Source organism: Astatotilapia calliptera, chromosome 18 (assembly GCF_900246225.1).
Source record: "Astatotilapia calliptera chromosome 18, fAstCal1.2, whole genome shotgun sequence".
Taxonomy (NCBI): Eukaryota; Metazoa; Chordata; class Actinopteri; order Cichliformes; family Cichlidae; genus Astatotilapia; species Astatotilapia calliptera.
Window position 1 is genome coordinate 270,336 of NC_039319.1, and position 65,998 is coordinate 336,333.

Below are 65,998 nucleotides of genomic sequence, written 5' to 3' on the forward strand. Positions count from 1 at the left end.
ATAGATAGATCGATCTAGGCTCAAACAGAGCTCTGAGGCGTCTGTGAGGTGGGGAGCAGGTGGGCTGCACTAATGACAGTCACACAGATTTAAACCACACAGAGTGGAGGCTAATTGGCTCAAAGAAGGTGGGCAAGAAGATGATTGGACTACAGTGATTTGAATGCAACCATCTGCTGATATTTTTGTTTTTGTGGTGCAGCATGAACGTCAAATGAAAATAACATCATCACCATCATCGTTTATTTATATAGCACTTTAAAAATACACAAGGCCGACCAAAGTGCTGAACAACAGAAACATAATAGATACCATAAGAATAATAAATACGATAAAATAATAAACATAGTGAAAACAATAAAATACAAGTCAGTCAACCACTGAATCAAAAGCCAGTGAATAAAAATGCGTTTTCAATCTGGATTTAAACACCATCACTGATGTCGATCGCCTAATGTGAAGAGGAAGATTAGCTCAGGACCCATGATAGAGAACGCTCGGTCTCCTCTCAGTTTCAACTCTGATTTGGGGACTGAGAGCAACAGCTGCTCAGCTGACCGGAGCGAACGAGTGGGGACATAGGGCTTCAGCAAATCAGACAGATACGCAGGTGCCAGACCATTTAAAGATTTAAAAACCAATAAAAGAACTTTAAAATGAATCCTAAATTCAATTGGAAGCCAGTGCAGGGAGGCCAGAACCAGAGTAATGTGCTCAAATGTCCTTCTACCAGATAAAAACCGTGCCGCAGCATTCTGGACTAGTTGCAGGCGTGTCAGAGTGCCCAGTCCAACCCCTATTAAAAGGGAGTTGCAATAATCCAAGCGTGAGGTTATAAAAGCGTGGATACCAGTCTCCAAGTCACGCCTTGAAAGAAAAGGTTTAACCTTCGACAGACGCCTGAGATGATAGAATGATGATTTCACCACCGCATTCACGTGGCCATCAAGAGTAAGTGCAGAGTCGATTTTTAACCCAAGATTGGTAATCGAGCTCTTCAGGTGAGGGGTCAGAGCAGCAAGGTCAACATCAGGGATATCAGAGGAACGATTCGGGCCGAACAGAATTGCTTCCGTTTTACGTTCATTAAAATTTAAAAAGCTTTGAGCCATCCATGACTTAACATCACTAAGGCAATCAAGCAGGAGTCTAATTTGGGAGCTATCAGAACGACTGAAAGGAAAATAAAGCTGGCAATCATCAGCATATAGATGAAATGAAACTTTATGTTTACGAAAGATCGCACCCAGTGGTGCATGTTCTTAATGTCCCATGTTAAAGAGTTTCTACATGCTTTACAGTACTGTGAAATTAATTTATATAGCATCCACAAATTGTCACTAGTTGATTCTTTACCAGTGTGTGCTTAATAATGAGACTTTACAGGGCGGCTTTCATTTTTTATTTTTGCATATAATTTGGAGCATTACACATCCTGGTTCATTTGAAGGTAAAAAACAACAATCCGGCTTTTTTAACATTTCAGGGTTTGATCTTTAGAAGTTTTGGAGATGTTGATGCTCAAACACTGCTGCAGATTTCAAATTTCAATCACGCCTCACACATCATCATGTTTCTGTGGTAAAAAAAAAAACCTGAAGAAATTTAGCTTGAACTGAACTTTACTGACAAATTAATCAGAAAACCGAATCGATCACAGGAAAATCAATCAATATTCACATGAAGCTCAAGTTTCCAATCAGCTGCGTAACCGTGAGTAACACAGTGATGTCATCACCATCAAAGGCCTGCATCACTCCCTGATCTCATTTCGTCTCTCCATCTGATCAAAACCTTTGACCAGTAAGAGCAGAACCACGAGAGCAGCATCACAGAGGAAGTTTGGCCTCGAGCACGGCACCGTCACATGAACTGGCGTCGGTGTGGCCCACGTGCTGCCTCGGTGTGACGGAGTCCAAGGGGTTAGCGGTGACCTCTGAGAACGCCTGCCTCTCTGATCTTCTGCTCGAGCCGTCAGCATCGCTCTCCATCCAGCACGACTTGCTGTCAGACACTGAGGATAGGCGGTTCTGAGCCTGGTGGCCATTGGTCCTGACGCCGGCATTAAGTCGACCTTTTGGCGAGCTGGTAAAAGTGGTACAGCGAGACGAAGTGGCGCTTGAGCTGAAAGAGGAGCGCAGGTCCTTCTCCTGCAGCCGTAGCACGCTGCGAAGAAAAGGGACATAGTGACCAATGGCAGCGCGGTACTTTGGGTGTGTGATGGCATAGATAATGGGGTTGTGGATGGCAGAGGCCTTGGCGATGACAGCTGGCACCGAGTTCATGTATGGAGTCAGCAGGTGTGCGTAGCCAGCGGTGGCGGTGAGAGCAACCACAGAGTATGGCGACCAGGAAACGATGAAGAGCAGGATTACTCCCAGAGCCACCTTAGCCATTCGCCACTCGCTGCGCAGACGCTCATATGCCTTGTTGACCTCGCCACAGTTCAGCTGCTCTATTTCCCGCCCCGCCTGCTGCACTGCCCGGAAAATGGCAAAGTAGCACGCAGCAATGACAGCGAGCGGGATGAAGAAGACGAAGGAGAACAGCAGGAGGGTGTAAGTGCGTACAGCAGCTGTAAAGCTCATGTAGTCCCAGCTGCAGGATGTCTGCAGGCCTTCAGGGACGTAGGCGCTCCACCCGAAGAACGGCGGCAGACTCCAGCCCAGAGAGTACAGCCACACAACTGCCACCACCACCAACACTCTCTGATGACTCACCCCACCCAGCATCGCCAGAGGACGCGTGATAGCCAGGCAACGGTCCACCGCAATTGCCGTCAGCGTTATCATGGAGGTGATGCCAAAGAGAGCACCGCAGAAGGCGTACAGCTCGCAGGCCAGCTCCCCAAACACCCAGCGGCGATGCAGGCTGGCCACAAAGAAGACTGGAGACTGTGTCAAGGACATCAGGAAGTCGGCGGCCGCCAAGTTAACCACTAGCAGGTTGCTGGGCGACCTCAGCGTCCGACTGCGACAGAACACGTAGATGACCAGAGCGTTTCCCAGCATGCCTGTTACCCCTACCAACAGGATGACTGAGCCAATGATGTAGTGGGCGTGGTCCGGGACATCCACGGTAGGAAACAGGTGAGACTGGGCGTGAGCACTCTGTGTAGGGGCGTGGTCAGGCAGGTGGAGCAGTTTAGACATCCTAACCTGGTGATGGTGCTCAGTGCAGTTTCCACCCAGAGGGCACAGAGCTGACTTCCTGCTCGAGTGGATGTGACTCATTGCGATGGCAGCCGGATGCCGGCAGGACGTCCGTGTGGCGTTAACAGGATTTCCGTCGGATGATGCTGAACGCTAACCGGATCGGTTGGATGTGGGCTCGAGCTCTCTTAGTTGGCTCTGCGTGCCGGCTCGGTCAGGCTGCGGCTCTTTATGTTGGCCTGATCGATGGATGGCGGTGCATTATCGAGTTGACCGATCCATTAACTCTCTGCACTCGGAGAAGAAGTAAACATCTGGATCAGATATGACCTGATTGCTGCAGGTTAATGTGGGCCGTTTCTGAGGTTAATGAGCTTTTAGTGAAAACACAGTCAGATGTTCGTTTATAGGTCACAGTGTTTCCTGTCCAAGTCCTAGAAATGAGCCAAATCATTAAGTCATGCCATTAGTCAAGGACAGAGGGGAAAACGGATGGTTTTGTTTTTCAGCGGTCAGAGCTCAGAGGTCAGTTTGTTCTTCCACTGAAATGGCTCAAAGACACAACCATGAAGAGGAGAGATCTGTGCAGTGTCACAGCGAGACGTCATAATCTCAGTATCTCAATACATTTTATTTGTTGGCGCCCTACTAAACCCAACCATACCAAGCATAAAAGACAAGTAGTAAAAACCAGCATTGGACAACAATACTGGAGTCAATGTCAGAGAGGGTGAGCCAGTTTAAACAGATGGGACTCTTCCCCATAGTGGTGAGACGGGCAGAGGGAACAATCGGGTGAACGGCAGATGAAGACCCACGAGAATGAGAGGGAACGGCAACGTGGAGTGACTCACACAAGCAGGGATTGCCCAGGTTAGGGATACGTATGACAGCATTATTCTGAAGCAGAAAGTGGAACGACACCTGAGGAGAGGGCAGGTTGGAGGAGCTGCCACTATCAATGGAAAACCTGTGGGATATGGTTAGAGTGGAAGCTGTGCTGACAAACTTTAGTTTTATTACTACAGAGTTTGAGAAAATAGGAGGAGAGCCATGATTTAACCTCCATGAGGCAGTCACAGAGGGGGATGGGTGGAAGGCTGAAACTGGGTTTGGAGGAAATATACAGCTGAGTGTCATCTGAGGAAAACCGGCAGACACAGGAAGTGAACTTTCAATAATGGAGGAGCAGTCCCAGTACCGAGAAAAGAGTCAATAATGGTGGTAATAAGAGGGACCAGTGAGGTAAGAATAGAAAAATCCTTTAATTTCACACAAGCGGAAACGCTCCTTCATGCATCGAGGATGCAGCAGTCTGTCACTGAAGCAGCTCTGCAGCAACATCTACATGCATGGGCTGGGAGACTCTGTCCATCAGAGATGTTATTTTGGCCAGAGTCCTTCTGTCTCCCACCACCCGCACTGGGTCCAGGGTGCATCCCAGAACAGAGCTGGCCTTCCTGATGAGTTTATCCAGCCTCTTCCTCTCAGCTGCTGATAAACTGCTGCTCCAACACACCACACTGTAAAAAATGACAGATGCCACCACAGAGTCATAGAAGGTCTTTAAAAGCGCTCCCTGGACTCCAAATGACCTCAGCCGCCTCAGCAGGTAGCGTCTGCTCTGACCCTTCCTGTAAAGAGCATCAGTGTTGTGGCTCCAGTCCAGTTTATTATTCAGGTGAACACCCAGGTACCTGTACAAGTCCACTATCTCAATGTCCACTCCCTGGATGTTCACCGGTGTCAGTGTGGTGGGTCTGCGTCTCTGGAAGTCCACCACCAAGAAAAGCTTAGACTAGGACAGTGGGAAGAGGGTCCCTGGGGAGATGATTTAGACTCTTGAATCATTACTGATACATCTGATACTGAGGGGAGAGTGAAACGTGAACATTAGTAAATGGTAAACAAAGACTACAGATCTCAAGCTGCAGGTGGATACAGAGCTGCAAAGGATACAAGAGAGGGTTAGGTTAGAGAAGGAAAAGAGTGTGGAGATGCAGGAATATTGTTAAACAAAGGAACTTTGGGTTACATGCACGAGAATAGAATAAACCACAATAGTATTTAGATTTGGCCGAGGCAGCACAGTTCTTATGAAACAGAATGTGATTATTAAACATTTCTTTCTTAAAGAGGAATTTTGGTTGGCGCCCCTTAGATTTGAGAAACCCAACACGTTCTCACTCCCTAAGCGTAATATTTTACACTCGGTGACAAATCGTCAACATTTTACGCTCTCAGTTACCCAACACGTTCCTAAATGACAACATCGGAAAAAGGAGAACACATGAGAACCCTCTGGACTCAATCTACACATGTTCGTTCATTATCCTAAAATCGCTTTGGAAAACATTATTTTACGCCATTTAACTGCTGGTTAGGGTTATGGATAAGGTTAGGTTTAAGGCTGGAATACATGGCTGGAACATCTATTACCGTGGGACCAAAAATAATACAAAAAAAATAAAAAAAATGATTACAAATTTTTTTAAAAACATTTTTTAATAAGAGAAGTCAGTGAAACAGTTTGAATGAAAAACAAGAAGACACCATAGATAGAAACACATTTGTGAAAAGCTCCTCATTTATGTCTCTAAAATGTAGACTTAAAGCCGGATGTTTAGAAAGCTTCTCTTTTTTCCTGACAAAATAAATAAATGAATAAATAAATATAACCCGGGTGAAAAAAAGCGACAGTGCAAATTCTCTGTAACCAATCACAGAGCCCCTTACATCTGACCACCTGGATACTTCGCAGTTTTTTTAAGGACCAGAAGACTCACAGAAATGCTATATGTGTTAGCTAATCCGAGAGTTAGCTACAAGCTGCTGAAATATGGGACTGTTCATTTACAGTTACTGTACATGTATATACCATTACCTCTGCCACACAGCATTTTCAGTAATCTGTATTTATTTACTCTACTTTTTTAATAAAAATATATTTTCTTTATTCAATCTCTGTCTTCCTTCCCCCTCCCCAACCAATCACAGCAGATGGCCCCGCCCCTCCCTGAGCCTGGTTCTGCTGGAGGTTTCTTCCTGTTAAAAGGGAGTTTTTCCTTCCCACTGTTGCTCATAGTGCTCATGGGGGTCATATGATTGTTGGTTTTTCTCTCTATGTATTATTGTAGGGTCTACCTTACGATATAAAGCGCCTTGAGGCGACTGTTGTTGTGATTTGGTGCTGTATAAATAAAACTGAATTGAATTGATTTCGTTTATCTTATGTGCAGTTTTGACCTGCAGAATTTCGCTGCTGGAAGTGAAACTTGAAACAAAGCTAATGTGTGAGCTAACAGGAAATGCAGATGAGGAGTGGAATCTGTTTTTAAATTGTATTTGAAAAAAGATTTTGCTAAAACATGTTTTATTGCACACATTACTGAAGCACAAAGTCTGATGCTCGTTGTCCGTCCCCCTGACGTGTGCTCAGAGTTACGTTTTTGGTTCCTGATTAATCAGAACCTGTTCAGTTCTGGCTAATTTTGAGCAGTGAGTCCAGGTGAGCAGCAGGTGAGACATCAGCTGCTTCACTCACGTTGGTCAGTTATTTCCAATGAAAATAGTATTCTAGTATTCACTGATTAATAATCAGCTGACTGTCACAGCCTTATGTGCTCATTGAGGCCTTTTCAAAGTTAAAAAGTGTTTAAGGCCTTCATATTTTCAAAGTAAAGGTCTGAGAGTGAATAAATAAGAACAGAAACTATTTTTTCTAAGCTTTTATTTTCATTAAAAAAGTCCACAAATAAAACTTTGTGCCGAGCCCCGTCACACCAGCGCATGTTCAGAACGCAGCTTGCTGGGAGGGGGCGTGGTGTCTGCGGACATGTCTCAGCAGCAGCTGGCGGTCCGGGCTCGAGTAGTCGCACTGTTGACATGGGAACGCCTCACCAGTGTGATGGCGGCGAGCATGGAGATCCAAACTCTTCTTCTGGATGCTGTTGAGAAAAACAAAAACAGGGCTACCGATTGCTTTAGTAATCTATCAGTTTTTCCACAGATTAATCAGATCACACATCAATACTGATCAATAATGAATCCTGACACAGGTGTTTCAGGACGAACTGCTCATTGGTTTCCAAACTGCAAACAACATCCGTGAAAACACAGATAAACCCTTCGATTTATGAGTCACATTCAATTTAATTTTCTATTATTCGAAATACTCGAGCAGCAGTTTGTGGGAGCACAGGTGTGCACCAGGTGTGCACCAGGTGTGTGTCAGGTGTGTTACCTGCTGTAGTCACAGTGCTGACACCTGTACGGTTTCTCCTGGCTGTGAGTCCTGTAGTGTCGGAGCAGAGAGCTGCGATCGATGGACGCATACGGACACTCTGCACACCTGTACGGCTTCTCACCTGAGATCACACACGGGACGCACAACGTCACCTGACAGTCACATGACAAGGGCTCTCAGCTTTCTGTGTGTTACCTGTGTGAGTGCTAGTGTGTGTGTGTGTGTGTTACCCGTGTGAGTCCTCAGGTGTGTGTGTGTGTGTTACCCGTGTGAGTCCTCAGGTGTGTGTGTGTGTGTGTGTGTGTGTGTGTTACCTGTGTGAGTCCTCAGGTGTGTGTGTGTGTGTGTGTTACCTGTGTGAGTCCTCAGGTGTGTGTGTGTGTGTGTGTTACCTGTGTGAGTCCTCAGGTGTGTGTGTGTGTGTTACCCGTGTGAGTCCTCAGGTGTGTGTGTTACCTGTGTGAGTCCTCAGGTGTGTGTGTGTGTGTGTGTGTGTTACCTGTGTGAGTCCTCAGGTGTGTGTGTGTGTTACCTGTGTGAGTCCTCAGGTGTGTGTGTGTGTGTGTGTTACCTGTGTGAGTCCTCAGGTGTGTGTGTGTGTGTTACCCGTGTGAGTCCTCAGGTGTGTGTGTTACCTGTGTGAGTCCTCAGGTGTGTGTGTGTGTTACCTGTGTGAGTCCTCAGGTGTGTGTGTGTGTGTGTGTGTTACCCGTGTGAGTCCTCAGGTGTGTGTGTGTGTGTGTGTTACCTGTGTGAGTCCTCAGGTGTGTGTGTGTGTTACCTGTGTGAGTCCTCAGGTGTGTGTGTGTGTGTGTGTTACCTGTGTGAGTCCTCAGGTGTGTGTGTGTGTGTTACCCGTGTGAGTCCTCAGGTGTGTGTGTGTGTGTGTGTGTGTGTGTGTTACCCGTGTGAGTCTTCAGGTGTGTGTGTGTGTGTGTGTTACCCGTGTGAGTCCTCAGCTGTGTGTGTTACCTGTGTGAGTCTTCAGGTGTGTGTGTGTGTGTGTGTGTGTTACCCGTGTGAGTCCTCAGGTGTGTGTGTGTGTGTGTGTGTGTGTTACCCGTGTGAGTCTTCAGGTGTGTGTGTGTGTTACCCATGTGAGTCTTCAGGTGTGTGTGTGTGTGTGTGTTACCCGTGTGAGTCCTCAGCTGTGTGTGTTACCTGTGTGAGTCTTCAGGTGTGTGTGTGTGTGTGTGTGTGTGTGTTACCCGTGTGAGTCTTCAGGTGTGTGTGTGTGTTACCCATGTGAGTCTTCAGGTGTGTGTGTGTGTTACCCGTGTGAGTCTTCAGGTGTGTGTGTGTGTTACCCATGTGAGTCTTCAGGTGTGTGTGTGTGTTACCTGTGTGAGTCCTCAGCTGTGTGTGTTACCTGTGTGAGTCCTCAGGTGTTGCAGCAGTGAGGCCTTCAGCCGGCTGCTGTAGGAGCAGTGAGGACAGGTGAACGGTTTCTCTCCCCCATGAACGCCCAGGTGACGCCTCAGAGTCAGTTTAGAGGAGAACTTCCTGCTGAGAAGAAATGCCATGACATCACCAGGTCACGTGACTCTGTGCAGTGAGGGATTATGGGTAACGTGGTTACCTGTGGCACAGCGAGCAGCTGAAGCCCGTCTGCTTCCCGCTCTCTGCTGTCAGCTGCTCGCCGTCTCCGTTCGTCCTCCTCGTGGTTTTCCTCGTGGTCTCCATGGTGACCGGCCGTGATGCGGCCCGAGCTCTGCTGGCCTGCCTGAAAACAAACACGCACACAGGCTGTGTTCCGATTGGCTGACAGACATTCAAACTGGTTTTTAATCATTTCAGATTCTCTTAGTTCATGGTTTTCCTCCCACTTTCTTAAAGTCAACAGCAACAACTCGGAGCTTCTCCCGGTCGGCTCCAGATGATGGCTATCCAGAGCTAACTGTTTTTCTGTTACTATCAAGAACTCATCAGTTTCTACCTCTCCCTCTGTGAAAAGTTTGGCTGTCATTCTTGACAGTGCACTATCCTTTAACTCTCACTCGCTCAGCATATTTCCAACTCCGCCCCTTCTTCACTCCACATGCGCCTGCTACCCTCGTCCACAGTTACCTGTCGGATCGACTACTGTAACTCGCTCTTACACAAAAATCCATCAACAAGCTTCAGCGTGTCCAGAATGCTGCTGCCCGCATTATTACTAGGACTCACCACTATTCTGAAGCAGCTTCACTGGCCGGCGGTTAAACTTCGCATTAATTTTAAAATACTCCTCTGTACATTTAAGGCAATTCATTCTCTCCACCCACCATACCTCTCTGGTTCGGTACAGATCTCCATCCCATCCTGGTGCCTCAGATCCTCCTCTTCCTGTTCCTTCCTCTCGTCTTGTTTCTATGGGGGACTTTTAGTCGCTCTGCCCCTCCACTTTGGAATCCCCCCCCCCCCGACCTCAGAAACATCACCTCATTCCCTTTTTTTAAAGTCCACCTTCTAAACCCACCTGTTCAAGACAGCCTACTGTAGAGAACCTCTCCATGCTCTTAAACTTTCTTTTATTATCACGTTTATTTCCTGGTTTTATGCCTCTTTTATTTGCTGTACAGTGTCCCTTTTAAATAAAATGTATTATTATTATTATTATTATTATTATTACTATTGTTATTATTACCTGTCAAGAAGCTCCGCCTCCTTACGCTTTGCACGTCCAATCAGCTGGCTCCTCCATCCATCTGCAGAAAACTGATCAGTGTTAGTGTTCTTATTGATTACTGATCGATGGTACAGAGCTGGGCACTCACTGTGTTTCCGTGGTTTTTCAGGAGCGCTTCTCAGCGTGCTGTTTTCGAACTTCCTGTGACAGACCGCCACCGCGGTTTTCTTCTTCTTCTCTTCCCGCTCCCTCCTCCTTTTCCTCCTCTGGCTACAGCGGCTCCTCCAGTGATGCTCCACCTCCTCCCAACTGTCGGCCATCCAGTTGCAGCGCACGCAGCCGAAACCGCCGCTGGCACGGTGTGACCTGACATGGATATCAAGCAGCCGCCGCGACGGCAGTTTTAATGGGCAGAGCAGACACAGCAGGCTGGGGGGCGGAGCCTTCGCTTTGTTGTTGGCACTGCTGTCATGTGGTTGCGTGAGCTGTGTGGACGGTGAGGAAGAAGGAAGAGGAGGAGCTCTGACTGCAGAGATCCGACACAGCCCAAGGGTCATCAGGTGGGCGGACTGCGCCAACTCCTCCTGGGAGGCGGGGGTGTCGGCCAGAGAGGATAAAGTGCTCCCCTTCAGAGTGAAGATGGAGGAGTCCTCCTCCTGCTCCTCTTCCTCAAAGAGTGTGGTGACCTGCATACAAACCACAAGATTAAGGTGTGGCTACCAGGTGTAAGGACACCTTCAGAATAAAATAAGATAAATAAATCAAAAAATAAATACATTTCAACTTAATTTGAAAAGCTAAATCATAAATAACCGTCTGACTATAAACTTCATATTGTTTCACCTTTTAAAATAAAAGCTCAAAATCATTCTGTTCTCTGTGTGTGTGTGAGGTTATCACCTCACAGGTGTGGGCCACCTGCAGCCCGCCCTCACTGCTGATGTCACAGGTAGCCGGGCTCAGGTTGTCCAGCATGTTGTAGAGCAGGAAGTCCTCATCTTCGTCACTCTCCTTTAGCTGATAGGGTGACGCTCCCTGCTGGAGCCCCGCCTCTGCCCCGTCCAGATAGGCGTTGGGGCGGTGCGTGAGCAGCAGGTGGCTGTTAATGGAGGCTTTGATGCCACAGGTGAACTGACAGAGCTTACAGCGATAAAGCTCCACCAGGAAGGACTCCACTAGCCCCGCCCCCACGCCCTCCACCTCAGCACAGTACAGGCTGGAGCTCACAGCTCCGCCCCCCAACTGCAGGGTCACAGGGCTGATGTCACGGTACCGCTGCTTCACCCACGACATCGCTATGACATCACCATGACATCACGGTGTGAGGTCCGTCCTTTGGCCCTGCTGGGACACAGTCAGTGTAAATAGGATTTATCTAAAAAAAACCGCCTGAATTCAAACACTGACCAATCAGAGCGCAGCAGAACCGAACATCCGTCCAGATATCAGCAGCAGTCTTCGTTATGCTACTTTATTCCACAGTCCCAGTACTCTGACTACTCTGAGTACTTAGAGTACCAACCCCTCTGCTTGATGACGAAACGTACGTTAAGCGGAATGATTGGCTGATCTAGGGCAGCGCGTTCGCCGTCCGCTTTAGCTAGGCTCGCGCGGGAAATGCAAAGACGCGGAGAAGGCTAGCAGGCTAACGGTGTTTCAGAGCAGGAACGAATCGATACGTCACTAATAGATCAATAAATGAGCTCCCAGGTGAGACTGCGGAGCGTCTCACTAAAACTCACCTGCTCCTCTTTGTTTACATCCGCTCCTATTTCTTCTTCTACGGCTTATTCGGCTCCTCGGAGCCCGCCGGCCGCTCTGCTGCCCCCAGAGGAGGCTTTAAAACCGACAGCACAGAGCTCAGGCGAGAGCACGAACCACACCGGCTCCCTGTTTTCAGGATTACACAAAGTCTGTCGGACGTCACACTGTTCAGATTATCAGATTACATGAGATTAACTTCAGTTCACTCTTTCACAATAAAAGCTCCAAAAGTTTTGTTTGTTTTAGTTTAAATCTGGCTTTTAAGTCCAGCGTAACTTTTGCACTGTCCACTCCTGCTGTGACAAAACAAATTTCCCACGTGTGGAACTAATAAAGGTTATCTTATCTTATCTTTATAACATTTATTTGTTTTTATGTCAGATGATGCTGGGGGGGTCACATGTCTCTATGGTAACCATATGCGTTAACAGCAGAAGAGAAATGAGGAGAAAATCAGGTCACGTGACCTGGCTGTTTTTTCCTGTCTAACAGGAAGTGTTTGACAGACGTCAGTGAAACAGGAATCAGCCGCATAGCGTGACAGCAAGTTCACACTGTGCAGTGTTGCATGACAAGCTGTGACCGCACACTCACAGACACATACACACGTGTTTGCCCACGTTGGTGGTCCTCAGAGCGCTTCTCTCTGTTACATAATCAAGAAGGTTTATCCATAAACTGCAGGAATGTCTTAAAGACATAAAGACCTGGATGGCCGCTAACTTTCTGCTTCTTAATTCAGATCAAACTGAGGTTATTGTACTCGGCCCTGAAAGTCTTAGAAATATGGTATCTAAGCAGATTCTTACCCTGGATGGCATTACCTTGGCCTCCAGTAACGCTGTGAGGAACTTTGGAGTCATTTTTGACCAGGACATGTCCTTCAACGCACATATTAAACAAATATGTAAGACTGCGTTCTTCCATTTGTGCAACATCTCTAAAGTTAGAAATATCCTGTCTCAGAGTGACGCTGAAAAACTAGTTCATGCATTTATTACTTCCAGGCTGGACGACTGTAATTCATTATTATCAGGAAGTCCTAAAAACTCCCTGAAAAGCCTTCAGCTGATCCAAAATGCTGCAGCAAGAGTCCTGACAGGGACTAGAAAGAGAGAGCAGATTTCTCCTGTTTTGGCTTCCTGTTAAATCCAGAATTCAAAATCCTGCTCCTCACATACAAGGTCTTAAATAATCAGGCCCCATCTTATCTTAATGACCTTGTAGTACCATATCACCCTATTAGAGCACTTCGCTCTCGCTCTGCAGGCCTACTTGTTGTTCCTAGAGTATTTAAAAGTAGAATGGGAGGCAGAGCCTTCAGTTTTCAGGCCCCTCTTCTGTGGAACCAGCTTCCAGTTTGGATTCAGGAGACAGAAACTATCTCTACTTTCAAGATTAGGCTTCAAACTTTCCTCTTTGCTAAAGCATATAGTTAGGGCTGGACCAGGTGACCCTGGATCCTCCCTTAGTTATGCTGCAATAGACGTAGGCTGCCGGGGATTCCCAGTGAATCAGGCTCAGTCCCTCCCTAATCCTGGTTCTGTTTTAGAGGGAGTTCTTCCGCCTCACTGATTGCGGAGGGGGTGGTGTGGATGTTGGGGTCATCTCTCTGTACTGGGGGTTGTTACCTGTCAGTATGAAGCACGTGTTGTGCACAGGTGACATGACGTGAACTGTGTCCCGGTTTTGTGCTTTCACAGGCTGAAGGTGTGCAGGAGCCCTTTAAGGTAATGTGCTCACAAGTCACGGAAACTGCTGCCAGTCTGTGTTTGTCACCTTAAACAGGAAGTAGAGATAAGCAGAGAAGAACAACATGTTCAGTGTGTGTGACCACAGATACCTCAGTACTACTACCACTCCAGCTGGTACAACACTTCTCACTGCAGACGTGAGGCACCGTGTCGGCCCGGAGCGAGGGGGGGAGGGGGGCGTTGAGGTCAGAGCGAGACAGTCGTGGGTTGTCTCTGATATTAGGGAGTGTTTGTTGTCATGGATACAGTGGTCGGCAGGCAGTGAGAGTGATGTTTGAAACAGGAAACGATTTAAATGTGTGTAGTTTTGGTTCAGCGTGGCAGAATGATTCATACAAAGCCCAACAAATCTGACCCCCCCCCCCAACACTTACACTCATTCTGGGAAGAAGTGTGCCCCCCTCCAGGTGCACAGACCAGGGCCGAATGTCATCATTTCTTCAGTGTGTTTAGCTTTAGCTTTGTGACTTTGTTGTTTTTAAATATTTGTTTGGGCGGCTTTATTTTGAAGGCTACAGTGAAGAGTGACAGGAAAGCAGAGGGACGAGATGCGGCAAAGGGCCGCGGGTTGGATTCAAACCCAGGCCGGCCGCTTTCAGCCATGCGGCCACCTGTGAATGTCGTCTTTGATTGCTCAGGTAGAAAGTTGTACAAGTCAAACTGCACCCAGATCAGTTTCACACCCAGGCGGATCTGTGAGTATAACCTGCAGCAGCTTCGTGTCTGTGACACAGAGCAGCAGAAACCTGAGGAAATGTCACCAACTGCATTCTGGGTAACCTCTCAGGCTTCACCATGTGAGCCCGGGCGAGTCCCGGTGTGTGACGCTACTTCTGTTTTCAGTTCTTAGGAGCTCCCGGGTTCAGCCAGCTGATTTTCCCCGACTTCCTCTTTGTGGTGTCCGAGCTTCTCTTTTCATTTTCCTTTAAACTCTCCTCAAAACAGCTCAGCACCTACAAAAGGCCTCCTTTGTACCACAGTGCTGTGCAGAAGTCATCTCCTTACATGTTGCTGTGATACATGGAAATATCAGCCAATAGCAGAGTTTGTACAACTCTAACCAGCTGTAAGTAAATATTTGTTGTTATTCTCAAGGGTTCGGATTCAGGATCATTGGATTCTGGGGGTCTAACATTCAGGGATGTTGATGCGTTCGTGCTCACTGTCTACTCGTTATGAAATCGTAGCCACTCCTCTTAGACAGCTGATGTAACTTCTGCTTTCATACGTCACTTTTGTGGTCTAACGGACTTAGAGTGCAAAAAGCGCCAAACAGCGAGACACACCAGAGACGACGAGACGCCTGATGGTGAGTCCACGCCTGTCTGTCTGTGTCTGGTCTTTGTTTCATGGGGAAAGCGGCGAGCTGCAGACTTTGATTTCCGAGCGCAGTGTAAAGATGTTTTTCACTTCATCATTAACCATCCCATAATAGTCTAGTTGTGAGCAGATCTCAGATCGCCTCACCACAGACTCTGAGATTTCAGATGATGTTTCTGGTTTTAGTGGTTCTAACAGGCACACGACGATAAATAACTGCTCGTACTGCAGCACTTTTAATTTCTCTTTGCTATTTGGGACCCGATGAATGTAAAACACAGAATTACCAGATTTGTGTTTCTGGGAAAAATGAGATCCACATATGAGGACTTTCATTTTACATTTCAATAGAACAGTAGCAGCATAATGTCCTGTAAGTGGATATCAGGCTCCTGTAGAGCAAAATTTAGTATTTTGGTCTAAATAACCCAAAATGTGACGTCCACATATGTGGACGCAGGTCCTAGGAGGACCAGGATATTTGTGACTCACAGACACGTCTGGAGAATTTAAAGTACTCTGGGATCAGTAAAATTATTAATACCACAGTCTTAAATGACCCAAACACTCAAAGTTAGGTACTCTGTGTGCAGACCTATGTGAGACGAAGAGCTTAAACTTTAAAGTGGTCAAACCGAGGACTCATTTTTATGCCTGAAACATTCAAACAGTCGAGTTTTCAGTGTTTGAGCACGTGATCCGCTTTAATCCTCAGCTTCATTTAAAGAAACGAGTTCTTTAATGTCTGTGAGTTTGACGGTTACACGTTTCACAGCACTTATATTCACCCCAAGGCTTTTATTTTGGTAAAGCTATTGTACGGGGGTACTTTTATAGTGTAGGATCAGGGCTCAGTAGTACTATTTAAAAGTACAATACAGTTTGTAACAGAGTAACAGAGTAAAAGTACTTCAAAGAGAGTAAAAATATGTCCTTTGTCCTACACTGACTAAAAACAACGTGCAGAAAGTGAAGCAACACAGACATGAGTCAACAGCAACAACGTCACAAACTACAAAAAGCATGTGACCAGCGAGCGTAGGAGGAGCGGCGCCAGGCGGCTTTAGCTTGTTCTTTTATTTTGTTTCCTCTTTTTGGAGGTTTTGTTTGTGTGAAACTCGCTGCACCTTTTCTAACCCGAACACCTGTGTTTGTAGGTGGATGACCTTTTCACCATGAATGTGACCTCCATGGATGACATCATCACAACAATGATCACAGAGGTAACGAACCCTGATTATTTATTGATTTATCCAAGTATGTATCAGCAGAGTGCTCAGGTGTGCTCAGGTGTGCTCAGGTGTGCTCAGGTGTGCTGTCTCTGTCCATCAGAAGCCGTCTGCTTTCAATCCCTCGGCCACCTCTGACAACTATGACTACTCAGAGGACTACGGAGACGACTTGCTGTGCGACCGGGAGTCGGTGCGGGTGTTCAGGAGTCACTATGAGCCACCGCTCTTCTGGATGATCGCCCTGGTGGGCGGAGCCGGGAACCTGGCCGTGGTGTGGATCTACCTGAACTTCCGGCGCCGGCTGAAGACGATGACCGACGTGTACCTGCTGAACCTGGCCGTGGCCGACCTGCTGTTCCTGGTCACGCTGCCGCTGTGGGCGGCCGAGGCGTCGCACAGCTGGATCTTCGGCACCTCCCTCTGCAAAATAAACTCCGCCCTCTACAAGGTGAACCTGTTTAGCAGCATGTTGCTGCTTACCTGCATTAGCGTGGACCGTTACATTGCCATCGTGCAGACCACAAAGGCGCACAACTCGCAGGTGGAGCGCCTGCGCTGCAGCCGTTTGGTGTGCGCGGGGGTGTGGCTGCTTGCACTGCTCCTTGCCACGCCCGAGCTGGTATTTGCTGCCCCCGCAAAGGTGGAAGGGAGGACGCAGGACTACTGCCGTATGGTGTTCCCGACCCACCTGGGGAACAACACCAAGATCCTGGTACTGTCCCTGCAGGTGAGCATGGGCTTCTGCCTGCCCTTCATCGTCATGGCCTTCTGTTACAGCGTCATCGTCGCCACGCTGCTCAAGACCCAGGGCTTCCAGAAGCACAAGGCCATGCGTGTCATCCTGGCGGTGGTGGTGGCGTTCGTTGTGTCGCAGCTGCCTTACAACAGCGTGCTGGTGATGGAGGCGGTGCAGGCCTCCAACATCACCATCACGAACTGCGATCACCTGAAGGCCTTTGATAAGGCGGGGCAGGTGCTGAAGAGTCTGGCCTACATGCACGCCTGCCTCAACCCCTTCCTCTACGTCTTCGTGGGCTCACGGTTCCGCCGTGACGTGGTGCACCTGCTGCGCTGCTGCCGCTGCGTGCCACCCGTCACCAAGATTCAGCTGTCCACCAAGTCCAGCAGGAGCCCGCTGAGCTCCACCCGAGCCTCGGTGATGTCTGACAGCGAAACCTCGCAGGCGCTGTCGCTGTAGAAACCGTCACCGCGTAACTTCCTGTTTGTGCCAGGGCAGCTGTACAGCAGACGCCTCGATCGCAGGAAGAGTTTTTAAGAAGCTTTGATTCAACACATGTGCTGCTTCACCCTAACATCCACCCACAGACAGTCATAGCCCGCTCACCTGAGAACACCTTCACCTCAGAGCACAGGACAGGTGGAGGCTGGGCGCGCCTGCTGGTTACAGCTTTTACAGTTTTGGGGAAAACAAAAAGAAACCTTTGTAATGAGAATGTAAAACCTCCACATCATTTTCTGAGCCAGGACTTTTCCAGGTGTTTCCAGGACTTTTCAGGGCTTGCTTGTACAGTAAACATGAAGCTGTTTTTAAATGTGACGTTTTAGCTGCTGTATCAGAGACGGGACCGGTCTCCTCGCTGCGTTTGAACAGAAACTGAGCCAAAGCTGAAATGTGACTAATGCTGTATATAACCCTGTTTGTGTGTTTGTGTGTTTGTGTGAGTGTGTGTGCGTCACACCAATGTAAATGTTTTGGTTTTCTGAGTTATGAAAATAAAGTGTGAGAGAAAAACGGGGAAGTTGATGAAACGCTGTCGCACTCTTTTCTTCACATCCTTCCTTCTCTCATCCTGTTTATGATCTTTGTTCTGCAAACACACCTCAGCAGCTTCACTGCACACACAGCAGTGAACAAGTACAACACACACAGCTACTCTTAGTACCATTGATGTTCATTTAGACTCTTTTTCTCCAATTGATCTTTCTGAGTTAACTTCAATAATTACTTCCTCCAAACCATCAACGTGTCTTTTAGACCCCATTCCTACAAAACTGCTCAAAGAAGTCCTGCCATTAATTAATTCTTCGATCTTAAATATGATCAACCTATCTCTAATGATCTGCTATGTACCACAGGCCTTCAAGCTGGCTGTAGTTAAACCTTTACTCAAAAAGCATCTCTAGACCCAGCAGTCTTAGCTAATTATAGGCCAATCTCCAACCTTCCTTTCATATCAAAGATCCTTGAAAGAGTAGTTGTCAAACAGCTAACAGATCATCTGCAGAGGTTTATTTGAAGAGTTTCAGTCAGGTTTCAGAGCTCATCACAGCACAGAAACAGCTTTAGTGAAGGTTACAAATGATCTTCTTATGGCCTCTGACAGTGGACTCATCTCTGTGCTTGTCCTGCTAGACCTCAGTGCAGCGTTCGATACTGTCGACCATAATATCCTATTAGAGCGATTAGAACATGCTGTAGGTATTACAGGTACTGCACTGCAGTGGTTTGTATCATATCTATCTAATAGACTCCAGTTTGTGCATGTAAATGGAGAGTCCTCTTCACACACTGAGGTTAATTATGGAGTTCCACAGGGTTCAGTGCTAGGACCAATTCTGTTTCAGGGCTCTGCAGATGAATGAGTCTGAGAGAACAGACGAGACATCTGTGAGACGCCATCGTCTTATTTTACTCTTGTTTTTACAGCGGGGATTGCGACATGTCTCTTTCTCTAACCTCAAAATCATTACATCACATCCTCTCTGAGGCTCAGTGATGGGAGGCTGAGAAAAAGGAAGCTGACCTCAGGTCTGTGTGGTGTCATATTCTCATGGGTCACTGGGACAAAAACAAAATGTGACAGACAGAGAAGTGAAAACCAGAAAAGCTCGCTGACTGGCACGCCACAGTGCTCAAACGCAAAGGTCAGGCCTGTTCCAGGATCCTGCTGCGAGCTGAGGTGTTGATCCCAGAAGAAAACAGCCAGCCGCCCTCACAGAGGAAGTGCTAAGCCCCGCCCATCACACTGGTCAGAGGGCTTTGAACCAAGAAACTGCCGCCTCTTATCACTCATTAGTCACGTTGCCCACTCACGCAACACGTGCACGCTAACACAGTCAGTGTGTGTGTGTTCTCACTGTGACCACAGAGCACATACATCTGCACTGCCCCTGCTGAACATCTGGCCAACATGTGGCCCACATCTGCAGCTCTGGGCCACAGTTGGGTGTGCCTGACGTCTTGCGGTCGCAGCTGTGCCTCACGTGGGCCAGGAGTCAGGTGCTTTGTGACATCTGGGTCATGCAAACATGACCTCTGGGCCATGAGGGGCACAGTTACCTGAGCTCTGAGCGGCCAGGTGCTGTAAACAGCTGAGAGGACCAGTTCACCCGAGCGTCACTTACATGCGGTGCTTCCTTTAATGACTGACGACGCTCTGCTGTGCTTGGCTCAGTGGCGCCACCGCCGACTTTTTATCTTTGACGTTGTTTATAGATGCAGATCTGAGCGTGCTCAGAACCTGGACCAGAAAGAGTCCGACGCTGGAAACTACTATCCTATGAACTGGATCTCTGATTGATGATGACTTACTGTGGTTTAAGGCGTGTCCCACCTGACCATTGCAGGTGTTCCTGCAGCTCCCTGCTGTCGTAATAAGTCAAGCACAGTTAGGAGGTCGAGGCTGAGTTTGATCTCCAAAAGCTTCCTCAAATCTATCCAGAGCAGCTGAATCTTCACTCACACTGCAAACACGTGTTCCTCCAGCTTCAGGTGATATTCCCAGGCACGACACCGTGATCCACAAACGCAACTTTCTGTCCGAGGTGGATCTAAAGGATGGGAGCAGACATTTGTCTTGAAAGGTTTGGAGGACGGCGCTGCAGCAGGTTTCTAAAGGGATTCATGGTTGGAATCTGGACACCAGAAACCAGAGTTCAGATTAAAGGTGTTTGGAAGCTGAAAGTGATGACTGGGTCTGCTTTACAGGGTGGATGAGACGGGCTTTTACCCTCAGAAGTCCAACGCATCTTTTAGCAGCTGGGAAACTTTCAACTGCTGCGTTGGCATTCACCACTTCCTGCCAACCGCAAAGCACTTCCTGCTGAGATTCAGCACAAACAATCTGACAAAACCTGAACAGACGGCCCAGGTGTTTCCACGCAGACAAACAGCTCTGTGTTTGCTGCCATGGTAACGGCCCGGCGACAAACACTCAAAGATTACACGAAGCTAAAAACGGCTGGGCCAACATCTGCCAGCTAGCGAGACGATGCGAAGGGTTCAGGTCTCTGTGAGAGACTGTGAGGGCAAAACAGCGACGAAGAAGCAGTGACTGCGTCCTCTACAGGAGCACAGCAGAGAGGCCGAACCACTGCATGAACTCCTCCACCTTCTCTGAGCTTACGGTGGAATGAGGCTGGGAGGAAGCTGCAGTTTGACCAATCAGGAGCAGTGTGGGGGGCGTGGGGATTAGCACGCATGCAGGTGTAACTGGAACACCTGTGAAGGCCTTAATGCTGAAGCACACCTGCAGGTTCAGGAGCAGCCGCTGCCTTTCAGACCTGAATGCGTCTGCCTCAGTTCAGCCCGAGCTCCGCCCACTAAAACCCCTGGAGCTTTAGGAACCCAACGACACCACGACAACATCTGGCTTCAAACAAGAAACCATGCTGCTGAAACTTTATTTAAACATGTAGATTAAACTTTATTACCTTCATGAATAATGGCGTTGCCTTCATTTTTGTGCTCGTGTGTCATGTTTTGAGGGTTTTCCCAGGAAACATGAAGAACAAGTCTGTTTATCAAAACAGGAAGTTTATTCATCGCAGCTGTTTCTACTAAACTTTATTTAAAGAGTTCTTTACCTGTTTAACAGCAGATATTCTTTATTGATCTGAAACAGCAGTGATGATCTAACCCTCATCTGCTCTCTGTTTATAAACAGTGTGTGTGTGTGTGTGTGTGTGTGTGTGTGTGTGTGTGTGTGTGTGTGTGTGTGTGTGTGTGTGTGTGTGTCATGTGACCCAGACAGGCTTCAGGACCCTTCCTGCCCCCCCCCCCGCGTGCTCGCTCTGCTGCCTCAGCTCTTTCAGACTCTTTGTTTCAACAAAAGCTCCAAACACAAACGCTGGCTGAACAAAAGCAGCCATGTTTCCAGAGCAGCCATCCTCGCATAAATCCCGGTAGCGAGCGGGTCTGAGCGGTTTGACACTGGCAGGTGCTGATCGTCATGCCTCTGCCCCGACGCCGCTCATCCTTCCTCGGACAGACGGCCGCCGAGCGTCCACCCTCTGCCTCCTGCGGGAGAATGGGCTCAGCAGGCACCTCTGCCCCTCGCGGCGTCTTTGTAGGCTCCACCCCACCAGCGAGTGTCCCCTCTGGCCTGGGGACGCGGGTGTCACGGCGAGCTCTGGGCATCAGCAGCGTGTTCCTGCAGGGGATGAGGAGCAGCACAACACCAGTGCTGCCCCGAGGCAGCGAGCGAGCAGCGGGGAGCGGTGCGGCGGCAGCGGGACTGAACAGCTGTTTGATGGAATACCGCGACAAAGTGAGAGCGCTGGAACAGCTGAACCAACAGCTGGAGGAGCAGATCCGCCTCTGCCTGGACCGCAAGGCCTCGAGCGCCGGAGCTTGGGGACCCCTCAGGAGGGAGTGGGAGGAGGTTTACAGACAGGTGAGGGGGAGGGTCTAAACACCTGGCTCCATCTCCACACCATCCTTCATCCTATCGGCATGCTGCTCTCTGAGGTCAAAGGTCAACTCAGGCCTCTCCTTTCTTAGATCGTGGTGACAGTGACGCGTACGGTCCACGTGCCTCGCCTAAAAAATCCTAAAATACAAAAGTCACCTGAGGCAAAAAAGTGAACCTAAAAAGTGTGCACGAGCAGCCGTGCACGAGCAGCCACGTTACGTCAGCTGATTCCTCCACAGATAAACATGTTCTGAGGTGTGAGAACAGAAACTAAGTATTCGGTGTTTGAGTCTTGCTGCTGTTTTTATTGGATCACCTGAGATCAGGTTAGGCTGCGGGGGCGTTACACTAAAGGTAACGCGTGGAGATAACGATGCCCCCCGCTGGCTGCAGCCACTCTCAGCTCTGTTTTCCCACACTCTGTGCAGGTCAGTGAAGCCATCCTGGACAACGCCCGGCTGATGCTGCAGACAGAGAACGTGCAGGCCAACGCTGAGGATTTCAAGGACAGGTCAGAGGTCAAACTCACACTGTGATCAGCAGTGAGCTGAAATGTGGCAGTGATCAGTGACAGACCTTCTGTCAGTAAACAGCAGCGTGAATGTGAAGTGATGGTTTCTTTTGGTCTCAGGTGATCACATGGTGCCCTTGTGTGGCTGCTGGAGGGTACAGCAGACACAATCATCAACCACATTATTCATTATTTTTAAGCACTGATCATAGACTTTATCTAAAAAACAACCCCAACATGGAGCATCTGGTGATCAATAACCAGCCTCCTGCCCTGTGAGTCTCTCCTCCATGTTGTCCTGCGGCTGGTGGTCCTAGTTCTGCTCAGGAACCAGGACCATCAGCTGCAGGCATAGTGACTGTGGCTCCCCCTGCAGGTTCGAGAACGAGCAACCGTTCCGTCGGGCAGTGGAGGAGGAGATTAGCTCGCTGTACAAAGTGATTGATGAGGCGAACCTGACGAAGGCGGAGCTTGAGGAGCAGATGGAGAACATGAGGGCGGAGCTACGCAGTCTGGAGCACAACCATGAGCAGGTCCCACCAAACTCTGTTCAAAAATCTCCCAATTTAAGCTGCGGCAGCAGATGATGCCACCATTTAGAGAAAGGCTGAAAAACTAAATCTTAGAATTTAAGCTTTTTTAAATAAAAAAAAGTAGAATAAGAAGAGTGACAGCAGCCACACAGTAGAGCTAGAGTCAGAACTGTGACAGCGGAGACACAGTAGAGTGAGAGTAGAGTCAGAAGAGTGACAGCAGCCACACATTAGAGTCAGAAGTGTGACAGCGGAGACACAGTAGTCAGAAGAGTGACAGCGGAGACACAGTAGAGTCAGAGTAAAGTCAGAAGAGTGACAGCGGAGACACAGTAGAGTCAGAGTCAGAACTGTGACAGCGGAGACACAGTAGAGTCAGAGTAAAGTCAGAAGAGTGACAGCGGAGACACAGTAGAGTCAGAGTAAAGTCAGAAGAGTGACAGCGGAGACACAGTAGAGTCAGAGTAAAGCCAGAAGTGTGACAGCGGAGACACAGTAGAGTGAGAGTAGAATCAGAAGACTGACAGCAGACACACAGTAGAGTCAGAAGAGTGACAGCAGCCACACATTAGAGTCAGAAGAGTGACAGCGGAGACACAGTAGAGTGAGAGTAGAATCAGAAGACTGACAGCAGACACACAGTAGAGTCAGAGTAGAGCCAGAAGAGTGACAGCGGAGACACAGTAAAGTCAGAGTAGACTCAGAGCACGTGTGGCAGGTGTGATCTTCCTTTAGCTGGCTAAGGTCATGTGAGCTGACCACTTCTTCTCTGAGCAGGATGTGCGGATCCTGTACAGTCAGATGGCGGGACGTGATGTGGACGAGCCCGACGCGCCCATAGAAACCAGTCTGGACCAGATCTTGGCCTATATCAGGAGCCACTGGGAGAAAGTGATGGAGAAGAGCAGGGCTGAGACTGACACCTACCTGGACTGTAAAGTAAGGTCCTCTCACCTGCACAGGTGTGCCAAGGTGTGTGTGTGTGGGCGTGTCTGACCTGTGGCGGTGTGTGTCCTGCAGGAGGCACAGTGCGTGAGCAGCAAGCTGAGTCCAGAGGAGGAACAGGTGGAGGCGCTGAAGGCTGAGTGCAGTGACACCGGCTGTAAGATCCAGAGTCTGCAGGCGGAGACCGAGTCTATCAGAGCCCTGGTGAGCCACATGGCAAGCAAGATCTGCACAGATCAATAAGCGATCAATAACCTGATCGAGTTCCCACTAACTGGTTAAATACACTCTCTGCAGAAACGCGGTCTGGAGAACTCGCTGAGCGACGCCCGTCACTGGCACGACATGGAGCTCCAGAATCTCGGCTCGGTGGTGGCCAAGCTGGAGGCGGAGCTAGCCGACATACGCAGTGAAATCGAACAGCAGCGTCGCGACTACGACACGTTGCTGAGCAACAAGCAACGGCTAGAGCAGGAGATCGACTTGTACCACGGCATCCTGGACGGCGAGGAGAACCGCTTCGAGACGCTGTGAGTCGTCGACACAGAACACAGACGTTACCAGAGCAAGCCTGGTCATTAGTCAGCGCACACACCTGCTAATCAGTAACATCCCATCAGAATCCTCTCAGCAGTCACATCTTTTTGTCTTCTTAGGCATGGCAAATTTATTTGTATAGCACAATTCAACAACAAAGTGATTCAAAGTGCTTTACAGAGACATTAGAAACAAAAACAAATAAAAAGCATGGAGCATTCTTAGATACGAAGATGTTTTTATGTGTGTGTGTATAAGAGGTGTGCGCATGTGCACGTGTCTGCATGCATGCGTTTGTGTGTGCGGGGGGGGGACTTACTCTAAAGGTCACAGAGTGCCTCGTACACTCGGTCATGTGACCAAGCATTCACGGGAGCGCGTGATGGATTTCCCTTAAATTTGATTAAAATCAGGGTTCATACCTCAACACAGAGCAGAGGTCAGAGGTCACAGCAATGATGTCACAGTAATGTCACAGCATAACAGCCTCCTGCTACAGTTTGTAGAAAACACACATTTATATATTTGTGTCAGTGTTCATAAATTCTCACAGGAATTTCTGTTATTACTTCAGCCCACCTGCAGGGGGTGGGGCCGCACTTTGGGACTGATGTAGACGTTTCCAGAATCAGCTGATGAAGGATGTCGGCACTGCGAGCAACACGAAATATGAATTAGACTCAGTCTGACTGTTAAAGGAGATTCTGGGTAAAACTAACACAAACACTTACCTGTCCAGGTGTTCAGATCTCCACTCAGAGCCCGAGGGAGCTGCTGCTCCAGACTCCAGGAGCAACCCTCCAGGATCTCCAGGACCTGCAGCACAGTGACCCCAGAGGAAAGCCTGAGCAGGCTGACCCGGTCTACCTGTGCAGGTGTGGAGGATGCTGGAAGTGCAGTGTGCGTTTCAGCTGCTCGGTGTGGATGTGACGTGTTGTAACGGTCTTCAGGTGAACCTGCCGAGAACACCTGAGGACCCGCCTGAGCCCGACTGGACCTGAGACTCGTGTTGCTCTGTGTTAATAAAAGTGAATGTGACGGTGCATTCAGGAGCTCCTTGTTTCTTTCAAACTCAAATAAAGGTGTGAGAATGACGTCAGCGTGTCACAGAACGCCCTTGACTATATGCAGAGCTCCCGCCCTCCAGCCGGCGCTCACAGCTCCGAAGCATCAACACCAACTTTGCGCAGGAGTGAGCACATCTCAGCTCGTCCTGGTGGTGCTTGTCATTTTGTGTGAGGGTGGTGCCTCACAGGGGTGCAGTGATGGCTGACGGCCTCGCCAAATCCCCCGGTAAGAACAGAGAGGAAACAAAGTTTCTGTAGAAGGTTCCTGATAGCGAGGACATGACTCCGCCCATCTCCCGCCTGAGAATAAACCTTCATTGAGGATCAATAACTGATTCAAAGAGAAAATAATAAACTATTTAAAACGCAACGCGTTCTGACAATGGCGTCGCCACAGGTCACTGAGAGGGCAACAGGTCCGAGTCATTTCCTGGTCTCCGCCCCTTCCTGTCCAAAAGCAAACATGCCCAAAAACACAAAGTTGTGCTAATTTTTTGCTTAGATGTCATAATCAATAACGGATTATTGTCAGAAACAAAGAGACAGAAATAAACTTTATTAACCAAACTTCTCTTTATTGATCCACAACAAAACAAATCAATCATAAGTTAATCAATACAAATAAAACCCACTGATGATGAGGCTGAGCGTCCAATCAGAGATCAGCAGGAAGTAAACAGTGACTGACGGATTCTAAGCACGGAGATCAATGACACGATCGACTGGACCGCTTTCTGCAGGCTGCGACCAATCAGAGTGCGATGCCCCCAGAGTGCGCTAAACTCCGCCTCCAGCTGTTCAACATACATCTGTCTACTGAGCGTGCTCCATCGCTTATCCGCTGACGCAAATGCAGATGTCAATAAGTAAGGGGGCGTGTCCACCACGGCTGGCGCAAATGATGCCACACCCCATCCAGCCAATCGCCCTGGAGGGGCGGCGCAACCACCACACGGACCCTCATTGGTTACTGCAGTATGGGTGACCCTTTGACGAGCGTTTCGGATGCATCAGCCGAGCAGCAGCAGGTATCTGCAGCCCGCCTGTGCATCGCAGCGAAAGCAACGTTAAAGACTGCACGCTACATAACATCACTTCCTGTGGAAAGCTGGAGAACCATGTTTTGTCACGTGAGAATGAGTTTATTAATATCTCTGGGGGCGCAACACGTTCCTCAAACGAGCTTCCTGTGCAGCCTGCAGAGGGCGGGGTTCCTGTGTTGCTGGCGTTTTGTATTGATCGCTCCCATCAATTACAGCTGATCGATGACAGTTCGAGAAACCGTTAAGGAAGGACTTCCTGTCCGAATCAGCAGCTTGGTTTGTTTGGGAGGAAGTCACTTCCTGTTGCTTGTGTCCATCCAGTAAGAAATCAGTAATCAATAATCAGTAATCAATCGTTCCACACACGCTAACAGAATAATGTTAGCAGCTAGCCTCTGCTGCTAGCTCTACAGTTTTTCCCATGATTCCGCAGGTGCGGCGTCATTTTGCAAGCCTGAGCACAGCCATCGTACCGATAAAGCTGCAGGGACGCCGCCGCGGGGTGTGCTCCCGCCTGCTGCCGTCAGTAAATCACGAGTCCTCGGGCTGTGATAGGTGGTTTAGGCGGGCTGCAAGGGGATGCAGCCCACGCCTACACCCCCCTCGTGGCACACCATGGGTGCCATGAAGGACCAGCGGTTCGTGTCGGGGTTGTACATCTCCACGGAGCTGAGATTGGATTGTCCGTCGTACCCGCCTACGGCGTACAGACGCCCCGACGTGGACACCAGGGACACCCTGCTGCGCCGCGTGTTCATGGCCACCAGGAGGCTCCACTGTCCAGATGCTGAGCTGAACACCTCGGCGCCGCTCAGGAAGCCTGAGCCATCATACCCCCCCGCCACGTACATGTGGCTGCCGAGCGCCGCCGCCCCATGACGGCATCGCTTATTCAGCATTGGTGCCGCCGGGTGCCAGCGGTTAGTGTGGTGGTTGTAGTACTCCACCTGCAGGGGCGGAGCAAAAACAGAGATAAACAGATAAATTGTGTAAAACTACGGGTAACGTTTCCACCCCTCAGTTTTAGGCTCCACCCTAAAACTCACTGTGTTGAAGATCTGCAGACCGTCATGGCCGCCCGAGACAACGATCCGGCCATCAAAAACCGTCACGCCCGCGGCGCTGCGGCTCGCACTCATCTCTGTCACCACAGTCCACCTGGAGAGAACGGTAACATAAGCACCGCCATGTTAACGAGGACGCCGACCTGAGCTGAGATCTGAGCATGCTCAAGGTGAGCCAGGACGGCTTTCTTCTTTGAAGCGTACTTTGGATCTTCTTTGGCTGCTGGTTCAGTCAGTTTAGCTCAGCGTGAGGAAACCTGCAGAATCTGTGAACGATCCACGCTCTGTGTTTACGTCTTTGTGTGGAATTACTTTTAAACCCACTCCTACTGAGGAAGCAGCGGGTCACATGACCCACACAGCCCTCGCTGATCACGCGGCGCTGTTAGCCGTAATGCTCGGGTTACACAGAATCGAAGGATTAAAGGTGGAACGACTCCTCACCTGTCTGCTTCCGGGGAGTAGCACTCCACCGAGTTCAGAGACGACTTTCCATCGTAGCCGCCGCACACAAAGATCCGCCCATCAATCACAACCGTTCCCATGGCGCTGAGGATGACAACACAGCTCGTTACATCTGCGGGGTTTATTGATCACAGTGTCTGTTGGAGTCAAACTGCTACATGTTGTCATTGTGTTACTTAAAATCGTAAAGTCTTAGTTCAAGCAGCCGGATCAAAGACACTCCTTTGTCTCTGAGCACGTCTCCAGCCACTCTGTGCTGGGGGGGGTTTGATTAGGCCCACGCCATCGTGTTGTAAGCTTCCTGCTTTTATGATCCTTTTGGCGAGCAGATCACACACACACACCATAGGGGGGTTTACGAGGGGAGGTGCTTGTGTTGTGTAAACTGTAACTGTCATGGGAATAAAAGGCTACGAGGAAGCTGCTCTTTGAAGGAGCTGGTTGGAGGCAGGTGAGGAGCGTTGAGCTCCAACAGCTGCTTCTGACCAAGCTAGCGAGTAAAAGACCGAAGATGTTCTGTCTGGTCTTCGTCCTTCACGAGAATAAGTTTCTAAAATAGCCTTAGTAAGCGCTCGATCAGCGAGTCGATCAGCGCGTCGATCAGTCTGTCGATCAGCCTGTCGATCAGTCTGTCGATCAGCGCGTCGATCAGCGCATCAATCAGCGAGTCGATCAGTCTGTCGATCAGTCTGTCGATCAGTCTGTCGATCAGCGCATCAATCAGCGAGTCGATCAGTCTGTCGATCAGTCTGTCGATCAGTCTGTCGATCAGTCTGTCGATCAGCGCGTCAATCAGCGCATCAATCAGCGCGTCGATCAGTCTGTCGATCAGTCTGTCGATCAGTCTGTCGATCAGTCTGTCGATCAGCGCATCAATTAGCGAGTCGATCAGTCTGTCGATCAGTCTGTCGATCAGTCTGTCGATCAGCGCGTCGATCAGTCTGTCGATCAGCGCGTCGATCAGTCTGTCGATCAGCGAGTCGATCAGCGAGTCGATCAGCCTGTCGATCAGCGAGTCGATCAGCGAGTCGATCAGCGAGTCGATCAGCCTGTCGATCAGCGCGTCGATCAGCGAGTCGATCAGTCTGTCGATCAGCGAGTCGATCAGCCTGTCGATCAGCGAGTCGATCAGCGAGTCGATCAGCGCATCGATCAGCGAGTCGATCAGCGAGTCGATCAGTCTGTCGATCAGCCTGTCGATCAGCGAGTCGATCAGCGAGTCGATCAGCCTGTCGATCAGTCTGTCGATCAGCCTGTCGATCAGCGAGTCGATCAGCGAGTCGATCAGCCTGTCGATCAGCGCGTCAATCAGCGAGTCGATCAGTCTGTCGATCAGTCTGTCAATCAGCGAGTCGATCAGCCTGTCGATCAGCGCATCAATCAGCGAGTCGATCAGCCTGTCGATCAGCGAGTCGATCAGCCTGTCGATCAGTCTGTCGATCAGCCTGTCGATCAGCGAGTCGATCAGCCTGTCGATCAGCGAGTCGATCAGCGAGTCGATCAGCGAGTCGATCAGTCTGTCGATCAGCGAGTCGATCAGCCTGTCGATCAGCGCGTCAATCAGCGAGTCGATCAGTCTGTCGATCAGTCTGTCAATCAGCGAGTCGATCAGCCTGTCGATCAGCGAGTCGATCAGCGAGTCGATCAGCCTGTCGATCAGCGCATCAATCAGCGAGTCGATCAGCCTGTCGATCAGCGAGTCGATCAGCCTGTCGATCAGCGCGTCGATCAGCGCATCAATCAGCGAGTCGATCAGCCTGTCGATCAGCGAGTCGATCAGCGAGTCGATCAGCGAGTCGATCAGCCTGTCGATCAGCGAGTCGATCAGCCTGTCGATCAGTCTGTCGATCAGCGAGTCGATCAGTCTGTCGATCAGCCTGTCGATCAGCGAGTCGATCAGTCTGTCGATCAGCCTGTCGATCAGCCTGTCGATCAGCGAGTCGATCAGCGAGTCGATCAGCCTGTCGATCAGTCTGTCGATCAGCGAGTCGATCAGCCTGTCGAGCAGCGTATCGATCAGCGCGTCGATCAGCCTGTCGATCAGTCTGTCGAGCAGCGTATCGATCAGCGTGTCGATCAGCCTGTCGATCAGTCTGTCGAGCAGCGTGTCGATCAGCGTGTCGATCAGCGAGTCGATCAGTCTGTCGATCAGCGAGTCGATCAGCCTGTCGATCATCCAGTCGATCAGCGAGTCGATCAGCGCGTCGATCAGTCTGTCGATCAGTCTGTCGATCAGTCTGTCGATCAGCGCGTCGATCAGCGAGTCGATCAGCCTGTCGATCAGCGTGTCGATCAGCGTATCGATCAGTCTGTCGATCAGCGCGTCGATCAGCGAGTCGATCAGCCTGTCGATCAACGAGTCGATCAGCGTATCGATCAGTCTGTCGATCAGCGTGTCGATCAGCGTATCGATCAGTCTGTCGATCAGCGTGTCGATCAGCGTGTCGATCAGCGTATCGATCAGTCTGTCGATCAGCGTGTCGATCAGCGTATCGATCAGTCTGTCGATCAGCGTGTCGATCAGCGAGTCGATCAGCGTGTCGATCAGTGTATTGATCAGCGAGTCGATCAGCGTATTGATCAGCGAGTCGATCAGCGTGTCGATCAGTGTATCGATCAGCGAGTCGATCAGTGTATTGATCAGCGAGTCGATCAGTGTACTAACCTGCGCTGGCTGTTCATGCTCGACACGCGCGTCCAGTTGTCTGTCTCGGGGTTGTAAACTTCCACCGTGCTGAGCCGCGATTGGCCGTCGTATCCCCCAATGGCATACAGCAGCCCATTAACAACAGCCACACCCACCCTGCTGCGAGCTGTCCTCATTGGCTGGCAGCGCTCCCAGAAGTTTCCAATTGGATCGAACACCTCGACGACATTTAAGGAGTCGCCTGCGGGAGAAGAAGAGTCTGTCAGCTGCACGGAGCGTGCAGACACGCTGCCTCAGGTGAGCGGCGTACCTGAGCTGTTGAGGCCTCCCACCGCATAGATGAGCCCTGTGATGGACGTGCAGCACCTCTGCCTGGTTTTAAAGGTGGGCAGGTGAGGGCGGCGCTCCGGCATCAGGTGGAAATCCTTGGCTTCATCCACTAAATCCCTGACAAGAAATACAGCTGGACATTAACCCCGCCCAGAAACGATCACACAGGTAAGATGTGAAGCCGAGGCCTCGCTGCATCTCACCTGCACTTGTGGCAGCAGCGTATGAGCTCATCCTGCTGGACGCGGTCCGACAGGAACTCGGGTCGACACAGAGGAAGTCGCACCTTTGACAGCAGCTCGGGCAGCAGCGTCTCCCTGCGGTCCTGGTCGTGATGGACCCACGCCAGCACCGCCTCAAACACCTGCACAGGTACCACACGAGGAGCACAGTGAGAGCATGAAGACAACGTGTTTAATACAAGAGCTCATTTTTCACGCCGTGACTCAAGAGGTGAGCCTTGGTATGTGGCACACCTGTGACAGGTAAGCCGCTAAAGCTCGCCAACGGCTCGGTCGAGTCCATCACACTCGAGTTGCTGAAACATGGCCGAGGTTTACCTTTACGAAGGACACCTGACAGGTGTGACCCAATCACCTGCTCGCCCCTACAGTTTCACTCTGCGAGGGCGGGGCTTAGCAGCCTGCTTTTATTTTTGATTTCTGTTCTTTAATTTGGTTTCCTCTCTCCTGACAGCTCTCTTCCTGTCACTCGGGTCAAAGGTCACCGTCTCCCCCGATGTGCTCTACCTGCACAGCTGTGCTGTGACCTTGTGTGAGTGACTATGATGAAGTCACAGCTGTTCTCTGATGCTTCACGCCACCGCCCTCAGGTGAGGCGACTCACCTGCTCTTCGGCCTTCACGTTGAGTTCGTCGCAGCCGACGAGCTCCAGCAACTCCTCCGTCCTGAGGCCCAGGAACTCCTCGGACAGTGACACCTCCACAAAGTGCTGGTGCAGGAAGCTGTTCGCCGAGTCGTACAGCGTCGTGCACATCATTGTCTCGGCGAACTGACGCACGCCGAGGCAGTTCTTCGGGTGTAACCTGCAAGCAAACATGCCATTAGCTCGCCTAATCGTAAGCTCTAGGGAGCGTGCGATCTGAGCGTGTGCAGCAGGGTGGGACTGACCTCTCCTGCAGGAAAGAGCAGCAGGCGTCTTTGACATTCTGAAGCTGCAGGAAGCTCGAGCCAATCAGGAGAGACTGCACGTTCTGCTGGTCGATGGCGACATGCCCACTGTAAGCGAAGTTTATCAGAGCCTCCAGAGCGCTGCAACACACCCACAGTGGTTACTATAGTTACTATGGTCACACAGTTACTGACATTTTGTTAAATCAATTAAAATATTGCAGGAATGCAGCGAACACGACGGACCGCCATCCTGAGACGCTGACAGAACAAACGTACGTTACATCAGCTCAGCGGAAAAAACACGCAGCACAGCGTTGAGCCTGCGTCACACACTGACCTCAGATCAGTGTGTGACGCCTGTGCTTCATGTTCTGTTTTTATTTATGCAGTCGCCTCAAGGCGCTTTATATTGTAAGGTCGACCCTACAATAACACATACAGATAAAAACCCAACAATCAGATTGACCCCCAGTGAGCAGGCAGGAACCAGGCTCAGGGAGGGGCGGGGCCATCTGCTGTGACAGGTTGGGGTGAGAGAAGGAAGACAGGATAAAGACATGCTGTGGAAGAGAGACAGAGGTTAATAACAGATATGATTCAATGCAGAGAGGTCTGTTAACACATAGTGAGTGAGAAAGGTGACTGGAAAGGAAAAACTCAATGCATCATGGGAATCCCCCGGCAGCCTACGTCTATTGCAGCATAACTAAGGGAGGATTCAGGGTCACCTGGTCCAGCCCTAACTATATGCTTTAGCAAAAAGGAAAGTTTGAAGCCTGATCTTGAAAGTAGAGATAGTGTCTGTCTCCTGAATCCAAACTGGAAGCTGGTTCCACAGAAGAGGGGCCTGAAAACTGAAGGCTCTGCCTCCCATTCTACTTTTAAATACTCTAGGAACAACAAGTAGGCCTGCAGTGTGAGAGCGAAGTGCTCTAATAGGGTGATATGGTACTACAAGGTCATTAAGATAAGATGGGGCCTGATTATTTAAGACCTTGTATGTGAGGAGCAGGATTTTGAATTCTGGATTTAACAGGAAGCCAAAACAGGAGAAATCTGCTCTCTCTTTCTAGTCCCTGTCAGGACTCTTGCTGCAGCATTTTGGATTAGCTGAAGGCTTTTCAGTGAGTTTTTTGGACATCCTGATAATAATGAATTACAGTCGTCCAGCCTGGAAGTAATAAATGCATGAACTAGTTTTTCAGCGTCACTCTGAGACAGGATATTTCTAACTTTAGAGATGTTGCACAAATGGAAGAAAGCAGTCTTACATATTTGTTTAATATGTGCGTTGAAGGACATGTCCTGGTCAAAATGACTCCAAGGTTCCTCACAGCGTTACTGGAGGCCAAGGTAATGCCATCCAGAGTAAGAATCTGGTTAGATACAATATTTCTAAGATTTTCAGGGCCGAGTACAATAACCTCAGTTTGATCTGAATTAAGAAGCAGAAAGTTAGCGGCCATCCAGGTCTTTATGTCTTTAAGACATTCCTGCAGTTTAACTCATTGGTGTGTGTTATCTGGCTTCATGCACAGATAGAGCTGGGTGTCATCTGCATAGCAGTGTAAATGTATGCTCTGTCAGGGCTCCAGAGTGCAACTTAATTTCTCAATGGTGCGACTAAAAAAATGCTGTTCAGTACAAAAAAGTCTCTGCAACTCTAAAAGTCACCGTGTGGTCAACAACAGACACACATTACGGGGCGGGACCTCTTTGATTGACTGTGGTCCAGACCTGTAGTCCTTCGTGTGTATGTTTGAAAGTGCAGGCGGATTGAAAGAGGTGAGTAGCTTGAATGAAGCGATATCGATTCATTAAATCCTGAATCGAATTTCGTATTTAAACACCAGAATCTGAAGTCAGAGCTCACAAAACTATTTCAAGCAAACAGCTTGTAAATGAGAGGTGGTGTTGTGCCAAAAACCGATTTCCAGTGTTTCCGTGTGTTTTTTATGTGTAACATCTCCATGTATGTTGCTAAATAGACTTCGGTGAGCAGGTATCACACAGGGGTTATATATAAAATTTTAAAATTACCTGCTTCTCAAGTATCTTTATAACGGTGTTCTTGTAATTACATTATAGTCAACCGGGTCCCTTTTGTCCACTTGAAAGATTTTTACAGAACTATTGTTGCATTTGTTGCAGTTTCTGTCGTCCTCTTGACCAGATCACTCTTAAAAAAGACGTTTTTAAAGTCAACTGTTTTTTTAAACTGCATAAATAAACTGTTTGTTTTTTAATTTAACTGCCTTCCAACAAGAAAGTCTCGTTTCTGCTGTTTAATAACGAAGAAATGTAACATTTTTAAATCCCAAATTACAATCTCTGAGCTGTGTCTGTGATCAAACCTCTGTAACTTTGCTTCCCTTCAGCAGCACCAGTTCATGTTCACATGGTGATTCATGGTTTTCTTCAGTTTTTGTTCTGCTGCAGAATATTTTAAGGTCATCTGCTATAAAAAGCCAGGCCAGGAACATCTGCTTCATGTTTTATCCTCAGTTACTCTGACACAAAGCTGTGATGCTCACACCTCTGATGAAGTCTCACAGCTTTGTTTGTATACATGGATATAACTGATAAATGATCAGAATGATAATATTTGTCTGAGGCTAAATTGAATCAAATCGAATGGATTATAGGAATCAGTGATGATGCCCAGGGCAGCCTAGGCCCGACAGAAGTGGATGTAGCTGTGAGTAATGAGAAAAGATGAAAAGAACAACTGGTAACTTTTTCATGAAAGCCTGATCCGTCTGAAATTCATAGCCAGCTCTGACACGGAGCCATCAATCTCTGAATGCTGAAAAAGCAGCAGTGTGTCCAGAAAACAAGTGTCCTCTCTGCCCACGGCCCAGCAAACAGGTCGTCAGAGGAGCCGAGGTGATGATTACGTTTAACATTGTCTACAATATTATCAAAGAGTGCCAACGCACTTTAAGCATAAGCACAAGATTGTTAGTTAATCATTTACAAATCAATATTGTCTGTATGGACAGCAATTTTTTTTTAAAAGTGCAAAACTGCGGTGTTCATCGATTTGGGTGAAAAATTTGGGTGCACCAGTGCAACCCTGACAAAAAGTTAGTCTAGAGCCCTGGATGTCTTCTAATGATGCTGCCTAAGGGAAGCATGTATAGTGTAAACAGAATTGGTCCTAGCACTGAACCCTGTGGAACTCCATAATTAACCTCAGTGTGTGAAGAGGACTCTCCATTTACATGCACAAACTGGAGTCTATTAGATAGATATGATACAAACCACTGCAGCGCAGCACCTGTAATACCTACAGCATGTTCTAATCGCTCTAATAGGATATTATGGTCGACAGTATCGAACGCTGCACTGAGGTCTAGCAGGACAAGCACAGAGATGAGTCCACTGTCAGAGGCCATAAGAAGATCATTTGTAACCTTCACTAAAGCTGTTTCTGTGCTGTGATGAGCTCTGAAACCTGACTGAAACTCTTCAAATAAACCTCTGCAGATGATCTGTTAGCTGTTTGACAACTACTCTTTCAAGGATTTTTGATCTGAAAGGAAGGTTGGAGATTGGCCTATAATTAGCTAAGACTGCTGGGTCTAGAGATGCTTTTTGAGTAAAGGTTTAACTACAGCCAGCTTGAAGGCCTGTGGTACATAGCCGATTATTAGAGATAGGTTGATCATATTTAAGATCGAAGCATTAATTAATGGCAGGACTTCTTTGAGCAGTTTTGTAGGAATGGGGTCTAAAAGACACGTTGATGGTTTGGAGGAAGTAATTATTGAAGTTAACTCAGAAAGATCAATTAGAGAAAAAGAGTCTAACTTAACATCAATGGTACTAAGAGTAGCTGTAGATAATATTACATCTGTGGGATGATTACTGGTAATTTTTTCTCTAATGATTAAAATGTTATTTGTGAAGAATAGGGATGGGTATCGAAAACCGGTTCTTGTTGAGAACCAGTTCCCACTGTTTCAATTCCTTGGAATCGTTTGCCACTTTTAAAAACGATTCCCTTATCGATTCCAGTCGCCCCGAATGACGTCATCACGTTGAGTAGCGTCTTTTACCCAGTAGGAAACACGGCGCCTGAGCGGCACAAACGCTCAAAAGTTTGGTTACACTTTATGAGAAAGGATGACAACAGGGCAACTTGCAATACTTGCAGAGTAGATATTTCATCAAAGGGAGGAAACACTACGAATATGCAAAAGCATTTGCTCAAAAAACACGCGATTGCTTTCAACGAATGTCGTGTTTTTGATCCGCTCCGGACTAGCGAAGCTCAACCCAGCAGCAGCGGTAGCGTTTCCACGTCCTCTCCCGTTAATACTGCAGGTAACTAATCAATTAGCATTGCATATTAGGTTAGCGCGATTTACCTTATTACAAAACCTGCTATTACTGTGCATTTAGTGACCATGATGAGACAGAGTCTGGCTCAGATGCTGGCAGTTCTCGCTGCAGTCTGCCGGTAGCGTCTCCTTTCAGGCAGGATAGACGAACGTCACCGAGCAGAGACTCAGTTTGTGGTCAAAGGTTTGCACCCGTTTGCCACAGCAGATGATTTTCGGTAAGTGAATGTGTTTAATTGTAGGCAGGGACATTACTGGATATTCTTGTGTAATTGCTACAGAATAATTTATGTTATACTTTGTTATTGCTACAGAAGATTATTTATTTTATTATTTTACATTTACATTTTTTTTCCTGGGGACCCTGTGACACCCCATTGAAGAGCCGTAGGCTGGATCTCTTAAGATCTCACTGTTGGGTTTGTAAGGCCATGTTACTCCTACATTTCTATCTTGTTCAAAGAGAAGATATAAAACAAAGTTCTAAGCTAATCGACTTTAGTGTTCTCCTTTTTAAAAAAAAAAAGAATCGATAAGAGAATCGATAAGGAATCGAATCGTTAAAATCTTATCAATACCCATCCCTAGTGAAGAAGTTCATGAAGTCATTACTAGTTAACGTTAAAGGGATGGTTGGCTCAACAGAGCTCTGACTGTTTGTCAGCCTGGCTACAGTGCTGAAGAGAAACCTGGGGTTGTTCTTATTTTCTTCAATCAGTGATGAATAGTAAGATGTTCTGGCTTTGTGGAGGGCTTTCTTATAAAGCAGCAAACTATTTCTCCAGGCTAAATGATGATCCTCTAAATTTGTGACACGCCATTTCCTCTCCAGCTTACGAGTCATCTGCTTTAGGCTACGTGTAGAGCTGGGCGATATGGCCTAAAATCCATATCACGGTACAATTTGAAGCATGTGCGGTAACGATATATATATCGCGATATATTCTTTTCTTCTGTATAACATATTTGACACACTATAAAGGCACACTTAAAATAATTACATTTTCTTAAAAATCGAGAGTGCGCCTTATGTATGAATTCTGGTTGTGTTTACTGACCTTGAACCGATTTTATATGATACATGGAGCTCAAAAATCTGTCAAAAATGTTTTAGTACGACTTTGGTTGCTGCGGCGCCGCTTGATGGATTGTCGGAGCATTACGGCTGCTGTAGTCAGGAGCCTTGCGGAGTAATCTGGGTCCTAAACTCCGTCCGTTTCAGGTCCCAAAGTCACATGATCACTGTGGCATTACTGAGAGTTAAACTGTCTACAGTCTTTCATCTTTAATAAGATGATCTGCGTTGCTGATTTACCAGGTGTAACAATTAAGTTTAACATCCAGGCATCCATGAAAACAGAATTTATTAAATTTAATAGAATTAGAAGTTAGCTCGCTAGCTTCCATCTAAACATGATAGGATTAACGGAGATGTTCGGGCGGCACGGAGCACCGCCTTTGCCTCCGCGAACACATCGGACTACAAACACGCACATTACCAACTCCGGAAGACGATCAAAGCAGCCAAACGTGAGTACAGGGACAGGGTGGAGCAACAGTTTGACAACCCTCGGAGTATGTGGCAGGGACTAAACACGATCACAGACTTTAGAGGGAAAACCAGCACACCGCAGACCACGGCCTCTCTGTGTGAGGAACGTATTCTACGCTAGATTCGACACAGCGAACACCATGAGACCGGACAGTGTGTGCACCGCGGATGACGTCAGTGCGCACACTGTGTCTGAGGAGGATGTGCGGAGGTGCTTCAGGAAGGTGAACGCACGCAAAGCTACTGGTCCGGACGGGATTCCCGGCCGCGTCCTCAGGTCATGCGCGGCTCAGCTGGCTGGAGTGTTCACGCACATCTTCAACCTTTCCCTCTCTCTGTCTGTAGTCCCAGCCTGCTTCAAAATGGCCACCATCGTCCCTGTACCCAAATCCTCCACCATCTCCTCATTGAACGACTGGCGACCTGTAGCCCTGACCCCCATCGTGAGCAAATGCTTCGAGAAGCTGGTCAGGGACTTCATCTGCTCTGCACTACCCGACTCACTGGACCCTCTACAGTTTGCATACCGCCACAACAGGTCCACTGATGATGCCATAGCCCTGACACTACACACTGCCCTGTCACACCTGGAGAAGAGAGACACGTATGTGAGAATGCTGTTTGTAGATTACAGCTCAGCATTCAATACCATCGTTCCCTCGAAGCTGGACAGGAAACTGCAGGATCTAGGACTGAGCAGCTCCCTCTGCAGCTGGATCCTTAGCTTCCTGTCTGACAGACGCCAGGTGGTCAGACTGGGCAGCATCACCTCATCCCCCATCACACTGAACACTGGTGCTCCACAGGGGTGTGTACTGAGCCCTCTCCTGTACTCACTCTACACCTACGACTGCACAGCCACTAACAGCTCCAACATCATTGTGAAGTTTGCGGACGACACTACAGTGGTGGGTCTTATCACCAACGGTGATGAGACGGCTTACAGGGAGGAGGTCAGCGCCCTGACCCACTGGTGTCAAGACAACCATCTCACCCTCAACGTCGCAAAGACAAAGGAGTTGATAGTGGACTTCCGGAGGTGCAGAGAAGTACACACCCCCATCACCATCAACGGCGCTGCTGTGGAGAGAGTGAGCAGCTTCCGGTTCCTTGGAGTACATCTGGCTGAGGATCTTACGTGGTCAGTACACACAAACAAAACAGTGAAGAAGGCGCAGCAGCGCCTCTTCTTTCTCAGGAGACTGAAAAGATTCGGCATGAGCCCCCGCATCCTCAGGACCTTCTATCACTGTGCCATTGAGAGCATCCTCACTGGATGCATCACCACCTGGTATGGCAACAGCACCGCCTACAACCGCAAAGCTCTCCAGCGAGTAGTGCGGTGCTCTGAACGGATAATTGGAGGTGAGCTTCCCTCCCTCCAAGACATCTACAGGAAGCGCTGCCTGAGGAAAGCGGGGAGGATCATCAAGGACTCCAGTCACCCCAGCATAAACTGTTCAGACTGCTTCCATCAGGAAGGAGGTTCTGCAGCATCCGGTCCCGTACCAGCAGACTGAGAGACAGCTTCTTCCACCAGGCCATCAGACTGCTGAACACGTCATAGACACCTCAGCTTCACTACTGGAACTTCAACATTATGCACTCCACACTGTATATAAATGCCACTGTTTTGCACATATTCAACTCTGTATATTTTATTTTATATATTCTATTCATTGTTGACTCTATTTAATTTGTAAAATATGTGTACACACACACACACACACACATGTAGAAAAATATTTAGTATACACATCCAGAAATGCATATACTATTATATATTGTACATATATTTATTAGTTTCAGATGTAGCCATTCTTGTATTTTGCTTGTTTACGTTATTATTTTGCACAACTCTGCTGCTTGTGAAGCTCGCACACAAGAATTTCACTCACATGTGCTGTACCAATGTACCTGCACATGTGATGTGACAATAAAAGTGATTTGATTTAATATAGCATGTTCTGACTGAGAGATTTCTGAAGTATTCAAACGTACAGCTCTGCTGTCACGTCCAACATAAATGAAGACAGAAAACTAAACAGCAGTGACGTTTGTAGGGTTACTGAAGTTGGGCTAGCTGCTATATAATGATGTGCTACGTGATCGCTAGCGACACAGCTATGTTAGCATAACATTAGCACAGTGAAGCTGGAGGATGAACGCCAACTTTTTTCTACTCGATAAAAGTTAACGTGAGGGTTCCCGATGGTTAGAGACAAATGCAATCGCATGGCAGGATGCTGTAAAAGGACCAAACTTCAGCCAGGAGAACAACTGAGATAATCCATCCACAATACGAGGTTAGTCATTCATATACTGCTGCATGGGAATAAAGCAGTTGTTAGGGAATTCAGCATTAATGAATCAATGTTAGGGAAGTGGAGGAAGCGCAGTTTTTGGCTTTCCCCATATTCCAAAAGTGCTTCGTCTCTTTGCCATTACTGTTGCCAGGCATAATTTACAGATGATGTTGTTTGCAGTCGCTGCAATGCTTTCGACCAAAACAGGCGCAGCTCGATGACACCATCAGCATGCGCTATCATGGTAGTGCGGTATAGTAAAAATCTCTACCATTGGCCAAATTTATATCGTTTCCACCGTATACCATTTATACCGCCCACCCCTCTACGTGTTTGAGAATTATACCACGGAGTAGAGCAGGGCGACATGACCAAAAATATTTATCACGATATACATTTGAAAATTTGCGATAACGATATAACTGACGATATAATTGACACGAGACAAAATGCTTTACAACTCCACAACTTTATTAGTGCAAAAACCCATCAATGTATTTTCACTTCAACAAGCAGCTGTTTTTTATCTGCATTAAAGTTATATAAAATGTAACAGTGCAAATTCCTCGCTGACAGTTTAACCAAAAAGCATTTCCAGTGGAAACTGGCCGACACATCCTCAGCATAACCATGTATAACATCCACAAACCTTAAAAAGAGGTTAAACACACACAGCACGGTAACATTATGTTAAAGCACAGTACGTATCACTCCGCGAGGCTCCGCCTACGACAGCCGTAATGCTCCGACAATCCATCAAGCGGTGCGGCTTCGTAGCTCAGCAAAGTCGTACTGAAACATCTGACAGATTTTCGAGCACCGTGCACATAAAATCGTCTCGAGGTCAGTAAACACAACCAGAGTTCATACATAAGGCGCACGGGGTTATAAGGGGCTCTGTCGACTTTCAGAAAAATCAAAGGATTGATTTTAAGTGCGCCGTATTTTCCAAACAACACGGTAATAACGGCGGCCCGCTAGCATGCGCTACCAAAAATAGTGCTTTGTTGTGAATCTGACGGACGAAAGCTAAACCAGTTCCACACCAGTGAAGCTGCAGCATTTTTACAAACCAGTTCTGGTTCATCGTTTCATTCAACGATCGGCTTTCGCTCTTCTCGTTCTGCGTCGCCTCCATGTGCGTATGAAAACAAAGGCACTGCGCATGCGCGTTTTACCCATATTCTATCGCCATGTTTCATTTTCCTATCGTTGCCCAACATTACACCGGTGTTACTGTGAACGGTATGATATGGCCCAGCCCTACCACGGAGTCAGGTACTTCTGATTAGAGGCCTTAGTTTTCACAGGAGCTACAGTATCCAGAGTTGTACGTAGTGAGGAGGTGAAATTATTAACAAGATGATCGACCTCTGTTGGAGCAGCGTTCAGGTAGCTGCTCTGTGTTGGTACAGGGCACTGAAGATGATAACAGTGGGTGTTACAGTCTGACAGTTATAATTCTGCTCTCAGACATCTGTACAGGTGTGAGCGTACCTGGGGTCCATGCCCTGCATCAGGATCTCATCCTGTTTACACTCCACCATGTCGTTGGTGAACATGGCGTGGAAGTACGGGATGGAGGCCGCCAACACGATCCGGTGAGCGCTGAACTTGTGATCCCCGACCTGAGGACAGACGCACTGATTAACACACTCACCTGTTACTCACCTGTCGCTATGACGATAATAGAAAACTGAAAACAGCTACATCTGAGGGATGTGCCCTTAAACACTCACAGAACCACTCCTCGCTAGTCAGCCAATAAGACTTTGGCTTCACAGCAAGCCCCACCCCCCACTTATCAGGTAAAACAACAAGGTGATTGCGTTCCTTCACCCTCTGAAACACACGCGTTTCAACAGGAAGTAGATTTCAGGGTTCAGCATAACTCTGTCAGCTGACGCCATCGATGATGTTTCCACTAGCTTCAGCGTAACGCGCAGCCAATCAGATTCCTTCATCCAACCAGCCAAGTCTGCCTGCATCATTGAATCAGTCTGACTTCCTTTTAAACTTCTGCAGGTCACCTGAGAGTGGACAGGTGAGAACGTGCTGCTTTACTTGCAGGACACCATTTGTCCTGGGAGACTCAGCACCTTGCCTACTGAGCCGTTAAGAGGATCAATGCTGAGCTGCAGGCACAGGACGCAGCGCAGGTGAAAACGTTTCTCGGTTGCACCTGAACACCTCAGAAGCACACCTGGATCATGTGATGCTGACAATGAGCACCCCGCTCCATTACCTGCTACCATAGAACCAGGCCCTGATGGGGAGGGGTGGAGCCACTGAGAGCTTCTTCCTGCTGTAGGGGTTAGGGTTAAGGTCCCGCCCCTCCCTCACCTGGCGGACATGTTTGGAACAAAGAGAAATCACGTATCTGCTCACCTGCTTACGCCACAACGCTGCTAAAAGGCTCCGCCCCTTCTGTGCTGCCTGAGCTCAACTGCGTACGTCACACAACTTCTACCTTCCTCCAGGTGGATTACACACCTGACCTCCAGCCCTGGTGTTAAGAACTGACCGCTCTGACCGGAAGCCGCTTCGCCGCCTTGCCCCTGGGGCTCCCAGGCAGTTCATAGCTCAGCCCATGACGTCACTATCTGATAATCCGCGTTAGCTTGTTAGCATGCCTTAGCTCACTCTGTTAGCTTGGAGGCTAATGTCAGCCTCGCACGCCGCCTCGCTCACCTTGAGCGTGACGTCACAGAGTTTCCCCTGACGTCGGATCTCCTCCATGACGACATAACCTCGTGCCGGCAGGTCGTGCACTGAGAAGTGGACCAAATCCTCGAGCTCTTCGCACAGGACGTCGCCCATCGTCAGCGGGAGCGCGCGGACTGGACCCTGCGAGCCACCGTACCCAGCGTCAAAGCTGCTTTCACAATAAGAGGGATCACTTCCGCTGAGATGAGACTTCAAAATAAAAGCTTCTAAAGCCTTTCATTTGTGGTTATTGATGAGTGATTACTCATTTATTTGGCCTTAATGTTTGTTTTTGTCAGGATTTAATGAATGTATCAGGTGTTGGCCCTGAGGAGCATCAGCTCAGCTCACGTGACTACAGTGACATCAGAGATGATGTCATGAATGACTTTATGATTGGTGACATGCAGCTGTGAATGGGAGCACAACATCGTAATTATTTAGTGAAAGCTGATTGGCTGAGAGATAAACAGCCTGAACACATCAGAGAGTAAACTAACAAACCGATCTTGAGCCTGCAGTTCCTCCAGCATTCAGCAGAGGGAGCACTGAGTCAGTCCTCATAGACTCCTGTGTTAAAATTCAAATGTTTTGGCCTTTGTAGATAATTTCCCCTTCATAACAACTGCACAATGACTGGATTCAGCAGAAGGGAGGACACATTTTTAACTCACCTCTTTGCATTGGTAGGTGCATGGCCTGACAGGTGGATGGTGACAAAACTCACTATAGCTGCTACGTGTCTGCTAGACTTCACCTCAGCTAACTGGAAACTCTGAGCTAGACCTCTGAACTGTGTTTAATGAGATTATCTGACCAATAAGATTGCTGCTGTGACCATCTAAGGATTCTGATTGGATGTTACTGATAAGGTGTATGTGTATGCTAAGCTAGCTAGCAGACAACTGGCTGACAACTCCACCCAGTCCTCCAAATATGGTCACCACAGGAAACAAACATGGCAGCAGGTAATGTTACAGTCTTTTATACAGTCTGGCCTCAGTGATGTCACCCGATTATGGGTGCTTCCAAGGTCGCCAATTTGGCTGAAAAAACTTGAAGGTGGCGAGGAGGGGCGGGCCTGATTGTAAACCCACATGCTCACTGGCTAACGCCCTGTGACTGCCACCTGTCGAGGGTTTGGAGTGAGTGGGTTCCTGGCCATTACCCAATGAGTATGCAGCTTCACCACTTTGAAATACAGGCTGTGTCCCAATTCAGGGTCTGCAGCCTTAAAGTACGCAGCCTCAACGATCCTCAAGGGCCGCGTACTTAAAGACCGCCAAGGCCGGAACTGCAAGGCTTGTGAGATGGGACGGTCTAGCCTCCGTTGCGCTGCCCAGGTTGCCTAGCAACCATGATACTAACAGCTGGAAACGTGTCATACAGCTGTGTTTGACAGAAATGAAGGAGAAAATCTTTTGTTCATTTGTTTGTTTCTACATGAGCTTTGATCATTCTCTGTGAGATTAAGCTCAGCTATTGAATGGCGTATATTTTAAAGTAAAGGCTTTAAAACCAAGTTAGTACAAACGTCACTGATGTCACGTGACTCTGCCGACATGTGGCCAACAGTAATGTTTTAATGTTCTTCGTTATTAAACATTTGCACATAAATAAGTGACATAATATTCACTACTTAAAGTTTACTCTTCGGGCGCCCCTCATCCGCCGTTTTTTTTCGGCAAAATTATCCACACCCACCGCCGCGCTATGCATTCTGGGATATGTTGGGCCACAAAGTCTACACCGCCACATCCTTAAAATTCAGGGAAATGAAGGACGCACTTCAGGGCTGCATTTCGAGCAGCCTTTGAATTGGGACAGCCTTCGTCGCGTCGCTGTGACGTAATCGGCCTTAAAATGCGGCCTTTAAGGCTGCAGACCCTGAATTGGGATACAGCCAGTGTTACGTAAAACTGAGCCCACAACCTCAGCAGGATGTTTTTACACAGGTCAAAGGTCAGAAAGCTGCCTTACCAAAGCTACTGCCCCCTGGTGGCCTTCAGACAGAATGCAGGCTTTGTCCGTGCCCATGCTTCTTCCTCCAGAGTGATGAAGGTGAGCTCAGGTCTTTCCTGAACGTTCAGCAGACAGCTGATTACTTCCTGTACTCAAACACCTCGTCTGCTTTCTATTATCTTTTATTATCAAACAGATTTTTGCACTCAACTGCCGACCAATCAGAGAGCAGCTTCACACAAACAAAACAGCAGAAAAAAAAAAAAAGAGTTTTATTCACAAGTTTCGGTGTTTGACCTTCAAACCCCGAAGAGCACCTGAACGCAGCACCGCCTCTGAGGCTCAAAGTTGCTCAGAGACTGGGATCATGTGACTCCTCGGGACAAGCGGGAGACGGCCTGAGAGTGGATGATGCTGTGGTGCGTTCAGGTTTAGTCAGTTTGTTAGACTCCAGGTGTTTCTCTTGTGAGGCTGTGAACAAAAGGCTGAACATCTGGAAGAACACAGGTGACGTCACATCTGGTCCACAGTTGCTTCATGTTTCAGCTCCGGCCGGCTCACCATTGTACAGAAGGTCCCTGAAGGCACCGCGGCCGTGTAACTGGGTCAGAACCCAGACAGGAAGTTACTGTTCAACTTACTGATCTGTGGGTCCTGGTTCCTGGACGTCAGGTCCAGTTTTTCCTTCCTGCTGGTGATTGTTTTTGTGTGTTTCAAACCAAATCTTTACGCCTCACTCTCAGGGTGTCGGTGCCGCGGCCCTGCCCAGTGTTCTAAGGAGAAGGGGCGTGGCAGTTAGTAGAACGCGATCGACAACGTTTCTAATCGCGCCAATCCAAAATCCGTTTTTAAAAAAAAAAAATTCAGTAAATGAAACTCGTCAATACACAGTTTGTCCAGCAGGGCGGCTCCACTGGCACCATCTACAGTGGGTGGAGTCGAGCGTGACATCACTCAATGAAACTGCTGACAAACTGATATCAGACCATGTAAATCAGTTGAGCTCTTAACGTTAGCACGGAGCTCATGGTACATTTTTAACTGACGCCCTCTGTGTCCCGTTTCTGTTACCATGGAAACGAAGGACATCGTATTAGGAAAGCAGTGGCTGTAAGAAACGGCGAGGCGGCGAGCAGCTGAAACATGAGAAGCAGCTGCTTCGTCCTTTGACCCTGCACAGAAACACTGGAGCAGAGGACGCGGGGACGTTTCCCTGGAGACAAACACCGATGAAAAACAGACAAGTTAGAAAGAGCCCGCTATGCTACGCTCCCCGACGAGCATGCTCTACGCCGACAGGTCCCCGTTGTCGAAGCGTTCCTGGTCGTAAACCTCAGCGACCACCTTCCTGCCGCCGAACCAGCGGTGGTTCAGCGCCTGGATGGCTCTGTTCATCTCGGCAGCTTCTGAGAACTCCACAAAGATCTTGACGATGACTTCGGCGTCGTCCTCCTCTCCCTGACGCTCCTGATAGATAATGACTCGCTTCACCTGGCCGAACTTCCCGCACTCCTCGGTGACCTCGCCCTCCAGGTCGTCGTCGATGTCATCGGGCCCGACCATGTTCCTCAAAACCATGACGGTGGACTGAAAGGAGATACGACAGGTCACGACCACTAGAACCAACGATTCGCCATTAGGGGTGGGCGGGACTGAAGCGTACCTCCTGCTTGCGCAGCAGCTTCCTCATCACCATGTGTCGGGCGCTGCTGCCGCTGATGCTCATGTGCTCCTGGTCGCTCAGCGGCTCCATGGCGCCGTCCTGCTGCACCTCCTGCTGACGCTCCTCCTCCTCTTTCTTCTTTGGATCAGCACCAAAGGAAACCGTCTGTGTTGGGGGCGTGGCCAGCACAGGGTTCACCAAGCCCACCTGAGGCACACCAGGTCTCACTGGGGTCACACCTGAAACAGGAAGCAGGAAGTGTTACCTGTTGGAGCACCTTTTATTGGTTAGCATCTTTGGATGAGCCTGGCTTCAAAATAAAGAGAGGTGAGACGTGTGGGCGGAGAAGACTGCCCCAAACTCAAGATGTGATGTCATGTGGGTGGAGCCTGTGTGTGTGTGTTGACAGGGCTCAGGTGTTCCTACCTGTGATGACACCTGGAGCCTGGTGGGCCATGACAGCCTGAGGGAGGCCTCCGAGCTGCTGGGACAGGAGCGCCGGTCCGGCCAGCGCTCCGAGCACCGATGCTCCCACCGCCTCCTGAACGCACCACAGAACATAATCAGTACAGCTGTCTCAAACACTACAATCCTGTACTACAGGAAACACTACATACCACTGCTTCTGTGCACATACAGGCAGAAAAACTACCGCACTGCATCTACTACACTTCTTAGAGCATGTTCCTGTGCCTTGTCTCTGGGGGGGCGGAGCTCCCTGAGTTACCTGAGCTGTGATCTTTGCGGTGGCGACGGCAGCAGCCATGGCGGCGGCAGTGGGCAGTCCACCAGACGTTGTTGGTGTGAGAAGGGGCATGGGTGGCGTCACGGCTTTGCCCACGCGCAGGTACTGACCACCCAGGTCGAACAGGTTCATGGAGGCGACGGCGTCCTGGGCCGACTGAGCCTTCTCATACTCTGCACGCAGGAAATGAGCAGACCGCCGTCAGAAGTCCCGCCTACATCACACAGAGCCCCACCCTGAACAGAGCTGTCTGTCAGCTGACAGGGAGCCCAGGTGTTCAGGTGTCACACCTGGGCTCCCCGTCAGCTGACAGGGCTAACTGAGCCTAACAAACCCTTAAAATGAAGTCGACCCGTCAGGCTGAGTTGCTATGGAAACAGATTGGTGAATCCAAACATGAGAACCGCAAGGGGGTGGGTCACTGACCCTGGGTGCACCTGAGAGGGTCCACACCCCTCTGCGTCTTCCCTGTTAAAGCTTTCACGCCGCGGCGGAGCCGATCGGCCGCTCACCGATGAAGCCGTAGCCTTTGTGCCGGCCCGTGGTCGGCTCGCGGGCCAGCATGCACGACTTGATCTTTCCAAAGGCCTCGAACACACTCTTGATGTCATCGTCGGAGAGGTCGGGGTGCACTGACGCCACGTAGATCCTGTTGAAGGCACGCGCTTCCTCCGCCAGCTGGTCGATGATTGGCTGAGCCTGGCCGATGTTGCTGGGCCTCCCGACCTGCGAGACAGCGAGAAGGGAAACTCAAAACCCGGCTCAGAGTCAGAGGAGGCGGGGCTTCATCATCAGCTGGACTCACCTTGATGTTCCGTCCTCCGAGGACAACTGAGTTCATCTGCTCCAGTGCAAGCTGCGCTGCTTCAGGCATCTCGTATTCCACGAAGGCGAAGCCCTGCAGGTGCCATGGCAACGGTTAGACCCGCCCACCTCAGAGTGTGGTGTGTGTGTTTTATATGAGTGTGTGTGTATGTGTGACCTTGTGCTTCATGGTCACAGAGTCCCAGGACATGTCGATGCTTTTGATTGGTCCAAAGGGGGCGAAGGCCTGCCTGATGGTGTCCTCTCCGAGTTCGTAGTAAATGGATCCAACGTACACGCGACACATGATGGCGAGCGCTCTCTGCCGCTGAGCCGCCACCTGAACAGACACACAGAAAGCAGAGAAGAAGAATCAGCCAGCAGCTCGCCGCTCAGCAAGGAGGCGCTGCACGCTGTTACTCACCGATTGCAGAGGAGACAGAGCGTCGCCCAAACCCATCGTCAGAGACGCCATCTGAGACACACATGAGAGAAAAGGTTCAGTGTGACGAAGCACAGGGGCGGAGCCAAGTCTGCACCCACTGCAGATGAAAAACACGAGTCAGCAGAAGTGTTCGTCAGAGCGGTGAGGCCAAGGGAGGTGAGAACCGGGGGCGGCCGTGGGCGGGGCTCAGTTTTGACCCATCGCAGCAGCCCATCGTTCTGTAACCACGTCACCAGACTTGTCGCGCTGATGACGTGACGTTTGAGCGACGCGTGAAACCAATGGAGAGAAAGCGCGTGTTTGCTGACTCAGTGCAACACAACTGTCAGATTACACGTTTAACCTCCTCGGACCTGCGTCCACATGTGACGTCACATTTTGGGTTATTTAGACCAAAATACTCAACTTTGCTCTACATGGGCCTGATTTCCACCTACGAGGACGTTATGCTGCTACTGTTCTATCGACATTTTAAATGAAGATCCTCATATGTGGCTCTAATTTTTCTTAAAAACCAAAATAAGGTTAAAGAAAAAAATCTGGTAATTTGGGCCCCAATCAGCCCGAATATCAAAGAGAAATTAAAAATGCTGCCGTGGAAGAGTTCAGGTCTCAGGAGGTTAAATAAAGTTTAAATCAAGGTTTCATTTGCATCACGTTCCTCGCGTGTGTTTGATCTTTGTGAGTCTTTTTTTGCCTTTCTGTGAAAGTTTTGTATCAATAAAATATTTTCTGACACCATGACGGCTCCATGATGTGGTGAATCCAAAACTAATAATCAATATCAGACTCTCCTCAGTGGCTGCCCGATTAATGCTTCAGCTCACCTGGGTGAGCGGGTCTGACTCCCACCGTGTGACTGCTGTTACCTATGCTGTTCCCTCTGACGCCCCGCCCCCTGAGCACACTTGTGAGGATACCTGCAGGTTGGTGATCTGCTGCTGCTGAGCCAGAGTCTGCTTGACGAGGACGCTCTTGATGCTCTGCTCCATTGCATACTTCTTCGCCTGCACACAAACAGCCAATCACAGCTCGCCAGTCACAACAGCACGTGTGTGTGTGTGTGTGTGTGTGTGTGTTTATAGACCTTCTGCAGCGCCTCCGCCTGGTTGGGGGTGAGCGGTGGCAGCCCCAGCTTGGTGGTGGTGCTCTGTCCATTCTCCATGATGAGAGCCGGCCCTCCCTGTCAGAGATCAATACTGACTGATTAGCGATCAATCGCACAGACGATCAATCACAGCTGTTCTCTTCACGCTGTCAGAGGCTGCACCCATCCTAAACTTCACCCATACCCATCAGTCTGTGACATCACCTCAGACACAGCTGATGCCCCGCCTCCACTCACAGAGCTAAACAAACCTCCACTTAACGACTCTTCTTCTGCGTGGGTTTTTATTGTTTCCTTCATGCTGAACACAAACTTTATCATCATCGGTACGAGTGCAGCCACACAGGTGAGACCTTCACCTGCGCAGGTGAGGTCAGGCTGAACAGCCACAGAGACTCACACTCAGCTCCAACCACACCAGCAACCTGATTGACTGATGATCATGTTCTATTCAGAGTGCTGTAACAGGTGACCTGGATCAGCGTAGTGTACATCAAACAGTAGCAGTGGAAACAGAGGAGGAGGTCGTCGAGGCAACGGTGTACCTGCTGCTCGGTCTGTGGCGTTCTGTCAAATTCGGGGACCGCGGTGTTGGTTCGTGTGCCGCATTTTCCTCGTTTGTGGTTTTGATTTTTTTAGGACACTCGGTTCACCTGATCTCAGGTGAGCAGGTACGAACAGGTCTGCTACTCCAGGATCATCAGCATCTTTAGAATAACACACCTGTATCTTCATGTGTTCATTTCTAATGTGGAACTTCACCTGCGTACAGGTGATGATCAGTTCCCACAGTGATACACTCAGGTGAGAAGTGAACCACCTTCTCAGTACAGGTGAGCGAAACTACCACCGTGGACGGTAAGTTGGCACTTTAACCCTCCTAGGTTGTTAGCTTAGCATCAGCAGCTAGCAGAACCGTCCAGAACTTCCGTGCTAACAGTTAGCCTAGCTGAGCCGCGCGCACACCGTTGATCACAGAGAACCGATCAGCGGCTGATCGATTAATCGACCTCTGCGGTCGGTTCCGGTCAGTCTGTGGTGTCGAACCGATTGTGTTACGGAGCACGCGCCGAGGGTCCCTGCTGTTAGCATTAGCTTAGCTTCGTGTTTCCATCCAGGCACATTTCGGATCGTACCGCAGAAACGGCCGCCGCCATACAGCTGCTCCCGCGCTGCGCTCCGCCGCTCCCGCGCTGCGCTCCGCCGCTCCCGCGCTGCTCTCCCCGCTCTCCGCTCGCTTCGGTTCGGATGGTTCTGCGCTCGGAGTCCCCGCAGTCCGCACCGCGGCTCCGGCTGACGTCACTTCCTCTGACAGAAGAGTGTTTGAACAAACGACAACTTCAGGAGCTGAAGCCGGAAGCAGGACCAGTTTTTTCTCAGAACTTTATGGAGGAGACAAAATTATATTACAATGGAACGGCGTGTCAAATTAAACAACTAAGATACATATCAACATTAAAAGGAGAGAGAAGAAAAGGAAATAAAAAATAAATTAAAGAAAAAAAGAAAAGGAAAAAAGCGAGAGATACAGTGACACTGAATAATTAAACAAGGACATTAAATATAGTACAAACATTTACAGTTTTTAAAGCTTTTTTTGTTGTGAGAGGAGCAAATTGTATTCACATAGAGTTCAATTTCTTTCCTAAAAGTGAGAAAGTGAGGTTCCTTGCTTGAAAACTTACATTTTAATCCTGGCATTTGGCGAGGATTAAAATCAGATTAATAAGGTAAAAAGCATTCGAGTCTTTCCTGCTAAAGTCAGTGTAACCAAATAACACATTTTGGTAAAAAAGCACAAAATTTGATAAGATGTTCTTAGAGATGAAAACAGCAATATCTTTCCACAAAATCTGCGTAGAGGTACGAGACCAGAGTAGATGTGAGCAGGTCTCTGGGGCGATCTTACAGAAGGAGCAAAGAGTATCTATATCCCTCTTATATTTTGAAGGAAGCATTTAACAGGGTAAAATCTATGAATTAGCTTAAATAAAATTTCCTTCCCTTTGTTAGTAAGGAGTTGTTTTTGTGGCAAACACCAAACTTTTTTTCCCAGTCAATGTCCTTGACAAAATTAGACCAGAAAGAAATGGAAGGAGGAATGGAGACAAGTGGCTCTTGAAAAAGAGACCTAATCTTGGCATTCACACCTTTACAAGAGGAGAAACAAATCTGACCTAAAGGAGTCTCTCAGGACAGAGCGGGACAAGAACAGGAGTGGGGAGGCAGTGGTATTTCTAAACAACATGGACAGAGCAGACGGTATGGCATCAAAACCAATACAAAACTCCCTTGGGGATACTGGGATGTTATATCCGGATAGGAACTCTGAGTAATTGTATAATAAGCCTGCGTTATTGAATAGTTGACTTAGCAGAAGAATACCATTATTAAACCAGTTTTCAAAGAACAGCGACTTGTAAAGAGTGTTAGTTGTTCCAAATATAAAACCTTTGTGGAGAAAAGTTGTGTTTATAGATTAAGGACTATGCCAAAAGAGCTTGTTGATGAACGTTTGAGAGTTTCATTGGGATTTTCTGAATATTGTAGTTACAGAGAAGAATAAAGTCCAAGCTACCCAAATGTGAAAAGATATGATGAGAAATTAAGTTCCAGATGGAGTTTGGGTTTTTGAGATGTTTTTTAATCCAATTTATTTTGAAAGTGTAATTTAGGGAGCTGAAAGACCAACATCTAACTACAGAAGAGTGCCAGAGATGGATGACGGGTGATGATGATGGCGGAATACAAGAACACAACAATAAAAATAATAAAATTAAAATATTAGAAGTCCAAAATGTAATGTATTTTAATTTCCTTTGTGTTTTCAAGGTCTTTAACTGTGGCACTGTGTTTGTTGCAGAAGTGTTTAATATAGGCTTTGCAGTCTGTCCATCATTTTGTATGAATAGGAATTTTCCCCAAGAGCAGCAGAGGTCGGAGGAAGTAGGTAGTGAATTAAATCTTTCCCTTCAAAACAGACTTTAAGTTCGAGTTTTTGGTTTATTGGTCTGTCTGTAATAATAAACATCATTCTGAAAGAGTCTGGCATTTATACACATGGATACAACAGGTGACAAACAGCTTCAGTGTGGAAGTGACACAAACAACAAGAATAGTTCTCAAGCTTAAACCTCTCCAGTGTCCGTATGATGAAGTACTTTAAATGAAGCTCCACTAACTTTGTTGCTTAAGCAGAATTTCCCTCCATGAATTTGGCTCCATTTAAATTCTCCACATAAAGAAGTCCAACAGGATTGTGTAGGTTTGTTTATCTCTACACCACTCTCTCAAAGGTTTGTACATGTGAGTTGGTGCACTAAGTGTAATTCCCACATTGCCACATGGATAGACGGATCTAAAAATAGCCAGCTGGAATGTTAATGGACTGAATAATGTAATTAAGAAAAAGACCGTTTTAACATCACCCTAACCCTGGAACGGGCAAAAGTGCAGGGCTGTCGGTTCTGAGTCATAAAACTTTGTCTTAACTTCACTGAGGCAAAAGTAGATAAGGAGGGTAGATATAAACTAGTACGTGGACAATTATTAGATACACCAGTAATTTTATGTAATATTTATGCTCCCAATTCAGACACGCCTACGCTTTTCATCATTTATCACAGCTTCTTTTGGAATCGCACGGTGCACAAACAATAGTAGGCGCAGACTTCAACCAAATACTAGACTGAGACCAGGATTTCTCAAAAGTGGTAGGTGGCGTTTGAATGTGTCCTTACTGTTATTACTAAAATGATCAGGGATGACATCTAATTTTTAAGGAGACAAGAGGTTGAGAGGACACTACATTGGCTATGAAAGCGTATTTGAGAGGGAGGATCAGTTCCTTTGCTTCCTTTAAGAAGAAGACAGGCAATGAAAATATCACCACACTGGAGTCTGAGCCAAAAACCCTCGGGCACAAGGATAGGGCTATGCTAAATAAAACCAGTACTGCTAAACAGAAGTTGGACACACTGTGTAATAAAAAGGCAGGATGCGCTGTGCTTTGTACAAACCAGCCATCCTTTAAATGTCGCGTTTCTTTGGAAACATTTAGCTCTACCATCAAAGCTTTGATCACATTGTTACTTTGTTAAAGACGTCCTGTCCGCACCACCTCATACTCAGCATCACCAACTCGCCGTTTGACCATGAAGGCTCTTTTCCACTCGGCGAGTAACTTTGAGCCTGAAGTGTGTAGCGTTGCTCTCAGGTCCAGGACATACCAAGCCTCGCGTTTAGAGGGGCTTGGACCCTCCTCTCAGTTAGTGAAACGGTGCGCAGCAGCACTGCTTCCAGACATCGCGCTGCATAATTCACCAGATTACCAGCCAGGCCTACATGAAGACTGTACTCTCATATTCTTACAGCACGTCCCACCAGGGGGAGAACACTGCTCCCATCCTCACCTGGTTCCTCTGTGCACACACAGTTCAGTCTCGTTTACCTCCTCTGTGTGTGTTTACAGGAAGTGTGTGTGTTATTGATCACACGGAGCGGTGATTGGTGATCGATCAGTTTCTCTGACTTTATTTAAACATGTCAAACACATTTACACATTTATTCCATTATGAAACAGCATGCTAGCAACAACTAATCAATATCTCATCTCTGAGCAGCCTCCAGCAGCACGTTACCATGGTGCTGATGAGTGATTTCATGGATGGAGCAGAACGCCGTCGATAGTCTCGGATCAATAAATACGCGATGTTCTACACAGGAAACGTTCTTTAGGTCTTCAGGTTCCACCCTGGCCCTGCTGAAGTTCATCAGGAGGCCTCAGAAGGCTCTCCGGCAGGAGGACAGAACCCGGAGGAACTTCTAGAAGGGCATTCCTCCGGAGATCTGCCGGGCCACCTGCTCGTCCGGGGTCTCCTCCCGCTCCGGCCTCCTCTCCTGGTTCCAGTCCTTCAGACCCTCGGGCAGCGTCGTGTCTTCGTCCTCGCCGCCGGTTCCTTCCACGAACTCCTCATAAGTCGACTTCTCAGCGAAGGGCCGTTTGCCGAGCAGCTCCACCATGTCGTTCTTATCCAGAACCTCCTTCTCCAGTAGCCGCTGCGCCACCTGCCAACGCCACAGAGGACAGGTGAGCACAGAATGATCACGGGCAGAAGCACGCAGGACCCTGCTCCGCAGAACTGAACCAGAACCGCCCAGAGCCTCGTGACTCAGTGGCTTTCTGAGGCACGTAGAACACAGCTGAGCCTACCTTCTCCACCTCGGCCTTCTTGTCGTTGAGGAGTTGCTGTGTTCTCTGGTACGCTTCGCTGATCAGGGTTCTGACCTCGGTATCGATGAGGCGGGCCGTGGCCTCGCTGTACGGCTTCTCCAGAACCATCTCGCCCTGGCGCGGCAGGTCGAAGGACACCTGGCCCACCTTCGGGTTCATCCCAAACTGAACGATCTGCAGGAGAACACAAGGAGGAGGTCAGACCGAGCAGAACCCCCACAGGAACAACTTCATTTCCAAAACCTGCACTAACAAAAACACGACTGGAGCTCATCAAAGAGCCAAAGCTTCGAGGTTCACGTCTCCCCCCGAACTCGGCTTTAAAGGTTCTCGTTCGAACGTCATCCTGAGACTTACAGTGAAGGCTAACACCTGCAACACCTCTCAGGTATCACACCTGCCTCACACAGCCTGAGGCTGTTAAGCCTCTGGAAATAGGTTGATTCTGTTCATTTGAAGGTATCGTCTTCATCGGGTGACTCCTTCAGTCTCAGCTGACTGCAGGTTGCAGTCTTATTGGACATCTGCACAAAGACCGACACCTGACGACCAATGGGCTGTCAGGTCAGTTTATGATCATTAATATGCAAACTGTCACGACCACTCATCAACAGCCACTGATCAATGTCCATGAGTGGCGTCCACAGAGAGCCGGGGAATGGCTGCAATCACAGCATTGTAGCATGGTGACAGGTTAGGCCCCCTCACACGTCATGTAAATGCCCATTGTTCCATCAGTGGTGCTGCAGTCAGGCGTTGTGCAGATGTCCTGTTTATAAGGTTGAAACCTGCATTCAGCTGAGACTGACGGAGTCACCTGATGATGATGAAACGTCCAGATGATTGAGCTTCAAGACTCTGGCTTACGGCTAAACTGTGGATCCAAATGCTGGCGACTCTTTCTCAGGTGTTTCTAAAGTTAAACCTGAGAGGCTCATTCTGATTCATGCACTCGGCCCAAACTACACAGAGCTTTAAGACTTCTGGAGGCGCCGTGGATCAGAGCTCTCTGCTGCTGTGCTTTTAACATGAAAGCCCCAAACAGAGAAGCCCCTCAAAATAAACAGCTGATGAAGAAGAACGGTACTAATCACTCCGATGATGGCGTCGGCGGTGTGCAAAGAGAAAACACCCGTATTGACGGCTCACCTGGGCGTAGGCGCTTTGCGTCACCTTTCGCAGGTCGTCCTGAGCGCCCGTGGTGATCCGGCCGAAGAAGATCTCCTCCGAGACTCGGCCCCCCAGAGTCATGCACATGCGGTCCAGCAGCTGCTCCTTCGTGTACAGGTACTGCTCTTTGGGCAGGTACTGCGCGTAGCCCAGACCCTTCCCTCTGGGGATGATGGACACCTGTGCAGGTCACAACACAAACTGATGAGTCTGCACCAGCCCCCATTCAAATTTCACTCAATTGTGCAGCTACAGCACCGCGGCGATCGAGTCACCTTCAGCAGCGGATCGGCATGCTCCAGGAACCATCCGGCTACGGCGTGCCCGGCCTCATGATACGCCACCGTCTTCTTCTCCTCGGGCTGCAGGACCTGAGTCTTTTTCTCCAGGCCTTCAGACGGGAAGAGACGCTGTATGAAATCACCCTGCAGCCAAACGCCACGCTCCAACATTCGAACTCTCGCACTCACCTCCGATGACCCTCTCGATGGCCTGCTCGAAGTGCTTCTGGCTGATAGCGTCTGAAAGGTGGCGAGCGGCAATCAGAGCCGCCTCGTTACAAACGTTGGCGATGTCGGCACCTGATTGGAGGAGAGCGGGGAGGACAAAGGTGTGTCTTGGACCAAGCAGGTGCACAAAGTCTGAAACAGCATTCAGCAGCGCTTACCTGAAAATCCAGGTGTGAGGGCGGCCATCTTCCTGGCCAGAGAGTCTTTGTCCATGTCAGGCTCGAGCTTCAGAGGCCGCAGGTGGACTTTAAAGATGGACGCCCGACCTTTGATGTCAGGAGGGCCTTAGAAGAGAAGGATATCACCCGATTGTGACCTCACACGAGCTCATATGGAAGATGTACACGGCTCGCCTGGCGCTCTGACTCACCGATGTAGATCTGCCTGTCGAAGCGGCCGGGTCTCATCAGCGCCGGGTCCAGGATGTCGGGTCTGTTGGTTCCCGCCAGGACGACCACGTTGGTGGCGGTGTTGAAGCCTGCGGCGCAGAAAGCAGTGAGCTATCGCCATGTCTTCATCATTACAAAGCTGAGTTTAGCTCCACCCACCGTCCATCTCTACCAGCAGCTGGTTTAGCGTGTTCTCCTGCTCACTCTGACCGCCAAAGTTGCCCCGCCCCCTTTTGCGCCCCACAGCGTCGATCTCGTCAATGAAGAGGATGCAGGGGGCGTTCTTCCTCGCCATGACGAAGAGATCTCTCACCTGGGAAGGAAATGACATCAGCTCCAATGCCAGACTCCTCCCCCAACAGAGCCACGTGATTTTGAACACGTTGGCAAACAGGAAGTGAGGTAACCACAGTTAGTAAAACACACTCACCCTGGCGGGGCCGACGCCCACAAACATCTCCAGGAACTCGGAGCCGTTGACGGTGATGAAGGGCACGTTTGCCTCGCCCGCCGTTGCTTTGGCGAGAAGCGTTTTTCCAGTGCCAGGAGGACCGGTCAAGATGGCGCCCTGCTCACAGACATCAACATAAACGCCATCAGTGGTGACCCTACAGGCCCCGCCCACACCTCACAGTTTTATCTTTGGCTGAATGGTGGCACTGACCATCTGACCTGTGTCATAACCCCGCCCCCTTCGACTCTCACCTTGGGGATCTTGGCGCCGAGGTCCTGGTACTGTTTGGGGTTCTTCAGGAAGTTCACGAACTCCATGATCTCCAGCTTGGCCTCCTCGCAGCCCGCCACGTCTTTGAACTTCACGTCGATTTCGTCTTTCAGAATCTTCGCCGTTGTCTCGCTGACGCTGAACAGCCCGCCCATCCCCCGGCCAGGACGTCCCGCCCCTGCCGGTCCTCGCCGCAGCATGAAGAGTAGGAAGCCAATGATGAGCACGGTGGGGAGCATGCTCAGTAGGAACGTGCTGGAAGAGGGAGACAGGCGTGGTTAGAGGTGTAGGCCTGAGGTGGAGCTGAGGCCGGAGGTCGTGCTCGTACCCGTCGCTCTCGGTGGAGTAGACCACGGGCAGCCTGTTCTCGCCCTCGATGCCGAGCTCGTACTGCGCCGTCTCCAGGTTCCTCTCAAACGTGTCCACGCTGCCGATGTTGAACCAGACGTACTGCTGCGAGACACACACGAGAACCCGCTCAGAACCGAGCGCGGCGCCTAGAACGCTGCTCTGCAGACAGAAACACACTCACCCCGTCCGCCGGCGTCTTCCCCGCAGAGAAAACCACCTTCACGTAGCGCTTGTTCACCACCTCCAACCGATCCACCTGCCGAAGATGCACAGCAGCGGTCAGCTTCCTGTTTGTACATCATCAGGTCCAAACGTTTTAAACTTGGTTTGAGGAACCACTGTAACCAGCTTTGACCTGATTGGTTTTTCATGTCTGCGTGACAGAGTTCATTCAGGAAGTGGAGTTACGGGACAGTCACACCAGCGCCCCCTGGTGTTCCTGCCCCATTACTCCATGGGAACGTGCAACTATTCAAAAAATGGCTGCATTTCACCTGCCGCAGAGACACGACCACTTTACTTTCAGAGCGTCTGACGACATCATCGTGAACTAAGAGGCCCAGCGGCCGTCCTCACCACGCCTTTGGACAGGTAGTTGTTGACAAAGTCTTTCCAGGTGACCTCGCGTCCTCCGTCCCTCAGGAAGAAGTAGTAAGTGACGGTGGTCCAGAACGCCACCCCGCTCAGGAAGTACATCCGGAATTCCCTATCGTCCCAGGGCACCTCCCCCTGAAACAGACAACAGCTGAGACCAGAGCTCACTTACACCTGGACAGGTAAGAGGTGACAGGAGGGGAGAATGACCTTCTGCAGACGGCTGTACCAGTGTGACTCATCCTTACGACCTCCTCGCTTTCCCCCGCCGCTGCTGCCACCTGCTCCCCCCCCTCCTCCCGTTGACCTCCCCGATGCTCTCTGTGAGTTAGCGGGTTTGGATTCTGAGAAAAATAAAAATAAAAATCTGGGACTCAAACAGCAACAAACATCAAAACATCCACCTGACGGAGCGTCGGGTGAACAAGAACAGAGAGACATTCAGCAGGCAGACACCATCTCTACTTTTAAGATTCAAACTTTCCTTTTTGCTAAAGCATATAGTTAGGGTTACAGTAAAGGGCAGTAGAGGTCAGTCGAGGTCAGCAGAGAGCAGTAGAGGGCAGTAGATTTCAGTAGAGGTCAGTAAAGAGCAGGAGAGGTCAGTAAAGAGCAGCAGAGAGCAGGAGAGGTCAGTAGAGAGCAGTAGAGGTCAGAGGTCAGTAGAGAGCAGTAGAGGTCAGCAGAGAGCAGTAGAGGTCAGTAGAGAGCATTAAAGGTCAGTAGATTTCAGGTTTCTACCTTTGGCTGCAGCTTCAGCTTCGGAGTGTTTCTGCGTTTTCTGACTGTCTGGAAAATATTTCTCGAAACCTGAAGAAAGAAAGCAGATTGTACAGGAAGTGACATCACACACAGATGAGGGCATCACAGCTGATCTACCAGAGCCATTCCACTTCCTATTAAACTCAGCAGGGGGCACTATAGAAACAGCTCAGTGATCACAAGAACAGGAAGGCCACACGAGGGCGGGTCTAAATTTGATTAGCCGGTACCTTTTGGAGGTTTAGAGCTCAGCCTCCTGTAGGCTCCCAGCAGGTCACTCAACAGGCTCCGCCCACTCTGCACCTGTGCTGTGGTTGAAGATGTTACCTGAGTGAACAGACAGGTCAGCAGATCAGAGTACATAGTGCTGAAGGCGCTGACATCATGGTTCGATCAGTCTGCCTGAAGTTTAACAGGAAGTTTGCAACCCCTTCTCTTCTGTATGTGGCGGCGTGGCGGTCTAACCTGCGTCACGTTTCACCAGTTTCAGGTAAAACAGCCTCAAACTGACACACCTGAGTTCACCTTTGTTTCTTTGGTGGACTCCAGGATGTTAATACATTCTGTTGGCTAACCTGACAAACATTTCCCGCTGCTTCTTTGCTGAGTGATGACCTCACAGCGAGCAGCATCTTTGACTACGCAGAGCTTTGCATGGAGGAAGAGAAGACTTCCTGTCAGCTGATTTTAATGACTGTTCAGAGAACATTACTTTGAAACACATCAAAAACACTCATCCTACTTCAGGCTGCTGTTCCCAGGTATGACTCCATAAACAGCAGCTTCTGTAGCGACGAATCGGAGTGCCAAGCAGCTCCATTGGCTGCCTGTACACAACACAGGAAGTTAAAGCCAGCACCTAATGAACGCCATCATAATCAGGTCTCCTGAGACACTACAGGTGTAGTAACCATGGTGACTGTGATGGAGCCCAAAGCTCTTTGGAGGCAGCTGATACTCCTCAGCTCAGAGTGTTCGTAGTCACCGCTTACATTGTTATGCGAATATTCACACAGTCACCTGATTGGTTAGTTGTGTGAGTCTGAGTTGCCGTAGGCGTTTTCTCAGTCTATGTCTCAGGCGGTTGTACCTGTGCAGGTGTTCTGCCTCGACTACTGTCCGCTTACAAAGATCCGAGGGATCCAGGACTATTCCCCATTGGTCAGGGGTTACTGATGTCATATCCTCTAACTTCTCCAGCATCAGTTACCATGGAGATGAAGAGATAAGAAGTGAACCGCCACTTTAACGCAGGTGTACATTGTACACCTGTCTGTAGCTGGTATCAGTGCACTTCCTGTTTGTTTATGGTAAGCTTGCAGCCAGCTGCCCCTGCGGGTCCCGCGGCCTTCGCGCAGCCTCAGCCCAGAGTTCGGCCTCCCGCTGGCTCTGGGCTCCGGACTGCGGGATTAGCCTCTTAGCATGTTAGCCCCGTCGTGCACCTACCAGCCTGGCCGGAGCTCCGGAGGGCGGCAGCAGGCGGAAAAGGCCGCGGCAGCCCGCCGACAGCCGCAGGTAGCGGTGAGCCATCCTCCGGCTCTCTCACGCTGATGCGAGCCGAGCTAAACGCGTTTCAAGTTCACCCCAGTTGCTCCGTGACAGCAACGCGCCGACATGTTTACCTGCAGCTCTTCTTCGTCTACTACCTTGTTGCTGACTCCGCCCTCTGGCGCCCCCTGCGGCCGCTAAGGAGCCGCAAACAACCTTTTAGAAGAAGCATAGAGAAGGATCTCCACAACAACTATGCAGGGATCAATATTTTCTGCATTTTTCCGTGCGCAAATATATTTTTATGGCTTAAAAACAAACAAAAAGATCATGAAACAGCTCCCAGTTAAACAAACTGTAACACAACATTTTTTTTCAGCTATTTATTAATACGTAACTTTTATGTATATATATATGCCTTTATATATTGTGCTATTCGTAGTTAGTGTATTGTCTGTCTCTGTTAATGTTTGTTTATAATGGAGCATTGTAACGAAAAATAATTTCCCCTAGGGATCAATAAGTATTCTGATTCTGAACACACACAGACACTCACACACGAGTCAAACCCTGTTAAACATGCTGATGAGTTAGTGTCAGATTCCTAATCAGAAACTCTTTTATTTCAAGCTTTCCAGTGTGACTGAACATTAATCATAAACTGCTGCTCCCTTCATGCTCACATTTCTGCTCAGGGCTGCAGATCAAAAGACACCGAACTGAAACTCAAAACACATGAATCCAGGCAGGAGCGCTGACCTCTGACCTCTAAGTGATCCGGCTACACAAGGGGGATCACTTTTAAAGGTCGCTTATTACTGGGCACACGGACTACGCCCTACAGAAATAGATTATTAACATGCAATAAACGTCTTCAGCTGATGCGGTTACAACATAAATATATTTAAAAACAATAAAATCACACTGAGCCGCTCCCGGCTACAGCCGCCTGGGGGCGCTGTCGGCCTCTCCTCCAGGTGCATGCCGGGTAGAGCAGGATGGCGTCCCCGTCTGTGAGGAGGATCGGAGCGGCTGACCGCGGACTGTCTCCCCGCTGATCCCGCACTCTCTGTGGCCTCAGGACCTTCAGGAGCGTAGCTGCGGCCTTTCTGAGCCATGAGGTAAACTCTCCCGCTCTGTCACGCGCTCATCGGTTGGGGAGCGCGCGCCGTGACCTGCGTACAACCCGGCGAGTCCCCCGCTTCCCGGCGGGCTAACAGCGGCTAGTAGAAGGTAGCATGCTAACAGCCCTGCAGACGGAAGCCACAGTATCTTAGCTTAGCTTAGCTTAACTTAGTTTATACCTAGCCTGCTCTCCCCGGATTGGTAAGCAGCAGCTGCAGGTTTGATGAACTGATGCTATCCGCCGCTAGCTCCGGCTTTCAGCGGGGTCAGCCGGCTAGCTTTGCCAGCTGTCCGGCAGCCTGCTGGCGCACAGCCCGAGGAGCCTACTTTCCATCCCTGAAGGCTATTTAAAGCATGACATCATATTTTTATGACGTAGCGAGTGACGTTGTTGTGACCCCACGGGCACTTTAGCAGATTTGGGGTTAAAGGACAATGCTGGATGTTAAATGCTAATGTTAGCAAGTGGGCCTGACTTCAGGTGACAGGAGGACAGCTAGGGGGCGTGGTCTGCGAGCAGCTCATTGACTGTCAGGTGATCGGGGGAGGGTTCACTAGGTGCCCCTGCTGGGCAGGTTCAGGGTCTCTCATGCTCAGTTCATTTTTGGTGTTTGTTCTGCAGGTGTGGGTGTGATGAGAGCACCTAGTGGTAATCAGTTAGCGTGTTCACTCAGACGTTACCTGGACAGGTGAGTGTTACTGTAGGACAGTAACACGATTTTCACATCAGGTCTGCATGCCAACAAATACACAATATACTAAATGGTTGTGTGGTCCTGTGTGTGTGAGAGAGAGAGGGAGTGAAAAGATGCCACCTGGTGGTGACAGTCAGCAGCTACAAGCTCACCATTTCCTCAGCTTAGATCTGAAAGACGCCAAATGTGGTTTCAAACCGGCGGTTTGTGCACGTTCACACACACGTGACAGGTGTGCCCCGTCATGCTCACACACACACCGGTAACCCTGGGTCTCCTGACAAGAGCTGGGTGGTTTATTGGCTTTAACACGCTGGAAATGGATAGCATGTACGACTGCTGAACGTTCGGGTGACAAGTGAGCTGGAAGAGAGCAGGGAATGATGGCGTGGAGCGGGAGATCAAAAATAAAAGTTATTGTTTTTAACACTCGGGTTCACTTCAGCTCTTTGGGTGTTAGAACTCGCGGACTAACAACAGCATGAGCAGAGCGGCTGTAGCTGAGACTTCGAACACTGCCCCCATCTGACTGCAGAACTCTCTGCAGGCAGGCAGTGAATGCCTCGCTTTGCTCAGCCTGAAATCCTGCTTCTCGCATCTGATGAGATGTGCTTGTCAGATGTTGATGTAACCAGGATTAGGGGTATACATGGTGCAGTGGGGCGGGGCATAGAGCAGTTGTCAGACAGGAAGAGACTCTCTTTGTTCATGCAGCTTCACCTATGATGCAACTTTAGGGTTGGACCTGCCTGATGCGGGGAGGGGCCTTGTTAGGACAGAATGTGCATTTTTAGGATCTGTCAGAATTTGCTCCGCCCATCAGGCGCGACCTGCTGCTTATTTGTACCTGTGTGTCTCTGCAGGTGCGCTGCGCCGATGTCTGCAGGCGGTCTGGCTGTTGGACTATGCTGCGTTTGTCCACTGGGTGGCGCCTCCTGAGCCGAGCTCGCCACCTCCCTCCCTGCCTCCCCCGCCCTGCTGCTCAGTCTGTCGCCATGTATGCCGCCCGCCTGTACGGCACTGCGGGGGGAGGAGGAGGGGGTGGTGGAGGGGGCGGGGTAAAACAGGGGCGGAGGCCAGGACTATCTGTGCTCGAGGTGCCTCACCCCCATGCAGCCCCACCTCCCCCTGCCTTCCCATTGTACCAGGGTCGCCCCGACGCCCACCGAGGAGCACAATTCCACTACCACCCGCAGCCCCATCACCTGGCTGCACCCCCGCTGCCCCCCCATTTCCAGCACCACGGCGCCTTCCACGCATACGGGGGTGGTGGGCCCGCAGGAGGCGCTGCCAATAGCAAGAAGAAGACGTGGAACTTCATCCACGAGAAGATGAGCTACGACACGTTCTTCACCATGAAGCGGCTGATCGAGCGCTCACGGCGGCCCGACGAGGTGCTGCGCTGGGTCACCCAGAACCCCGCCAAGATCTCCCACAACCACTACCCCGTCGCCCTCCAGAAGATCGGACAGCTGCTGCAGGCCACGCCCCCCGTCCGCGCCAGCAGCAGTGAGACCGACAGCGAGGCCTCCGGAGTGGAGGGCGATGCCCGACAGATCCTGGAGCATCAGGACTTCCGGACGCTCTGCAACGCCATCGTCAGCGACTGCGCCAAGTTCGACAACTTCAGCATCGTGAACTGCTTGTACGCCGTCGCCGCGCTCGGTGAGTCGCTGCGTGACGCTCAGACACACGCCTGCTATCACCCGCAGCGACGCCACTCACCTTTATCTGACCCCTCACAGGTCTGCCCAGCGACTCTGAGGTGGTGCAGGTTCTGGAGGTGGAGTCTCAGGCCCGGCTGAACCAGTTCAACCAGAAGGACGTGTCGATGGTGTTCAGCTCCAGCATGAAGCTCCACCCGGGCAGCCAGCACCCGCTCACGGAGGCCTGCCTGGCCGGCCTAGAGAAAAACCTGGAGCGAGAGCGCCACCCGCAGACGCTCTTCCTGCTGCTCTCCTACTACAGGCTCAAATGGCGGTCAATGCAACCGCAGGAAGCCGCCGGCGCTAACAACGGCACGCCTAACCCTGAACAGCTGGTCGCCAACAGGTGAGAACGCGCATTACCTGGGTTGTTGTTTCTGGTACCCGTGCTGAGGTTTGCGATGTTGGCGCCGTGGCAGCGGTTAACTGCACGTGTGCGTCTGTCCTCAGGAAGATCCTGCGTCTGGTCAAACACACGCTGGCGAGTGTGAGCGGCGTTCGAGACCAGGAGATGGCGCTGCTGGACGAGATGCTGGCAGCGTGCGCCCGTGAAGCGAGTAACAAGAGTCTGGAGCTGATCTTCAGCTCTCACCTGTTCTACCAGAACAGACAGGAGAGGTTCATCAGCAGCCTGGCAGGTGGGTCGCTTCACCCTCATCCCTCGCCATCGAACATGTGGCCATTGCTGTCTCAGCTGTTCAGGTGACTCCGCCTCTGCTGACTCACCTTAACTAGTAACATGTTTCTCTCCAACAGAGGAGTTACCAAAGAAGGTGGACAGCATCACGCCCTACACGATGGCGCTGATCGCCAAATACATCGCCCGCCATCGGCTGAGAGAAACCCGCCTGCTCGACACCATCGCCGAATTTCTGGTGAAGAAGGCGGAATATCTGGACAGTAAGGTGAGGCCGGTCTGGTGGTCACGTGACCTTGAGAGCGGCGCACAGGACTGCAGGTGTGTTTGTGTGTGTCCTCAGGTGATCCAGAAGCTCGTGTTCCCGTTCAGCCGGATGAGCTACCGTCCTTCCAATGAGCAGCAGTTCTTCTCCCGGCTGGAAGAGGTGGTGGAGCTGAAGGCGCTCAGCTCGCCGCTCGCCACGGTCAACATCCTCATGTCTCTGTTCCAGCTCGGACATTTCCCCGGCCTGGTCCTCCACCGGGTCTTCTCCTCCGCCTTTATCAGCAACGTCACCAGTGAGTACGGCCAACATGAACCCAACTTTCCAACTGACCGGTCGGGATGGGAATATTTAAAAAGTTATTACTCAGATAACACTTTTCCTAAAAGTAATGCAGCATGTTACTTAGTTAGTTCCAGGATAACGGCGTTCGTTATCCTACTCGTTACGTTACTTTGATGTTTCTCTGTAAAATGATCTGAAACACACTATCATCATCCTTATTTAACAACGTAAACCTGAGGCTACACAAACAACACAAACTCTATCCTGCTGAGGACACCCGCACAAAAAGAGGCTTTAAAACGGTTGTCATGGTGATTCTACTGTAGAAACATGAACAGGTAAAGGCTGCAGCCTGACTGCTGAAGTTCAGGCTCTGGCTGCTGGGATGGAGTCTGCATACACTCAGCTTTAACGTCACTCTGA

The 65,998-nt window shown here is 49.5% G+C and overlaps 8 protein-coding genes across 20 annotated transcripts in view; 3 read left to right on the plus strand and 5 right to left on the minus strand.

Annotated features, from left to right (window-relative positions):
* Positions 1 to 1,388: 1,388 nt before the first annotated feature.
* On the minus strand, positions 1,389 to 3,368 carry opn4.1 (opsin 4.1). Its single transcript, XM_026149656.1, has one exon. It carries the CDS (start codon positions 3,231 to 3,233, stop codon positions 1,830 to 1,832), a length of 1,404 nt encoding a protein of 467 aa, XP_026005441.1. The 5' UTR covers positions 3,234 to 3,368; the 3' UTR covers positions 1,389 to 1,829.
* Positions 3,369 to 6,865: 3,497 nt separating this feature from the next.
* Positions 6,866 to 11,937, minus strand: LOC113011283 (zinc finger protein 132). Of its 7 annotated transcripts, none has more exons than XM_026150753.1 (8): positions 11,749 to 11,937; positions 10,907 to 11,347; positions 10,155 to 10,692; positions 10,025 to 10,085; positions 8,978 to 9,121; positions 8,768 to 8,904; positions 7,396 to 7,519; positions 6,866 to 7,123 (listed from the first exon to the last, which is right to left on the minus strand). In XM_026150753.1, the coding sequence occupies exons 2-8, from the start codon at positions 11,297 to 11,299 to the stop codon at positions 6,946 to 6,948; spliced, it is 1,575 nt and encodes a 524-aa protein (XP_026006538.1). In that variant the 5' UTR covers positions 11,300 to 11,347; positions 11,749 to 11,937; the 3' UTR covers positions 6,866 to 6,945. The 7 variants fall into 7 exon arrangements, with proteins under 7 accessions (XP_026006538.1, XP_026006537.1, XP_026006541.1 ...); XM_026150752.1 differs by having other exon boundaries at positions 10,907 to 11,350; XM_026150756.1 differs by having other exon boundaries at positions 8,768 to 8,901; positions 10,907 to 11,350; positions 11,749 to 11,935.
* Positions 11,938 to 14,250: 2,313 nt separating this feature from the next.
* On the plus strand, positions 14,251 to 17,846 carry ccr9a (chemokine (C-C motif) receptor 9a). 2 transcript variants are annotated; one of them, XM_026150708.1, is made up of 4 exons: positions 14,251 to 14,590; positions 14,780 to 14,833; positions 16,002 to 16,067; positions 16,177 to 17,846. In XM_026150708.1, exons 2-4 carry the CDS (start codon positions 14,831 to 14,833, stop codon positions 17,272 to 17,274), a joined length of 1,167 nt encoding a protein of 388 aa, XP_026006493.1. In that variant the 5' UTR covers positions 14,251 to 14,590; positions 14,780 to 14,830; the 3' UTR covers positions 17,275 to 17,846. The 2 variants fall into 2 exon arrangements, with proteins under 2 accessions (XP_026006493.1, XP_026006492.1); XM_026150707.1 differs by having other exon boundaries at positions 14,251 to 14,833.
* Positions 17,847 to 21,219: 3,373 nt separating this feature from the next.
* On the plus strand, positions 21,220 to 25,301 carry bfsp2 (beaded filament structural protein 2, phakinin). The gene is made up of 7 exons (XM_026149518.1): positions 21,220 to 21,712; positions 22,159 to 22,241; positions 22,618 to 22,774; positions 23,552 to 23,713; positions 23,795 to 23,923; positions 24,017 to 24,249; positions 24,996 to 25,301. The coding sequence occupies exons 1-7, from the start codon at positions 21,269 to 21,271 to the stop codon at positions 25,084 to 25,086; spliced, it is 1,299 nt and encodes a 432-aa protein (XP_026005303.1). The 5' UTR covers positions 21,220 to 21,268; the 3' UTR covers positions 25,087 to 25,301.
* Positions 25,302 to 25,872: 571 nt separating this feature from the next.
* On the minus strand, positions 25,873 to 43,113 carry klhl18 (kelch-like family member 18). Of its 2 annotated transcripts, none has more exons than XM_026149517.1 (10): positions 42,901 to 43,113; positions 41,707 to 41,837; positions 32,003 to 32,143; positions 31,719 to 31,917; positions 31,076 to 31,236; positions 30,853 to 30,989; positions 30,561 to 30,783; positions 27,875 to 27,979; positions 27,413 to 27,524; positions 25,873 to 27,313 (listed from the first exon to the last, which is right to left on the minus strand). In XM_026149517.1, the coding sequence occupies exons 1-10, from the start codon at positions 43,027 to 43,029 to the stop codon at positions 26,927 to 26,929; spliced, it is 1,725 nt and encodes a 574-aa protein (XP_026005302.1). In that variant the 5' UTR covers positions 43,030 to 43,113; the 3' UTR covers positions 25,873 to 26,926. The 2 variants fall into 2 exon arrangements, with proteins under 2 accessions (XP_026005302.1, XP_026005301.1); XM_026149516.1 differs by lacking the exon at positions 42,901 to 43,113 and adding an exon at positions 41,949 to 42,585.
* A 2,019-nt stretch (positions 43,114 to 45,132) lies between these two features.
* Positions 45,133 to 50,975, minus strand: puf60a (poly-U binding splicing factor a). Of its 2 annotated transcripts, none has more exons than XM_026149604.1 (11): positions 50,779 to 50,975; positions 49,622 to 49,717; positions 49,455 to 49,541; positions 48,514 to 48,564; positions 48,268 to 48,429; positions 48,091 to 48,183; positions 47,798 to 48,011; positions 47,268 to 47,458; positions 46,967 to 47,081; positions 46,541 to 46,779; positions 45,133 to 46,464 (listed from the first exon to the last, which is right to left on the minus strand). In XM_026149604.1, the coding sequence occupies exons 1-11, from the start codon at positions 50,797 to 50,799 to the stop codon at positions 46,165 to 46,167; spliced, it is 1,569 nt and encodes a 522-aa protein (XP_026005389.1). In that variant the 5' UTR covers positions 50,800 to 50,975; the 3' UTR covers positions 45,133 to 46,164. The 2 variants fall into 2 exon arrangements, with proteins under 2 accessions (XP_026005389.1, XP_026005388.1); XM_026149603.1 differs by lacking the exon at positions 50,779 to 50,975 and adding an exon at positions 50,188 to 50,750.
* A 3,173-nt stretch (positions 50,976 to 54,148) lies between these two features.
* Positions 54,149 to 61,057, minus strand: afg3l2 (AFG3-like AAA ATPase 2). 2 transcript variants are annotated; one of them, XM_026149601.1, is made up of 17 exons: positions 60,821 to 61,057; positions 59,605 to 59,701; positions 59,354 to 59,422; positions 58,823 to 58,956; positions 58,595 to 58,747; positions 58,200 to 58,274; positions 57,996 to 58,117; positions 57,649 to 57,922; positions 57,374 to 57,511; positions 57,103 to 57,256; positions 56,925 to 57,032; positions 56,713 to 56,838; positions 56,516 to 56,626; positions 56,321 to 56,436; positions 56,025 to 56,225; positions 54,855 to 55,049; positions 54,149 to 54,709 (listed from the first exon to the last, which is right to left on the minus strand). In XM_026149601.1, the coding sequence occupies exons 1-17, from the start codon at positions 60,902 to 60,904 to the stop codon at positions 54,467 to 54,469; spliced, it is 2,400 nt and encodes a 799-aa protein (XP_026005386.1). In that variant the 5' UTR covers positions 60,905 to 61,057; the 3' UTR covers positions 54,149 to 54,466. The 2 variants fall into 2 exon arrangements, with proteins under 2 accessions (XP_026005386.1, XP_026005385.1); XM_026149600.1 differs by having other exon boundaries at positions 57,996 to 58,120.
* A 491-nt stretch (positions 61,058 to 61,548) lies between these two features.
* The window catches only part of fastk (Fas-activated serine/threonine kinase), an 8,850-nt gene continuing 4,400 nt past the window's right edge, over positions 61,549 to 65,998 (plus strand). Inside the window, exons 1-6 of one of the 3 annotated variants that reach the window (XM_026149596.1) lie at positions 61,549 to 61,983; positions 63,546 to 64,347; positions 64,428 to 64,734; positions 64,839 to 65,026; positions 65,145 to 65,293; positions 65,369 to 65,585. In XM_026149596.1, coding sequence (XP_026005381.1) covers positions 63,588 to 64,347; positions 64,428 to 64,734; positions 64,839 to 65,026; positions 65,145 to 65,293; positions 65,369 to 65,585 — 1,621 coding nt within the window. In that variant the 5' untranslated portion in view covers positions 61,549 to 61,983; positions 63,546 to 63,587. Of the gene's footprint in view, positions 61,984 to 62,070; positions 62,096 to 62,565; positions 62,677 to 63,545; positions 64,348 to 64,427; positions 64,735 to 64,838; positions 65,027 to 65,144; positions 65,294 to 65,368; positions 65,586 to 65,998 lie in introns of those variants that run through there. The other 2 variants (XM_026149599.1, XM_026149598.1) reach the window with 2 other exon arrangements.

Excerpts from the sequence above, each read along its gene's own strand:
- afg3l2 (XM_026149600.1), bottom strand. The coding sequence starts at position 60,904 with ATGGCTCACCGCTACCTGCGGCTGTCGGCGGGCTGCCGCGGCCTTTTC. Across the intron at positions 59,702-60,820 it reads CCGGAGCTCCGGCCAGGCTG|GTAACATCTTCAACCACAGC; the intron begins GTAGGTGCACGA and ends CTGTTCACTCAG. Across the intron at positions 56,437-56,515 it reads CATCGAGAGGGTCATCGGAG|GCCTGGAGAAAAAGACTCAG; the intron begins GTGAGTGCGAGA and ends TCCCGTCTGAAG.
- ccr9a (XM_026150707.1), top strand. Across the intron at positions 16,068-16,176 it reads TCACAACAATGATCACAGAG|AAGCCGTCTGCTTTCAATCC; the intron begins GTAACGAACCCT and ends TCTGTCCATCAG.
- puf60a (XM_026149604.1), bottom strand. The coding sequence starts at position 50,799 with ATGGCGGCGGCCGTTTCTGCG. Across the intron at positions 48,184-48,267 it reads CTGTGACCATGAAGCACAAG|GGCTTCGCCTTCGTGGAATA; the intron begins GTCACACATACA and ends TGGCACCTGCAG. Across the intron at positions 46,465-46,540 it reads AGCTGCTGCGCAAGCAGGAG|TCCACCGTCATGGTTTTGAG; the intron begins GTACGCTTCAGT and ends ATCTCCTTTCAG.
- bfsp2 (XM_026149518.1), top strand. The coding sequence starts at position 21,269 with ATGCCTCTGCCCCGACGCCGCTCATCCTTCCTCGGACAGACGGCCGCC. Across the intron at positions 21,713-22,158 it reads GGGAGGAGGTTTACAGACAG|GTCAGTGAAGCCATCCTGGA; the intron begins GTGAGGGGGAGG and ends CACTCTGTGCAG. Across the intron at positions 22,242-22,617 it reads GCTGAGGATTTCAAGGACAG|GTTCGAGAACGAGCAACCGT; the intron begins GTCAGAGGTCAA and ends CTCCCCCTGCAG.
- klhl18 (XM_026149517.1), bottom strand. The coding sequence starts at position 43,029 with ATGGGCGACGTCCTGTGCGAAGAGCTCGAGGATTTGGTCCACTTCTCA. Across the intron at positions 41,838-42,900 it reads TCTGTGACGTCACGCTCAAG|GTCGGGGATCACAAGTTCAG; the intron begins GTGAGCGAGGCG and ends GTCTGTCCTCAG. Across the intron at positions 31,237-31,718 it reads ACGTGAAGGCCGAAGAGCAG|GTGTTTGAGGCGGTGCTGGC; the intron begins GTGAGTCGCCTC and ends GTACCTGTGCAG.
- LOC113011283 (XM_026150753.1), bottom strand. The coding sequence starts at position 11,299 with ATGTCGTGGGTGAAGCAGCGGTACCGTGACATCAGCCCTGTGACCCTG. Across the intron at positions 8,905-8,977 it reads AGCTGCTCGCTGTGCCACAG|CAGGAAGTTCTCCTCTAAAC; the intron begins GTAACCACGTTA and ends ATTTCTTCTCAG. Across the intron at positions 7,124-7,395 it reads CAGCACTGTGACTACAGCAG|CCCTGTTTTTGTTTTTCTCA; the intron begins GTAACACACCTG and ends AGCAATCGGTAG.
- opn4.1 (XM_026149656.1), bottom strand. The coding sequence starts at position 3,233 with ATGAGTCACATCCACTCGAGCAGGAAGTCAGCTCTGTGCCCTCTGGGT.